This window comes from Salmo trutta, chromosome 37, assembly GCF_901001165.1.
Source record: "Salmo trutta chromosome 37, fSalTru1.1, whole genome shotgun sequence".
Taxonomy (NCBI): Eukaryota; Metazoa; Chordata; class Actinopteri; order Salmoniformes; family Salmonidae; genus Salmo; species Salmo trutta.
The window spans coordinates 7,214,938-7,287,026 of NC_042993.1; the positions used below are offsets into that span (position 1 = coordinate 7,214,938).

The window sequence follows — 72,089 nt, forward strand, 5'->3', positions numbered from 1 at the left end:
GTAACTACACAGCAGAACAGAAGGAATCACCTCATCCTTTCTAAGTTTTGCATCTAGCGCTCTTTGCTCCTGCATACCCCCCCCCCCTTCTGTCAAACACCTCCCTGTGTGTGTGTGAGAGAGATGGCAGATTCTGAAGTGATGGGAAGTCTAAATATAACATCTTGTGGTTTACCCACCCAGCCCACCCAGCCCACCTTCCCCTTGCCGCCCCCTAACCTTAAATCTGTGCTCAATCTGCGGTCTGGCTACCTATCTGGCTGCTGATGTGTGTGGTGTGTGTGACGTGTGAGTTACTGCAATTCACACTACCCAATGGGCAAAAACAGGTTGAAACGTTGTTTCTACGTCATTTCAATGAGGAAATCTAACTGGATTAGCAAAAAATCATCAACGTAAAAGCATTTTCTATTTTTTTCATCCAATTTATAACCTAAATCCAATGACATGGTGAATGTTTTTGTTGATTTCACATTGAATTCACGTTAGTTGACAACTCAACCAAATGTAAATCAATACTAGACGTTGAACTGACGTCTGTGCCCAGTGGGTAACCTTGTTGTTCACCTACAAAGTTCAAATATTGTTTTATTGTCCCCCAAAATCTCACTGAATTCAATTTCATTGAGCAAAGAATCAAATTAAGGATTTCCTTGCAGAAGTTCAAATGCACTGACAGTAGTGGAACTAATGCACACCCTCACACAGTTGATCCAGTAGTCAAGAGGAGTGTGTGACCCACCTGGGTGTGCTGAATCCAAGCCTACCCTTTTAGACTTAATAACCTGTTACATGATGGAGGATCAGAGTTTCCCCTGTCACCTCACTCTCTGCAGGGAGACACACACACTGCAAATACACACACAATCCTTAACACACTGAAATATATACTGACTAAATAATTGCAATCCATTTCTCTTTCTGTCCATGTCCTGCAAGCCTTAGATGATCCTCTAAAACATTTCGGTGTGATTCCAGTGCTGAGGCCCCAGAATAGGACTTCCCCGCAGGTCCTCTAGTTCAGAGCCAGAGTGACAGGCAGCAATTACAGTCCTATTTATTCTCTACTAATCCTGTGGTCTGACACTGCTGTTAACCTCTTACATGCTGCTACACACTCCACATCTCTCCACATATACATCTCTTCACATCTCTCAAAATATACATCTCTCTAAATATACAACCTCTCTCCACATCTCTCCAAATATACATCTCTCCACATATACAACATCTCTCCACATATACATCTGTTCACATCTCTCCACATCTCTCCAAATATACATCTCTCCACATCTCTCCAAATATACATCTCTCCACATATACAACATCTCTCCACATCTCTCCACATCTACAACATATCTCCACATCTCTCCAAATATACATCTCTCTAAATATACAACCTCTCTCCACATCTCTCCAAATATACATCTCTCCAAATATACAACCTCTCTCCACATCTCTCCAAATATACATCTCTCCAAATATACAACCTCTCTCCACATCTCTCCAAATATACATCTCTCCACATATACAACATCTCTCCACATATACATCTGTTCACATCTCTCCACATCTCTCCAAATATACATCTCTCCACATCTCTCCAAATATACATCTCTCCACATATACATCTCTCCACATATACAACATCTCTCCACATATACAACCTCTCTCCACATCTCTCCACATATACAACCTCTCTCCACATCTCTCCACATATACAACCTCTCTCCACATCTCTCCACATATACAACATCTCTCCACATCTCTCCACATATACATCTCTCCACATATACATCTGTTCACATCTCTCCACATATACATCTCTCCACATATACATCTCTCCACATATACAACATCTCTCCACATCTCTCCACATATACATCTCTCCACATCTCTCCAAATATACATCTCTCCACATATACATCTCTCCACATATACAACATCTCTCCACATATACAACATCTCTCCACATATACAACATCTCTCCACATCTCTCCAAATATACATCTCTCCACATATACAACATCTCTCCACATATACAACATCTCTCCACATATACAACATCTCTCCACATCTCTCCACATATACATCTCTCCACATATACAACATCTCTCCACATATACAACATCTCTCCACATATACAACATCTCTTCACATCTCTCCACATATACATCTCTTCACATCTCTCCACATATACAACATCTCTTCACATCTCTCCACATATACATCTCTTCACATCTCTCCACATATACAACATCTCTCCACATATACAACATCTCTTCATATCTCTCCACATATACATCTCTTCACATCTCTCCACATATACATCTCTTCACATCTCTCCACATATACATCTCTTCACATCTCTCCACATATACAACATCTCTCCACATCTCTCCACATATACAACCTCTCTCCACATCTCTCCACATATACAACCTCTCTCCACATCTCTCCACATATACAACCTCTCTCCACATCTCTCCACATATACAACATCTCTCCACATCTCTCCACATATACATCTCTTCACATCTCTCCACATATACATCTCTTCACATCTCTCCACATATACAACATCTCTTCACATCTCTCCACATATACAACATCTCTTCACATCTCTCCACATATACATCTCTCAAAATATAAATTTCTCCACATATACATCTCTCCACATCTCTCCAAATATACATCTCTCCACATATACAACATCTCTTCACATCTCTCCAAATATACAACATCTCTCCACATATACATCTCTCCAAATATACAACATCTCTTCACATCTCTCCAAATATACATCTCTCCAAATATACAACATATCTTCACATCTCTCCAAATATACAACATCTCTCCACATATACATCTCTCCAAATATACAACATATCTTCACATCTCTCCACATATCTCTCCACAGCTCTCTTATCTCATCACAATTTAAGGGCCTGTCAGACCTCACCATGGTGAAGGTAATACAAGGTGTAACATAAACTATGTGGCTATCCTAAGCTGCTACCTTTTCCTGGAATGCAGACAGGAGTCTGGTTTAGGTGCAGAGCCCCATCTAGTGGTCAATGTGTAGATGACAGCTTGGTACTTAGAAGAGTTCACTGCTTAATGTGTCTGAAGGGTAGGCCTACATCTCTCACAAGAGTATAGCTATACAGTCTCTTGTTATAGGTTTAAAGTATATCTTTAATCTCTAGATTTAAATCCAAAGGTATGAACAAAGTTGTTTTTTATTCTGTATATAGTATTTGCTGTCTGCTAAGTAAACGTCTGAGAACAGCCTCAGTCCCTTTAGAATCGAGTAGAATGTACACAGTAAGTCTCGTTACATCCCTCTAACAATCATGCATCCCTCCAAAGATCATGATTGTTCCCTTCAGTACAATATTTAATTTCAGGCCTTAATGCAAATCACTCTGAGTGTAAATCCAGCATTCTAATGCCTCACAATCCTCCAAAGGTGGAAAATAAATCAATCACCGCCAAACACAACATAGTGTGGAAATGAGACTCTTGAACCCCCTTGAACACAGATTGGATGGAGTGAAGGAGAGAGATAGTCAGGAGGGTCAGGCTGTGTATTAGACATGGTATAATCCTTCCCTGTGCAGAAGGATATTGATTTAGTTAAGAGTCGAGAGCAACAGTGATCCCAGCTTTCCCATCCACAGGCGTCACCTTGGATATGAGTCTGCTTCACTTCTGAAGGTGTTCAGGATTACCGGGCAGGACACACACACACACAAGCACACACGCGCATAAGCACATGTACTCTCTCTCTCTTCTCAATGACACCAAAGACAAACTGACTTTCTAAATGTGCTTTATTCTAGCTATTATCAAAAACATCCTTACCGTCACCATCATCATGGTCATCATCATCAATTACATCATCATGGTCATCCTCATCATCATCATCAATAACATCATCATCAATAACATCATCATGGTCATCATCATCATCATCAATAACATCATCATCAATAACATCATCATGGTCATCAATAACATCATCAATAACATCATCATGGTCATCCTCATCATCATCAATAACATCATCATGGGCATCCTCATCATCAATAACATCATCATCAATAACATCATCATCATCAATAACATCATCATGGTCATCCTCATCATCATCAATAACATCATCATCAATAACATCATCATCATCATCAATATCATCAATAACATCAATAACATCATTATCGTCATCCTCATCATCATCAATAACATCATCATCATCAATAACATCAATAACATCATCATGGTCATCCTCATCATCATCAATAACATCATCATCAATAACATCATCATCATCAATAACATCATCATGGTCATCCTCATCATCATCAATAACATCATCATCAATAACATCATCATGGTCATCATCAATAACATCATCATGGTCATCCTCATCATCATCAATAACATCATCATCAATAACATCATCATGGTCATCATCAATAACATCATCATCAATAACATCATCATCAATAACATCATCATGGTCATCAATAACATCATCATCAATAACATCATCATGGTCATCAATAACATCATCATCAATAACATCATCATTTCATTGATTTTGCTCAAAAGCTAAAGCTGTGATCACAAATAAAAAATAAAACATTTGGTCCTTAAATATAATCTAGGCAACATGGTATCAAGGGTTAAAAGAGGATGCTCTGTTGCTACCCACAGAAAACATCAAACAGCACTGGACATGACACCAGGACAAGGGAGGGAAGAAAGGAGGGGGGAGGGAGGGAGGGATGGAGGGAGGGAATGATAGATGGAGAGATACAGTAGAGAGGGAAAAGTCAGAGATGGAGAGAGGTAGAGAGCATCTGTGAATGTCTCTGGAACAGTAGTTAACTACAAAAGCTCTGTGAAAGATGAAAGGAGGGTCAGACAGACAGAGATGAAAGACAGGATGAAAGCAGACAGGAGCCAGAGGAGGTGAGGAACGAGGGAAAAGGAGGGAATAGAGAGGCATGCATTTACAGGAAGCTAGGCGGAACAAATAAACCCACATCCACAGTTTACGAGGGAGCAGTACTAAGTGTTGCACCAAAAAACACAATTCAGTTACAGAAGTTGTGTGAACATATTGGACCGAAGCTAAACACCACACAACTTGGACAACATAACTACAAGTGGATCAATCGCTCCTATAGTTACTGATCAATATGATGATTAACTTTACAGTGATTAGTAATCTCATACTATGATTAATCATATAATGACAAAATATTACACTTTGGTGAAGAGCGAGAGGCGAAAGGGAGGTGGAGCTGGAAATCAGGAAGTGCCTATCTTATTGGTTGCCTTAGAATTGGCCAACTAACCCTCCTCCAATCAGCAGCAAGATGCAACGAGCCCCACTGCTATCTTTGTCATCATCGTCCTCATCTTTTCTGACAGCTGTATCGTCCCTCCCACTGTGTGCTGCCATTATCTTTCCACTTCATCTCTCTTGCTTGCTCCAACAATCACTGACACAGATATGTATCTATATGTTTGGACTTCAAATATAAACTGTGATTCTACTCTAGCCTGCCCTAGTCACCAGAGCCATAGATATACAGAGTCTGCCGAACTCGGTTTGAATCTAGAATTTTGGCATGCCATGTTGGCAACAATAGTTAAAACCTAGTCGCAAGTCATGGACTGTTTGGAGGATAGTTTGTTGAACTCAAATCTGCAGTACCCTATTCCCTACAGTGTGCTACTTTAATTGGGGCATGGGGTGTTTTGTGACACAACCTACACAGGGGGGCCCAAAAGTCCATCCTCCAATCTGATCATTTCCTCCAGGACCATCACATGTTGGCAGGCAGTTTTTCTCTCAGTCCCTATTAGTCTTTCCCTGTCTGAGGCAGCTAAGGGCCCTTCTTGCCCCCCTTGGGGGAGGCGGAGGGGGCAGAGGTGGCTGGGGGGCAAGAGGTTTGAGGGAGGGAGGTGGCTGGGCCTGGGACCAACTGAGTGGGTGGGAGGGTGGTAGTGGAGGTTTGGACAGGTGTTACGACTGTGGTCAGCTTTGGAGCATGACTGGTGTATGGGGTACAGGTAGGTGTAGGGACAGGACCTAAAGGTTGGCTCTGTTTTGGGGTATGGGTTGATGCAGGTTTGGGGGTGGAGGATTGTTTTGGGGTATGGATAGGTACAGGTGGGCTTGTGGGGGTAACAGAACATTTAGAAGTGGGTTTTGGGGAAGGGGTTTGGACTAGGGTTTGGGCTGCTGGGGTCTGTTTTGGGGTGTGGGCTGAGCCTTTTGTTGGGGCTTGAATTGCAGCATCGGAGGCGATGGGTACAGGAGTAAGAGAATGCTTAGATGTGGGTGTTGGGGTGGAGGTTTGAACAGGGGCTATATGTGAGGTATGTTTGGCAGTATGGGTAGGGGGAGGTTTGGGGGTTGGAGTTGAGGTTAGGGCCTGAGTTTTAGAACTGGTAGGTGTTGGGGTTAGAGTTTGGCTTTGCATAAGGGCAGGTGAAGGGATAGAGATAGGAGTGGGAGGTTTACTGGAAGAAGGGGTGGGAATCAAGGTTGAGGTTGGAGCTAGGGTGGGAGTGGAGGCTGGGGTGGGAGTGGAGGCTGGGGTGGGTGTTGCAGTTAGGCTTTGGCTCTGAGTGGGAACAGGAGTAGAAACAGGGGTAGGGGGACGATTGGAGGGTTGAGAGAGGGTAGGGGTAGGGGTACGAGTCTGGATAGGGGTAAAGGCTTTAGAGGAGGTAGGGGTGGGCCCAGATAGAGGGTAAGGGGAGGGCTTGATTAGGGGGCTCTGAAGAAGAGTGGGAGAGGAAGGTAGGGAAGAGGAGGGGGGAGAGGGGGACGCGAGAGAGGACTTGCGCCCATGGGTTTGTGGAAGTGAGAGAGGGGCACTGACAGAGGAGGGAGGGGGAGTGGAGGAGGGAGAGGGAGAGGGGGAAGAAGAGCGAGAGGGAGGTGTAGGGATGGGTTTGGACCAAGGGGTTGAGGTGAGGGGAGTAGTTCCAGCAGAGGGAGGGATAGAGCAGGGGGGAGGAGAGGAGGAGCGAGATGGGGGTGTAGGGGTGGGTTTGGGGCGAGGGGTCAGTGGCAGGGCTGGGATGAGGGAGAAAGGAGTGGGAGCAGAGGAGGGGGTGGCAGAGGAGAGGGCGGTTTGTTTGGGGGAGGAAGTGTAGGAGGCCAGGGGAGAAGCTGATATGGGTGTGGCTGCAGGTACGGCGACGGGATGTGTGTGTGTGGCTGTGTGTGTGTGTGCAGGGCAGTGTGTAGAGACAGGATCAGGGAGGGGCTGTATAGAGCCCAGGTTCTGTGCTTGTATCTGTGCATTGAAGGGGGGCATGTGTAACCGTTGTGCTGGGACTTGTACTGGTAGGGGAGTAGTCAACACCCCCACACTGCCACCCCTGGCTAGCTGAGTCCCAGCCAGGAACGAGGCTGGCAGCAGGTTACCTCCAGAGGCCTTCCGCTGGAGAGGGGGGTGAGGCTGCATGCTTGCCCAAGATCGATGAGGCAGGGTGGGCTGCGAGGCAGAGAGGAGCCTGGCCTCCTGGGTGAGCCTCCCCAGTGCAGGCAGGCCCTGGTTGCTGCCTCCTCCGTGACGCAATAGCGCCTCCTTGGCTCCATGCTGGCCAGCCATGGAACTGCAAGTGTCTGACATGACACTGGTGGCTGCAGTTGGATTCACATGGTAGAACAGATGTGGAGTGGTGGCCCCTCCTACCTTGGGGATTCCTGGGGTTCCACCCATCACTGAAGAGTGTTCCGGGTGGAGGCGGAGACTGTAATGCAGGGTCTTTCCTAATTGGACCGACGTGGAGACAGAGGAGGCCGGTGTGGGTGGGGTTTGAGCAACAGGGGGTGATATCACACCTCCCAGGGGGGCCATGGGGAAGGGCGAGGGAGAGGGGAAGGCAGGAAACCCCCCTCTAGGGGACAGCCCCCCCATCCCTCCTACCCCCATCATCCCAATGAGGGAACTCACAGAGGGGCGCAGGGGCTGCAGGACAGGGGGCCGCGGGGGGGAGAGGGGGAAGGAGACGGAGGGCGATGGAGAGATGGAGGGGAGGAATATAGCGCCCCCTAGCACATGCTGCTGCTGTAGCTGATGTTGAAGCTGCTGCTGCTGTTGCTGCTGGTGCATGAGGGCGATGGCCACGTTAGTCGTAGCGGCCGCCGTCTGGAGCGGAGCGTGGATCAGTGGAGCCCAGATCAGTGGGTGGGGCATAGGGGAGACCGTACCACTTCCTCCCGTGGCCCCTCCCCTTCCTGCAGCGGCAGCAGCGATGGCCTCCTGCATGGCTGGCATGCTGTCGTGTTTAACGATCTGCTGAACCAGCATGCTGTCACAGGAGCCCAGCCCCCCCATGCCTAGCCCCGCCCCCCCTCCTCCTCGACCCCCACGCCCCAAACCGCTGCCCCCCGCCATGGAACCCGCCTGGGACGGCTTCCTCATCAGGATAGAGTTCTTCCTACCTGCAGAGGAGAACAATGAGGAGAGAAGAGATGAGAATGAAACGATCAAACAGAAACAAACTGATGGAAGAGATGGTTACTGTTCCTGTCTGACACAAATGGAGGAAAACAAGAGCAAGAAGAAAGTGGTAGAAACTAAAGTGAGGATCAAACAACACAGTTGTAACGATGCTGACAGGGCTGAGTGGCTGATTAAAGATCACAAACAGAACCAGGTATCTGCTCCGGCTCTCTGTTCTAACAGCGCTCCAACTTTTTCTAGCAGTTTCTCTATTCAATTCAATTCAAAGGGCTTTATTGGCATGGGAAATATATTTTAACAGTACATAATAAACAAAAGTGAAATAAACAATGCACATTTACAGTAAACATTACACTCACTAAAGTTCCAAAATAATAAAGACGTTTCAAATGTCATATTATATGCAAATAGTTAAAGTACAAAAGGGAAAATAGTTTCTCTCTCCCTTAACCTGCCTTGAAGGGCTTCTGCAACTGTAAGGTTATTTACAAAGCGCTTTAGAAATAAAATCTGAATTGATTCGAAAAATGCTATTCACTGGCAAGGTCTCTGCACAAAGCGCTTTGGAAATGAAACTGAATTGAAAACTGAGTCATTGCAAGTAATGGACCGATTGGCAGGTGCTTGAGCCAATCGGGAGAGGCTTAGTACCGATGCGGTCCAACCGGTCGGCAGCCACCGTCTCGAAGGCCCGCCTCATCATGGGGTGTTCCTCCAGGACCTCGTTGAAGCTGTCCACACTGAGGGAGTAGAGACGACAGTACGTATCTGCTCTGACGCTCGCTGTCCTCCGGCCCCGAGTCAACAGACAGATCTCTGAGAGAGAGAGAGAGAGAGAGAGACAGAGAGAGGAGGAAGGGCAGGTGTGGATAAAGAGGGAGAGGGGAAGAGGGGGGAGAGGGACAGAGAGAGGAGGAAGGGCAGGTGTGGATAAAGAGGGAGAGAGAGAGAGAGGGGTGAGAGGGACAGAGAGAGGAGGAAGGGCAGGTGTGGATAAAGAGGGAGAAGGGAAGAGGGGGGGAGAGGGACAGAGAGAGGAGGAAGGGCAGGTGTGGATAAAGAGGGAGAAGGGAAGAGGGGGAGAGGGACAGAGAGAGGAGGAAGGGCAGGTGTGGATAAAGAGGGAGAAGGGAAGAGGGGTGAGAGGGACAGAGAGAGGAGGAAGGGCAGGTGTGGATAAAGAGGGAGAAGGGAAGAGGGGGGAGAGGGACAGAGAGAGGAGGAAGGGCAGGTGTGGATAAAGAGGGAGAAGGGAAGAGGGGTGAGAGGGACAGAGAGAGGAGGAAGGGCAGGTGTGGATAAAGAGGGAGAAGGGAAGAGGGGGGAGAGAGACAGAGAGAGGAGGAAGGGCAGGTGTGGATAAAGAGGGAGAAGGGAAGAGGGGGGAGAGGGACAGAGAGAGGAGGAAGGGCAGGTGTGGATAAAGAGGGAGAAGGGAAGAGGGGGGAGAGGGACAGAGAGAGGAGGAAGGGCAGGTGTGGATAAAGAGGGAGAAGGGAAGAGGGGGGAGAGAGTGGAAAAAAAACAGATTTTGTTGAAGGAATTGTGAAATTGAAGAACTGATTAATTTAACTCACAACCACACCTTTCCACTTCCCTTTTTCCTCACACTGTCCTTACCCTCCCTCCTCCCTCCCCCTTCTCCCTCCTCTCCTCACCCCCAAAGTAGGACCCGTCACTGAGTTTGGTCTCCTTGTTTCCGCGGGTGAGTATGCCGACTCGTCCGTGTTGAATGAAGTACATCTTGCGTCCCACCGTGCCCTCCCGGATGATCAAGTCATTGGGCTGGAACACCTCGAAGCGAAGCTTGGTCAGCACTGCCGTCACAAAGTTAGGGTCCGCGTTAGCAAACAGCGGCATGTGAGCCACCAGGCTACGGCAGTTAAAGCTAACTATCGCCTGAGAGGGGGAGAAAGAGAGGGGGAGGGAGGGGGGAAGTGAGTTAGAATGCACAAGAACTGAATTGTATCAGTACGTTTTAATTTTCTTTAATGTAAAATGTATTTGAGGCAGTTTGAATCAACTGGTTTGAGCAGGTGTTTTTTTAGTTACGCTATAGCTAGCTTTCGTAACTTGTAACTGTGTGTGTGTGTGTGCATGCGTGTGTGCCTGCATCCGTGGCTCGTGCGTGTGTGTGTGCCTCGTGCATGTGTGTGTGTGTGCGTGCCTCGTGTGTGCGTGTGTTACCTCCTTTAGTGGTTCGCTGAGTTCGCCCAGTATGTTCTCCTCGTCAAACATCTTGCCCTGGAAGCGATGCTCGTAGTACTCATGAATCCTCTGACGGACATCTGCAGGGAGCTTATGGAACGACATGTACTGCTCCACCTGCTTATACTGGAACACAACATCAATACAATGTCAATACAACGGGAATACAACGATACAACGTTAATACAATGTCAATACAACGTCAATACAACATCAATACAACGATACAACATTAATACAACGTCAATACAACGTCAATACAACGTCAATACAACATCAATACAACGATACAACGTCAATACAACGTCAATACAACGATACAACGTTTATACAACGTCAATACAACGGGAATACAACGATACAACATTAATACAACGTCAATACAACATCAATACAACGATACAACGTTAATACAACGTCAATACAACGTCAATACAACGATACAACGTCAATACAACGTCGATACAACGTTAATACAACGTCAATACAACGTCAATACAACGATACAACGGGAATACAATATTAATACAACGTTAAAACAACATTAATACATTGTTAATACAACGTTAATACAACATTAATACAATGTTAATACAGCGTTAATAAAAGCACACACACACACACACACACACTATACTGCTTCACTACAGTATAATACACACTTGACTGGATGAGCGGGAAGAGTGTTTATGAGTGGAGAATGGTTCCTTTACCATTTTCTTCCTTTGAGGAGTCATCAAATTAATTTGATGAACGGTAGGATAGAGAGAATAAGGGACAGAGGAATGGAGAGAGAGATGGAGGGAGGGATAGAGAGGGTCCTAATCTCTTACTTTCTCCTGGTACTGTCGTCGCGAGGAGTCCAGGGACTGTATGAGAGCGGTGGCATGGCCGATGAACATGGCATAGCAGGTGGCACCAATGATCATACTGAGCATGGTGAGCCACACGTCCGTCATGCCCTCTGGAGCCTGGGCACCGTAGCCAATACACAGCATGTGGCTCATGGCCTTGAACAGAGCATAGGAGTACTGGATCCCCCACGAATCATTCTGGAAGGAGAGAGATGGAGAGAGAGCCCACATGTCATTCTGGACAGAGAGAGAGATGGAGAGAGAGATGGAGAGAGAGCCCACATGTCATTCTGGACGGAGAGAGATGGAGAGAGAGCCCACATGTCATTCTACACAGGGAGTCCGAGACGAAGAGGGAGAGGGAGAAGAAGGTGGAAGAGAGGGAGGGAGGGAGGGAGGGATGAGTGGTACAACACTAGTTAAGGTAATAACGACAACCTAGGCTAAAACAGTGGCTGTAAAGTGCTGGGTGGAGTTGCTCATTGCTTTTCCACTTCCTGCTGTGTAAAACAGACTACTAACAGGCACAACGCTAGAGGAAAATAATAGTAATAATAATAAAATGGCCCTAAAATATGTTATAAGCCAGTGTGTGTTAGCCAATCATGCAATGAAGCATATTTATCTCAGGCTGAGTGTGTGTGTGACTGTGTTTGTGATTTCTTGTGTGTGTGTGTGTGTGAGGCCAATTATATCCTGTTCTGTTAAATGGTCCTGCGGGTGGCGCATGGCTTTCTCTGTGGGAAACACTCAGCATCAGCTGGCCTAGCAACAGTCACCCCGGCAACCACTGAGGAAACTCTGCCGAGATGGGAGTCAGCGAAACACACAGCCGTGTGTGTGTGTGTGTGTGTGTTCATATCTCCATCTACTCCATCTGTAGGATGTTTAAGTTGAGAGATGTTTTATTGTGTTGATAGTCCCTTTTATTCCAACCAGACATGCTGCTACATGAACCAATAAACTAACACAGAGAGCAAACAGCATCCAACACTCTCTCTCTCTGTCTACACACACACTCTCTCTGTCTACACACACACTCTCTCTGTCTACACACACACTCTCTCTGTCTACACACACACTCTCTCTGTCTACACACACACTCTCTCTGTCTACACACACACTCTCTCTCTCTCTCTCTCTCTGTCTACACACACACTCTCTCTGTCTACACACACACTCTCTCTCTCTCTGTCTACACACACACTCTCTCTCTCTGTCTACACACACACTCTCTCTCTCTCTGTCTACACACACACTCTCTCTCTCTCTGTCTACACACACACTCTCTCTCTCTGTCGACACACACACACACTCTCTCTCTGTCTACACACACACTCTCTCTCTCTGTCTACACACACACTCTCTCTCTCTCTGTCTACACACACACTCTCTCTGTCTACACACACACTCTCTCTCTCTCTGTCGACACACACACTCTCTCTCTCTGTCTACACACACACTCTCTCTGTCTACACACACACTCTCTCTCTCTCTCTGTCTACACACACACTCTCTCTCTCTGTCTACACTCTCTCTCTGTCTACACACACACTCTCTCTCTCTGTCGACACACACACTCTCTCTCTCTGTCTACACACACACTCTCTCTCTGTCTACACACACTCTCTCTCTCTGTCTACACACACTCTCTCTCTCTGTCTACACACACACTCTCTCTCTCTGTCTACACTCTCTCTCTGTCTACACACACACTCTCTCTCTCTGTCTACACACACACTCTCTCTCTGTCTACACACACTCTCTCTCTCTCTCTCTGTCTACACACACTCTCTCTCTCTGTCTACACACACTCTCTCTCTCTGTCTACACACACACTCTCTCTCTCTGTCTACACTCTCTCTCTGTCTACACACACATTCTCTCTCTCTGTCTACACACACTCTCTCTCTCTCTGTCTACACACACACTCTCTCTCTCTCTGTCTACACACACTCTCTCTCTCTCTGTCTACACACACACTCTCTCTCTCTCTGTCTACACACACACTCTCTCTCTCTCTGTCTACACACACACTCTCTCTCTCTGTCTACACTCTCTCTCTGTCTACACACACACTCTCTCTGTCCACACACACACACACTCTCTCTCTCTCTCTGTCTACACACACACTCTCTCTGTCTACACACACACACTCTCTCTCTCTCTGTCTACACACACACTCTCTCTCTCTGTCTACACACACACTCTCTCTCTCTGTCTACACACACACTCTCTCTCTCTCTCTCTCTGTCTACACACACACACTCTCTCTCTCTCTGTCTACACACACTCTCTCTCTCTGTCTACACACTCTCTCTCTCTCTGTCTACACACACACTCTGTCTACACACACTCTCTCTCTCTCTCTGTCTACACACACTCTCTCTCTCTCTGTCTACACACACACTCTCTCTCTGTCTACACACACACTCTCTCTCTGTCTACACACACACTCTCTCTCTCTCTGTCTACACACTCTCTCTCTCTCTGTCTACACACTCTCTCTCTCTGTCTACACACACACTCTCTCTCTGTCTGCACACACACACTCTCTCTCTCTCTCTGTCTACACACTCTCTCTCTCTCTCTGTCTACACACACTCTCTCTCTCTGTCTACACACACTCTCTCTCTCTGTCTACACACTCTCTCTCTCTGTCTACACACTCTCTCTCTGTCTACACACTCTCTCTCTCTGTCTTCACACACACACACTCTCTCTCTCTCTCTCTGTCTACACACACACTCTCTCTCTCTGTCTACACACTCTCTCTCTCTGTCTACACACACACTCTCTCTCTGTCTACACACACACTCTGTCTACACACTCTCTCTCTCTCTCTACACACACTCTCTCTCTCTGTCTACACACTCTCTCTCTCTGTCTACACACTCTCTCTCTCTGTCTACACACTCTCTCTCTGTCTTCACACACACACACTCTCTCTCTCTCTCTGTCTACACACACACTCTCTCTCTCTCTCTGTCTACACACACACTCTCTCTCTCTGTCTACACACACACAATCGGTCCACTACCCCGTAATCAGTTCACACACAAACACAATATCAATAATGTCACACACTGTGCACACAAGCCCTCCATTTGTGAGCGGGTCAACATTTCTCTCCATGTCTCAGTACCCATGTAACAATCTCACCACCTTGTTGTTCTTGGAGACCCAGCAGTCAGACAGACAGACAGACAGACAGACAGACAGACAGACAGACAGACAGACAGACAGACAGACAGACAGACAGTAACTCACCACCATGTTATTCTTGGAGACCCAGCAGTCCAGGGGGAAGTCCTGCAGCATGGGAACCAGGAACTGTAGACATCCGTCCCAGTGGCACAGCAGCAGCATCATGCCTATCAGGTTGACTATCCTCACCATGGCACTGGCCAGGTCATAGGTCATATGGAAGATCTGGAGGGGGAGAGTTTGACATCACTGTAGTTTATTGACGTCTTGGGCGGGCACCTGTTATGATAGTTGCCTTTTCCCCAATGAAGAGATAGATCAGCTGCCCCCCTAGCGGTCTCTCTTTCCCCTATACTACGCTGACCTCTCCTTTCCCCCTCTCACCTCCCTCTCTCCTCTCACCTCTCTCTCTCCCTCCTCTCTGGCATGTTCCACTGACTGCCCTCTACTCCCTCTCTGGAGGATTTAACCAGTGAGTTGTGACAGTGGTAGTAAGTCTCTCTTTCCCTTCCCCCCCTCTTTCTCTACCTCCTCTCCCTGTCTTCCCGACCTCTCACCTCCTCCCACTGGTGGATGTATCGTATGAGTCGTGACAGGCGCAGCAGGCGTAGCAGGCTGAGGATCTTGGTGAAGCGTACGATACGGAGGGCCCTGGCCGTCCTGTAAACCTCTGAGTCCAGCCGGGCCTCCAAGTCCACCATCAGGAAGATGTAGTCCACAGGGATGGACGACACAAAGTCCACCGCAAACCAGCTCTTTAGGTAGCGCTGACGGATAGCCCTGTGGTAGCATAGCATAATATAATAGTCATTTCTATGGTCTCACAGTTAGCTTAGCATTCTGGTATTATTCCTATGGTCTCACAGTTAGCTTAGCACTGCATAGAACAACAGTTTATATTTATATGGTCTCACAGTTAGCTTAGCATAGCATAGCATAGAACAACATTGATTCCTATGGCCCCAGTAGTTATGGTACTTTAGAAGAAATAACAAACAACTCCATTCATTCAAATTCTGGAAGAACACCACATAGGGAAGCATTGTCTCCAGCTCTGTGTCACCTTCACACACACACACACACACACACACACACACACACACACACACACACACACACACACACACACACACACACACACACACACACACACACACACACACACACACTGACTTGGGGTCTAGCAGTATCTCAGTGCTGTCCTCCTTGACGATACCAGTCCTGAAGTTGAGGACCAGGTCAACCAGGAAGAGAGTATCAGAGACCACATTGAAGATGATCCAGGGAGGAGTGTTTTCATCCTTAAAGAAGGTGATTCCTACTGGCAGAATGATCAGGTTCCCCATCATCAAACACAACATGATCAGGTCCCAGTAGAACCTGGGAGAGGAGAGGAGGGGAGGGGAGAGGGGGAGAGAGAGAGAGGTTCCCTATCATTAGACACAACATGATCAGGTCCCAGTAGAACCTGGGAGAGGAGAGGAGGGGAGGGGAGAGGGGGAGAGAGAGAGGCTCCCTATCATCAGACACAACATGATCAGATCCCAGTAGAACCTGGGAGAGGAGAGGAGGGGAGGGGAGAGGGGGAGAGAGAGAGGTTCCCTATCATCAGACACAACATGATCAGATCCCAGTAGAACCTGGGAGAGGAGAGGAGGGGAGGGGAGAGGGGGAGAGAGAGAGGCTCCCTATCATCAGACACAACATGATCAGATCCCAGTAGAACCTGGGAGAGGAGAGGAGGGGAGGGGAGAGGGGGAGAGAGAGAGAGGTTCCCTATCATTAGACACAACATGATCAGGTCCCAGTAGAACCTGGGAGAGGAGAGGAGGGGAGGGGAGAGGGGGAGAGAGAGAGGCTCCCTATCATCAGACACAACATGATCAGATCCCAGTAGAACCTGGGAGAGGAGAGGAGGGAGAGGGGAGAGGGGGAGAGAGAGAGGTTCCCTATCATCAGACACAACATGATCAGATCCCAGTAGAACCTGGGAGAGGAGGGGAGGGGAGAGGGGGAGAGAGGGAGAGAGAGAGGTTCCCTATCATCAGACACAACATGATCAGGTCCCAGTAGAACCTGGGAGAGGAGAGGAGAGGAGAGGAGGGGAGAGGGGGAGAGAGAGAGGGGTTCCCTATCATCAATACCAATGACATATCCCAATTGATCTCATTTCCTGTATTATATTTTTCACCAACTATCACACTCCTCTCTTTTCTGTGGGACTCCAGTTCTGGGATCATTAATGGAATGATCCAGATTAACTATGACGACTCTCACACACACACCCCGTCTCTCAGACAGTCTAGTTCCAGAGCCAGCGGTGGGTTTAGAACCGTGATATTGAATAAAAGGATTAATAGAGAAACACTCTGGACAACTGCTGTGGGCGATAATGATGTCATCCTGACCTTGGAATATAGAGGTATGAGTTAGAAGGGAACAAATGAATAACATCACTTCCATATCACACTGTGGCAAACACACACACTAGAGGACTGTCACGACTTCTACCAACGTTGATGCCCCTCCTTGTTCGGGCGGTGCTCGGCGATCGACGTCACCGGTCTTCTAGCCACCATTGATCAGTTTTTCATTTTCCATTGGTTTTGTCTGGTCTCCTTACACACCTGTTTCTTATCCCAGTAATTACATGTTGTGTATTTAACCCTCTGTTTCCCCTCATATCCTTGTCGGTGATTGTTTGTTATGTTATGTACGTGTTGTTGATGTATCGGTGTGCGACGGGTTATTGTTTACCCGTATTATTTTTCTACGTTGGTTTTGGAGTTAGTTTTGTTAATAAATACTAAATTTTTTAACCACTCTGGTTCCTCCTGCGCCCGACTTCCCTGCCACCTACATACACGGATTATGACAAGACACCACTATCTCACCCCCTACACACTGCTCCAGCTAGTCTGGCAGAAGACACCACTATCTCACCCCCTACACACTGCTCCAGCTAGTCTGGCAGAAGACACCACTATCTCACCCCCTACACACTGCTCCAGCTAGTCTGGCAGAAGACACCACTATCTCACCCCCTACACATTACTCCAGCTAGTCTGGCAGAAGACACCACTATCTCACCCCCTACACACTGCTCCGGCTAGTCTGGCAGAAGACACCACTATCTCACCCCCTACACACTGCTCCGGCTAGTCTGGCAGAAGACACCACTATCTCACCCCCTACACACTGCTCCAGCTAGTCTGGCAGAAGACACCACTATCTCACCCCCTACACACTGCTCCAGCTAGTCTGGCAGAAGACACCACTATCTCACCCCCTACACACTGCTCCGGCTAGTCTGGCAGAAGACACCACTATCTCACCCCCTACACACTGCTCCAGCTAGTCTGGCAGAAGACACCACTATCTCACCCCCTACACACTGCTCCGGCTAGTCTGGCAGAAGACACCACTATCTCACCCCCTACACACTGCTCCAGCTAGTCTGGCAGAAGACACCACTATCTCACCCCCTACACACTGCTCCGGCTAGTCTGGCAGAAGACACCACTATCTCACCCCCTACACACTGCTCCAGCTAGTCTGGCAGAAGACACCACTATCTCACCCCCTACACACTGCTCCGGCTAGTCTGGCAGAAGACACCACTATCTCACCCCCTACACACTGCTCCGGCTAGTCTGGCAGAAGACACCACTATCTCACCCCCCTACACACTGCTCCGGCTAGTCTGGCAGAAGACACCACTATCTCTCCCCCCTACACACTGCTCCGGCTAGTCTGGCAGAAGACACCACTATCTCACCCTCCTACACACTGCTCCAGCTAGTCTGGCAGAAGACACCACTATCTCACCCCCCTACACACTGCTCCGGCTAGTCTGGCAGAAGACACCACTATCTCACCCCCTACACACTGCTCCGGCTAGTCTGGCAGTAGTCTTTAACAGAGATAAACCTCAGGTTTGGCTAAACCTCAGTAGATTCAAGTAGTACAGATAATAACATATTATCTGTCTCGGTGAGGCTCTGAGATTATGTACAAAGCAGACAGACAGACAGACCGATGGAGAGAGAGACATACAGTGGGGGAAAAAAGTATTTGATCCCCTGCTGATTTTGTACGTTTGCCCACTGACAAAGAAAGGATCAGTCTATAATTTTAATGGTAGGTTTATTTGAACAGTGAGAGACAGAATAACAACAAAAATATCCAGAAAAACGCATGTCAGAAATGTTAAAAATTGATTTGCATTTTAATGAGGGAAAAAGTATTTGACCCCCTCTCAATCAGAAAGATTTCTGGCTCCCAGGTGTCTTTTATACAGGTAACGAGCTGAGATTAGGAGCACACTCTTAAAGGGAGTGCTCCTAACCGCAGCTTGTTACCTGTAAAAAAGACACCTGTCCACAGAAGCAATCAATCAATCAAATTCCAAACTCTCCACCATGGCCAAGACCAAAGAGCTCTCCAAGAATGTCAGGGACAAGATGGTAGACCTACACAAGGCTGGAATGGGCTACAAGACCATCGCCAAGCAGCTTGGTGAGAAGGGTACAACATTTGGTGTGATTATTCGCAAATGGAAGAAACACAAAAGAACTGTCAATATCCCTCGGCCTGGGGCTCCATACAAGATCTCACCTCGTGGAGTTGCAATGATCATGAGAACGGTAAGGAATCAGCCCAGAACTACACGGGAGGATCTTGTCAATGATCTCAAGGCAGCTGGGACCATAGTCACCAAGAAAACAATTTGTAACACACTACGCCGTCAAGGACTGAAATCCTGCAGCGCCCGCAAGGTCCCCCTGCTCAAGAATACATATACATGCCCGTCTGAAGTTTGCCAATGAACATCGGAATGATTCAGAGGACAACTGGTGAAAGTGTTGTGGTCAGATGAGACCAAAATGGAGCTCTTTGATGTCAACTCAACTCGCCGTGTTTGGAGGAGGAGGAATGCTGCCTATGACCCCAAGAACACTATCTCCACCGTCAAACATGGAGGTGGAAACATTATGCTTTGGGGGTGTTTTTCTGCTAAGGGGACAGGACAACTTCACCACATCAAAGGGACGATGGATGGGGCCATGTACCGTCAAATCTTGGGTGAGAACCTCCTTCCCTCAGCCAGGGCATTGAAAATGGGTCGTGGATGGGTATTCCAGCATGACAATGACCCAAAACACACGACCAAGGCAACAAAGGAGTGGCTCAAGAAGAAGCACATTAAGGTCCTGGAGTGGCCTAGCCAGTCTCCAGACCTTAATCCCATAGAAAATCTGTGGAGGGAGCTGAAGGTTCGAGTTGCCAAACGTCAGCCTCGAAACCTTAATGACTTGGAGAAGATCTGCAAAGAGCAGTGGGACAAAATCCCTCCTGAGATGTGTGCAAACCTGGTGGCCAACTACAAGAAACGTCTGACCTCTGATTGCCAACAAGGGTTTTGCCACCAAGTACTAAGTCATGTTTTGCAGAGGGGTCAAATACCTATTTCCCTCATTAAAATGCAAATCATTTTATAACATTTTTGACATGCGGTTTTCTGGATTTTTTTGTTGTTATTCTGTCTCTCACTGTTCAAATAAACCTACCAGTAAAATTATAGACTGATCATTTCTTTGTAAGTGGGCAAACATACAAAATCAGCAGGGGATTTTTCCCCCACTGTATATATATATATACACTGCTCAAAACAATAAAGGGAACACTTAAACAACACAATGTAACTCCAAGTCAATCACACTTCTGTGAAATCAAACTGTACACTTAGGAAGCAACACTGATTGACAGTAAATTTCACATGCTGTTGTGCAAATGGAATAGACAACAGGTGGAAATTATAGGCAATTAGCAAGACACCCCCAATAAAGGAGTGGTTCTGCAGGTGGGGACCACAGACCACTTCTCAGTTCCTATGCTTCCTGGCTGATGTTTTGGTCACTTTGAATGCTGGCGGTGCTTTCACTCTTGTGGTAGCATGAGACGGAGTCTACAACCCACACAAGTGGCTCAGGTAGTGCAGCTCATCCAGGATGGCACATCAATGCGAGCTGTGGCAAGAAGGTTTGCTGTGTCTGTCAGCGTAGTGTCCAGAGCATGGAGGCGCTACCAGGAGACAGGCCAGTACATCAGGAGACGTGGAGGAGGCCGTAGGAGGGCAACAACCCAGCAGCAGGACCGCTACCTCCGCCTTTGTGCAAGGAGGAGCAGGAGAAGCACTGCCAGGGCCTTTCAAAATGACCTCCAGCAGGCCACAAATGTGCATGTGGCTGCTCAAACGGTCAGAAACAGACTCCATGAGGGTGGTATGAGGGCCCGACGTCCACAGGTGGGGGTTGTTCTTACAGCCCAACACCGTGCAGGACGTTTGGCATTTGCCAGAGAACACCAAGATTGGCAAATTCGCCACTGGCGCCCTGTGCTCTTCACAGATGAAAGCAGGTTCACACTGAGCACATGTGACAGACGTGACAGAGTCTGGAGATGCCGTGGAGAACGTTCTGCTGCCTGCAACATCCTCCAGCATGACCGGTTTGGCGGTGGGTCAGTCATGGTGTGGGGTGGTATTTCTTTGGGGGGCCGCACAGCCCTCCATGTGCTCGCCAGAGGTAGCCTGACTGCCATTAGGTACCGAGATGAGATCCTCAGACCCCTTGTGAGACCATATGCTGGTGCGGTTGGCCCTGGGTTCCTCCTAATGCAAGACAATGCTAGACCTCATGTGGCTGGAGTGTGTCAGCAGTTCCTGCAAGAGGAAGGCATTGATGCTATGGACTGGCCTGCCCGTTCCCCAGACCTGAATCCAATTGAGCACATCTGGGACATCATGTCTCGCTCCATCGACCAACGCCACATTGCACCGCAGACTGTCCAGGAGTTGGCAGATGCTTTAGTCCAGGTCTGGGAGGAGATCCCTCAGGAGACCATCCGCCACCTCATCAGGAGCATGCCCAGGCGTTGTAGGGAGGTCATACAGGCACGTGGAGGCCACACACACTACTGAGCCTCATTTTGACTTGTTTTAAGGACATTACATCAAAGTTGGATCAGTGTGTAGTGTGGTTTTCCACTTTAATTTTGAGTGTGACTCCAAATCCAGACCTCCATGGGTTGATAAATTGGATTTCCATTGATTATTTTTGTGTGATTTTGTTGTCAGCACATTCAACTATGTAAAGAAAAAAGTATTTAATAAGATTATTTCTTTCATTCAGATCTAGGATGTGTTGTTTAACCTCTACGGGCCACGGGGGCAGTATTGAGAATTTTGAAAAAAATATGTGGCAATTTTTAACTGCCTCCTACACCAACTCAGAAGCTAGGATATGCATATTATTAACACATTCGGATAGAAAACACTCTGAATTTTCTAAAACAGTTTGAATGGTGTCTGTAAGTATAACAAAACTCATATTGCAGGCAAAAACCTGTGAAAAATAGATTTAAAAAAAAGAGAATTTTGTGACTGTACTATTTAGTGTCATTGTTTTAAAGATACCACAGTGAGAAAGGATTCAGTTCGCAACTCCTACTGCTTCCACTAGATGTCAACGATCTTTAGAAAGTTGTTTGAAGCATCTGTGATAAATACACACCGAATTAGAAAGCTTACAAGTTGACACGTCATCACTTCATTTTTTGCGCCTGCGCATGAATCTGAGAAGAGTGCCTTTGTCATTATCGTTTATTCTAGACACTTGATAGGTTGTGTGAAAATATTACTGATGTTTACTGATGTTTCACGTTAAAAATGGAACAAAAGATTAGTGCTAAACAACGTTTGACATGTTTAAACAAACGTAAATAGATTATTTACTAGGTTTTCTTTAGTTTTTCGACGTGACTTTACACTGCCCACCTCATTTTGTGGGAGCCTACTGAACGCTAACTATTTGGACATAAATTATGAACTTTGTCAAAAGAAACCACATTTGTTCTGGACCTGGGATCTCTGGCAGCGCCTTCTGATGGAGATAATCAAAGGTAAGGGGATATTTAGAATGTTATTATCGATATTAGATGATGCTAATGCTAACGGTATAGCTTAGCTTAGCTTAGCATATAGCTTATTGTTGTTAGCATAGTACCCAGTTTATACAAAATGTGATTTCCCAGTAAAGTTATTTTGAGATCTGGCCCTTCGGTAGCAATTACGAGATGATAATATATTATTCTTTGAATGACAATATTATAATTTACCAATGTTTTCGAATAGTAATTCCGTGATTTGTAATGCTGGATTCACTGGGTGCATTCGAGCCGAAAAAAATTCTGAATTTCACCGCGACTGTAAATGCTGTTTTTGGATATAAATATGAACTTGATGGAACTAAAAATGCATGTATTGTATAACATAATGTCCTATGAGTGTCATCTGATGCAGATTGTCAAAGGTAAGTGCATAATTCTAGCTAGTTTTCTGTCTGTTGATGCCCTTCTTTGAATTGGCTAAACATTACACGCAGCTATTGTCAATGTACTCTCCTCACATAACCTAACTTTATGCATTCTCCGTAATGCCTCTGAAAATCGGACAGCGTGGTTAGATTTAGGAGATATATCTTTCAAATGGAGGAAAATAGTTGATTATTTGATTTTTTGAAATGATTACTCTTGCAGTTTTGAATTCCCCGCCATGGTCACATGACAATGAATCCCAATACCGGGATAAGATCGGGATAAGATCCCTTTATTTTTTTTAGCAGTATATATTGTAGTTGTTTCAGGGGCTGTGTGGTGAATGGACGGTATGTGCCTGCAAGGTTCTGTGTTTTCTGGCTGCCAGGACCACGGACAGCAACGTGAAATATTCCCCAGAGGCAGGACCACGGACATCAATGTGAAGTATTCCCCAGAGGTAGGACCACGGACAGCAATGTGAAGTATTCCCCAGAGGCAGGAGCATAGACTGCTCAGGGAAAAATTCTAGACTGCAGCAGAACAGCCACACCTGTCTCCAGTTGTAATTAGAGCCAAACTGTGGACAGCTGAAACCAATCAGGGCCTCTACTTAACCGCGCCCTGGGTTTTCTTTCTTGGTTCTTTCCTTTGACCCCGGCAGGTAAACGAGTAGGAGGTTATTGGAGCGGCAGAGAGTACGGTGGAGAAGGAGGTTTGCCGGAAGAAAGGAACTGATGATTTCAACAAGGATGGAACCCCTGAAGACCAAATTTGGAGGATCTTCCACTGGTGACAAAGTATTTACTCTGTTTGTTTTGAGTTGTGTATATGAGGAACGCTGCCAAAACCTGATAATAAAGTGGTTTAACCCTTCCCTTGGACTGGTGGTGTGTGTTTGTATGTGTAAACCCTGCCTTACAAAGATCTTGGCGCTGAAACCGCCACTATATATAAACTCAGCAAAAAAAGAAGCGTCCCTTTTTCAGGACCCTGTCTTTCAAAGATAATTCGTAAAAATCCAAATAACTTCACACATCTTCATTGTAAAGGGTTTAACTTGTTATGGATAGGTGGCAGTATTTTCACGGCCGGATAAAAAACGTACCTGATTTAATCTGGTTATTACTCCTGCCCAGAAACTAGAATATGCATATAATTAGTAGCTTTGGATAGAAAACACTCCAAAGTTTCTAAAACTGTTTGAATGGTGTCTGTGAGTATAACAGAACTCAAATGGCAGGCCAAAACCTGAGAAGATTCTGTACAGGAAGTACCCTGTCTGACCATTTCTTGGCCTTCTTTGTTATCTCTATCCAAAACAAAGGATCTCTGCTGTAACGTGACACTTTCTAACGCTCCCATAGGCTCTCAGAAGGCGCCAGAACGTTGAATGATGACTCTGCTGTCCATGGCTGAAAAACAGTAGCGCATTTGGTAAGTGGTCGATCTGAGAACAATGAGACGGGTGCGCGTGTGCACGTGAAGAGTCCATTTTAGATTTTGAGTCTTTGAACGGGAAGGACGTCTCCCGGTCGGAATATTATCGCTTTTTTACGAGAAAAATCGCATAAAAATTTATTTTAAACAGCGTCTGACATGCTTCGAAGTACGGTAATGGAATATTTTGATTTTTTTTGTCACAATACGCGTCCGCGCGTCACCCTTCGTCACCCTTCGGACAGTGTCTTGAACGCACGAACAAAACGCCGCTATTTGGATATAACTATGGATTATTTGGAACCAAACCAACATTTGTTGTTGAAGTAGAAGTCCTGGGAGTGCATTCTGACGAAGAACAGCAAAGGTAATCCAATTTTTCTTATAGTAAATCTGAGTTTGGTGAGTACCAAACTTGGTGGGTGTCAAATTAGCTAGCCCGTGATGGCGAGCTATCTACTCAGAATATTGCAAAATGTGCTTTCACCGAAAAGCTATTTTAAAATCGGACACCGCGATTGCATAAAGGAGTTCTGTATCTATAATTCTTAAAATAATTGTGTTTTTTGTGAACGTTTATCGTGAGTAATTTAGTAAATTCACCGGAAGTGTTCGGTGGGAATGCTAGTTCTGAACGTCACATGCTAATGTAAAAAGCTGTTTTTTGATAAAAATATGTACTTGATTGAACAAAACATGAATGTATTGTATAACATAATGTCCTAGGAGTGTCATCTGATGAAGATCATCAAAGGTTACTGCTGCATTTAGCTGTGATTTTGGTTTTTGTGACATTATATGCTAGCTTGAAAAATGGGTGTCTGATTATTTCTGGCTGGGTACTCTGCTGACATAATCTAATGTTTTGCTTTCATTGTAAAGCCTTTTTGAAATCGGACAGTGTGGTTAGATAAAGGAGAGTCTTGTCTTTAAAATGATGTAAAATAGTCATATGTTTGAAAAATTGAAGTTTTCGGATTTTCGAGGAATTTGTAATTCGCGCCACGCCTTATCATTGGATATTGGAGTGGTGTTCCACTAGCGGAACGTCTAGATGTAAGAGGTTAAACACTGATTCCCATGCTTGTTCAATGAACCATAAACAATTAATGAACATGCACATGTGGAACGTTCTTTAAGATACTAACAGCTTAAAGACAGTAGGCAATTAAGGTCACAGTTATGAAAACATAGGACACTAAAGAGGCCTTTCTACTGACTTGGGAAAAACACCAAAAGAAAGCTGCCCAGGGTCCCTGCTCAGTTGTGTGACCGTGCCTTAGGCATGCTGCAAGGAGGTATGAGGACTGCAGATGTGGCTAGGGAAATAAATTGCAATGTCCGTACTGTGAGATGCCTGAGACAGGACGTCCTCGCAGTGGCAGACCACGTGTAACAACACCTGTACAGGATGGGTACATCCGAACATCACACTTGTGGGACAGGTACAGGATGGCAACAACAACTGCCCGAGTTACACCAGGAACGCACAATCCCTCCATCAGTGTTCAGACTGTCCGCAATAGGCTGAGAGAGGCTGGACTGAGGGCTTGTAGGCCTGATGTAAGGCAGGTCCTCACCAGACATCACCGGCAACAACATCGCCTATGGGCACAAACCCACCGTCGCTGGACCAGACAGAACTGGCAAAAAGTGCTCTTCACTGACGAGTCGCAGTTTTGTCTCACCAGGAGTGGTGATGGGATTTGCGTTTATCGTCGAAGGAATGAGCGTTACACCGAGGCCTGTACTCTGGAGCGGGATCGATTTGGAGGTGGAGGGTCCGTCATGGTCTGGGGCGGTGTGTCACAGCGTCATCGGACTGAGCTTGTTGTCATTGCAGGCAATCTCAACGCTGTGCGTTACAGGGAAGATATCCTCCTCCCTCATGTCTGCAGGCTCATCCTGACATGACCCTCCAGCATGACAATGCCACCAGCCATACTGCACGTTCTGTGCGTGAATTCCTGCAAGATAGGAATGTCAGTGTTCTGCCGTGGCCAGCGAAGAGCCCAGATCTCAATCCCATTGAGCAAGTCTGGGACCTGTTGGATCGGAGGGTGAGGGCTAGGGCCATTCCCCCCAGAAATGTCCGGGAACTTGCAGATGCCTTGGTGGAAGTGTGGGGTAACATCTCACAGCAAGAACTGGCAAATCTGGTGCAGTCCATGAGGAGATGCTCTGCAGTACTTAATGCAGCTGGTGGCCACACCAGATACTGACTGTTACTTTTGATTTTGACCCCCCCCCCCTTTGTTCACGGACACATTATTCCATTTCTGTTAGTCACATGTCTGTGGAACTTGTTCAGTTTATGTCTCAGTTGTTGAATCTTGTTATGTTCATACAAATATTTACACATGTTAAGTTTGCTGAAAATAAACGCAGTTGACAGTGAGAGGACGTTTATTTTTTTGCTGAGTTTATATGTGTATGTGAAGAGACTAAAGAACAGACACCTTCCAGAGAACATCACATCACCAAACCTCATTAAGTCTCTACACATTAGGTTCCTTTGTCCAAGCTGGGTTGTGACAGCTGATACCAGCAAATTTTTGTGCCCACAAACAAATGACAACATTTAAAGGTCAAGTCTGGAGAAGGGAAGAATGGGAGGGATTTTTTTCAGGGGAAAGATTAAAATGCTTGATGCTCAGAAATGGGTGTCTGAATTTTTGCTTTGTGGTACAATACGTGCTGGGTACTTCAGACCAGGCAGTCTGGCTGTTCAGTGGGGTCTGAGACGCCGAAGCCTCTCACCATTAGCTCTGACAAATTGAAAACCCTAGTCATTGGCGACTCCATTACCCGCAGTATTAGACTAAAAACGAATCATCCAGCGATCATACACTGTTTACTAGGGGGCAGGGCTACCGACGTTAAGGCTAATCTAAAGACGGTGCTGGCTAAAGCTAAAACTGGCGAGTGTAGAGAGTATAGAGATATTGTTATCCACGTCGGCACCAACGATGTTAGGATGAAACAGTCAGAGGTCACCAAGCGCAACATAGCTTCAGCGTGTAAATCAGCTAGAAAGATGTGTCGGCATCGATTAATTGTCTCTGGCCCCCTCCCAGTTAAGGGGAGTGATGAGCACTACAGCAGAGTCTCACAACTCAATCGCTGGTTGAAAACTGTTTTCTGCCCCACCCAAAAGATAGAATTTGTAGATAATTGTCCCTCTTTCTGGGACTCACCCACAAATAGGACCAAGCCTGGACTGTTGAGGAGTGACGGACTCCATCCTAGCTGGAGGGGTGCTCTCATCTTATCTACGAACATAGACAGGGCTCTAACTCCCCTAGCTCCACAATGAGATAGGGTGCAGGCCAGGCAGCAGGCTGTTAGCCAGCCTGCCAGCTTAGTGGAGTCTGCCACTAGCACAGTCAGTGTAGTCAGCTCAGCTATCCCCATTGAGATTGTGTCTGTGCCTCGATCTAGGTTGGGCAAAATTAAAGATGGCGGTGTTCGCTTTAGCAATCTCACTAGTATAAAGACCTCCTCCATCCCTGCCATTATTGAAAGAGATTGTGATACCTTACATCTCAAAATAGGCTACTTAATGTTAGATCCCTCACTTCAAAGGCAGTTATAGTCAATGAACTAATCACTGATCATAATCTTGATGTGATTGGCCTGACTGAAACATGGCTTAAGCCTGATGAATTTACTGTGTTAAATGAGGCCTCACCCTCTGGTTACACTAGTGACCATATCTCCCGCGCATCCCGCAAAGGTGGAGGTGTTGCTAACATTTATGATAGCAAATTTCAATTTACCCCAAAAAAAACAACAACGACATTTTCGTCTTTTGAGCTTCTAGTCATGAAATCTATGCAGCCTACTCAATCACTTTTTATAGCTACTGTTTACAGGCCTCCTGGGCCATATGCAGCGTTCCTCACTGAGTTCCCTGAATTCCTATCGGACCTTGTAGTCATCGCAGATAATATTCAAATTTTTGGTGAGTTGAATATTCACATGGAAAAGTCCACAGACCCACTCCAAAAGGCTTTCGGAGCCATCATCGACTCAGTGGGTTTTGTCCAACATGTCTCTGGACCTACTCACTGCCACAGTCATACTCTGGACCTAGTTTTGTCCCATGGAATAAATGTTGTGGATCTTAATGTTTTTCCTCATAACCCTGGACTATCAGACCACCATTTTATTACGTTCGCAATCGCAACAAATAATTTGCTCAGACCCCAACCAAGAAGCATTAAAAGTCGTGCTATAAATTCCCAGACAACCCAAAGATTCCTTGATGCCCTTCCAGACTCCCTCTGCCTACCCAAGGACGTCAGAGGACAAAAATCAGTTAACCACCTAACCGAGGAACTCAATTTAACCTTGCGCAATACCCTAGATGCAGTTGCACCCCTAAAAACTAAAAACATTTGTCATAAGAAACTAGCTCCCTGGTATACAGAAAATACACGAGCTCTGAAGCAAGCTTCCAGAAAATTGGAACGGAAATGGCGCCACACCAAACTGGAAGTCTTCCGACTAGCTTGGAAAGACAGTACCGTGCAGTATCGAAGAGCCCTCACTGCTGCTCGATCATCCTATTTTTCCAACTTAATTGAGGAAAACAAGAACAATCCGAAATTTCTTTTTGATACTGTCGCAAAGTTAACTAAAAAGCAGCATTCCCCAAGAGAGGATGGCTCTCACTTCAGCAGTGATGAATTCATGAACTTCTTTGAGGAAAAGATCATGATCATTAGAAAGCAAATTACGGACTCCTCTTTAAATCTGCGTATTCCTCCAAAGCTCAGTTGTCCTGAGTCTGCACAACCCTGCCAGGACCTAGGATCAAGGGAGACACTAAAGTGCTGTAGTACTATATCTCTTGACACAATGATGAAAATAATCATGGCCTCTAAACCTTCAAGCTGCATACTGGACTCTATTCCAACTAAACTACTGAAAGAGCTGCTTTCTGTGCTTGGCCCTCCTATGTTGAACATAATAAACGGCTCTCTATCCACCGGATGTGTACCAAACTCACTAAAAGTGGCAGAAATAAAGCCTCTCTTGAAAAAGCCAAATCTTGACCCAGAAATTATAAAAAACTATCGGCCTATATCGAATCTTCCATTCCTCTCAAAAATTTTAGAAAAAGCTGTTGCGCAGCAACTCACTGCCTTCCTGAAGACAAACAATGTACACGAAACGCTTCAGTCTGGTTTTAGACCCCATCATAGCACCGAGACTGCACTTGTGAAGGTGGTAAATGACCTTTTAATGACGTCAGACCGAGGTTCTGCGTCTGTCCTCGTGCTCCTAGATCTTAGTGCTGCTTTTGATACCATCGATCACCACATTCTTTTGGAGAGATTGGAAACCCAAATTGGTCTACATGGACAAGTTCTGGCCTGGTTTAGGTCTTATCTGTCGGAAAAATATCAGTTTGTCTCTGTGAATGGTTTGTCCTCTGACAAATCAACTGTAAATTTCGGTGTTCCTCAAGGTTCCGTTTTAGGACCACTATTGTTTTCACTATATATTTTACCTCTTGGGGATGTCATTCGAAAACATAATGTTAAATTTCACTGCTATGCGGATGACACACAGCTGTACATTTCAATGAAACATGGTGAAGCCCCAAAATTGCCCTTGCTAGAAGCCTGTGTCTCAGACATAAGGAAGTGGATGGCTGCAAACTTTCTACTCTTAAACTCGGACAAAACAGAGATGCTTGTTCTAGGTCCCAAGAAACAAAGAGATCTTCTGTTGAATCTGACAATTAATCTGGATGGTTGTACAGTCGTCTCAAATAAAACTGTGAAGGACCTTGGCGTTACTCTGGACCCTGATCTCTCTTTTGAAGAACATATCAAGACTGTTTCAAGGACAGCTTTTTTCCATCTATGTAACATTGCAAAAATCAGAAACTTTCTGTCCAAAAATGACGCAGAAAAATTAATCCATGCCTTTGTTACTTCTAGGTTGGACTACTGCAATACTCTACTTTCCGGCTACCCGGATAAAGCACTAAATAAACTTCCGCTAGTGCTAAATACGGCTGCTAGAATCCTGACTAGAACCAAAAAATTTGATCATATTACTCCAGTGCTAGCCTCCCTACACTGGCTTCCTGTTAAGGCAAGGGCTGATTTGAAGGTTTTACTGCTAACCTAGAAAGCATTACATGGGCTTGCTCCTACCTATCTTTCCGATTTGGTCCTGCCGTACATACCTACACGTACGCTACGGTCACAAGACGCGGGCCTCCTAATTGTTCCTAGAATTTCTAAGCAAACAGCTGGAGGCAGGGCTTTCTCCTATAGAGCTCCATTTTATGGAATAGTCTGCGTACCCATGTGAGAGACGCAGACTCAGTCTCAACCTTTAAGTCTTTACTGAAGACACATCTCTTCAGTAGGTCCTATCATTAAGTGTAGTCTGGCCCAGGGGTGTGAAGGTGAACGGAAAGGCTGGAGCAACGAACCGCCCTTGCTGTCTCTGCCTGGCCGGTTTCCCCTCTTTCCACTGGGATTCTCTGCCTCTACCCCTATTACGGGGGCCGAGTCACTGGCTTACTGGTGTTCTTCCATGCCGTCCCTGGGAGGGGTGCGTCACTTGAGTGGGTTGAGTCACTGACGTGGTCTTCCTGTCTGGGTTGGTGCCCCCCCTTGGGCTGTGCCGTGGCGGAGATCTTTGTGGGCTATACTCGGCCTCGTCCCGGGATGGTATGTTGGTGGTTGGAGATATCCCTCCAGTGGTGTGGAGGCTGTGCTTTGGCAAAGTGGGTGGGGTTATATCCTACCTGTTTGGCCCTGTCCGGGGGTTTCATCGGATAGGGCCACAGTGTCTCCTGACCCCTCCTGTCTCAGCCTCCAGTATTTATGCTGCAGTAGTTTATGTGTCGGGGGGCTAGGGTCAGTCTGTCACATCTGGAGTATTTCTCTTGTCTTTTCCGGTGTCCTGTGTGAATTTAAATATGCTCTCTCTAATTCTCTCTTTCTCTTTCTTTCTCTCTCTCGGAGGACCTGAGCCCTAGGACCATGCCTCAGGACTACCTGGCCTGATGACTCCTTGCTGTCCCCAGTTCACCTGGCCGTGCTGCTGCTCCAGTTCCAACTGTTCTGCCTGCAGCTATGGAACCCTGACCTGTTCACCGGACGTGCTACCTGTCCCAGACCTGTTGTCCCAGACCTGCTCGAACCCTGACCTATTCACCGGATGTGCTACCTGTCCCAGACCTGCTGTTTCCAACTCTCTAGAGACAGCAGGAGCGGTAGAGATACTCTCAAAGATCGGCTATGAAAAAGCCAACTGACACTTACTCTTGTGTTACTGACTTGTTGCACCCTCGACAACTACTATGATTATTATTATTTGACAATGCTGGTCATTTATGAACATTTGAACATCTAGGCCATGTGCTGTTATAATCTCCACCCGGCACAGCCAGAAGAGGACTGGCCACCCCTCATAGCCTGGTTTCTCTCTAGGTTTCTTCCTAGGTTTTGGCCTTTCTAGGGAGTTTTTCCTAGCCACCGTGCTTCTACACCTGCATTGCTTGCTGTTTGGGGTTTTAGGCTGGGTTACTGTACAGCACTTTGAGATATCAGCTGATGTAAGAAGGGCTATATAAATAAATGTGATTCTACACTAGAAAAAAAGTTACCAAAAGGTTAATCGGCTGTCACCATAGGAGAACCCTTTTTGTTTCCAGGTAGAACTCATTTGGGATCCATGTGGAACCACAGAGGGTTCTACATGGACCCCTAATGGGTTCTTCAAAGGGTTTGCCAATGGGAACAGCCGAAGAACCCTTTTAGGTCCTAGATAGCACCTTGTTTTCTAAGTGCATATGCCCTATGGCTGGGTGTGGTTCGCTAAAAGGGAACCAGATCCATTGTGAGAGAAAATAGTTCAATCTGTATTCATCCTGTTATACCCCCATAAACCAATCTGGATGAATATGTTTCCAGATCTGTTTTTCTGAACAGAGTTCCAGTCAATTTATTTCAGGAGATGAATGTCATAGAAATTCCAATTCTGAATTGTGAGATTCTCATTGACATCCTCATCAGTGTTCTATTCATGAGCAGACTGGAGTTGGAATGGAATTGCTGCTCTACTGGACTCCAACCAAGCAGTCATCGCTCTTAATACAAGTCACTTCCTTCCTGTGTCTCAGTTCATTGTTTTCCTGTTAGAACTTGACAAAATGTAAATGACAACTAAGGTTCCAGTGTATGGGTAGACACACATGCAGAGACATGCTCAGCCACACCTTGAAGTATCTGCAGGTTAATAAAGAAATAGCAGAACATTTCTGACATGCAAATTAGTCTTATCTCATCTTCCTAATCTCAGCTGATGCAGTAAATACCAACTTCTCTCTCTCTTAAACAAAACTAAAGCATCTGGGACATATCTACTTTTCCCTCTCCCTCTTTCCCTCTTACTCCGTCCACCCTCTCTTTTTCCCCTCTTTCTCCCCCCCTCTCTCTTTCCCTCTTTCTCCTCCCCCTCTCTCTTTCCCTCTTTCTCCTTCCCCCTCTCTTTCCCCACTTTCTCCCTCCCCCCTGCCTCACTGTATTCTCACAATTATTATTTTAGCTTTATTAAAGCTTTATTGGCCTGAAATATATGCATATCTAATATATGTTCCAGACAAAGGAACTTTGTCTCTATCCCTCTAACGTCGCTCTTAATACATTTTTCTCCAACTCTCTCCCCCTCTCTTTCTGTTCCTCATTATGTCTTGGCTACTCGTATTATCTTAATGAGGTGATGGGTGTGAGAGCTTATCACCAGACTCAACAAAGATAGACTTTATACACACACGCACGCACGCACGCACACACACACACCTCCGGAGACCAAGGTCATCGTCAGGACAAAACACACAGGGCTTTGTCACTAAGCTCTCTGTCTTTCGTTCCCTCCATTGTTCCCTCCATATCAGTCTGTCGCCCTCCCTTCTCTATTCATAGATCCAATCTACAGGTACCTAATTGAAAGATTAGATACCTGAATTATGCATAATGAATACACTACATGCATAATTTAGAATATTATGCATAATTTATGCATATTCAATTGTGATAACAGAATGAATAGTGCAGTCATTTACATATTGTGATGGAATGTGTGAATAGTAATAAGCGCAAAGGGAGGATATCCAATTCTCTAAACCTCTCCTCTGTACTTCCCTCATCCCTCCATCTCCCTCCCTCCATCACCTGACTGGAATCAGAAGAGGGGTAGCTGAGACTGATCTCCATTGAGTTTTAGAGTATGAGAAAGAAAAAAAAGAGAATGTGTGTGTTCGTATGTGTGTGTGTTCGTGTGTGTTCGTGTTCATATGTGTGTGTGTGTGCTTGTGTGTGTGTGTGCATTCGATTGAGGCTGGCGGAACCAAAGTGGGCCAGGAGACTGGGGGATCAAGTAATCCATTGTTTCTGAGGCCTGTCTGGAGATTGCTACTCTGTCTCTCTCGCCACACAGAGACCAATCGACAGGTGGTTGATTATCCATCAGTCTACAAAGTTTTTTAAACGTTTCAAACACACCCAAGGCTAGCAACCACCAGAAAATGTCTCATCTAATTCCCTGAAGTGATTTTATTTCTTTTTTATTTTATTTAACCTTTATTTAATTATGCAAGTCAGTTAAGAACAAATTCTTATTTACAATGACGGCTTACCCCGGCTAAACCCTAACCAGGACGACGCTGGGCCAATTGTGCGCGGCCCAATGGGACTCCCAATCACGGCCGGTTGTGATACAGCCTGGAATCAAACCAGGGTCTGTGGTGACACCTCTAGCACTGAGATGCAGTGCCCTAGACTGCTGCACCACTTGGGAGCCCTGAGTTTTCAACATGTTTCCCCATCTAATTCCCTGAAGTGATTTCAACATGATGAAATGTTCACAGACATCCAACGCCTGAAGTTAAAGACATTTCATTTTAAGGATCACCTCACCTCCTTCTAAGGACTGTCAATGTGATGGTTTTCTCTATAAAGATTTGTGATTCTAAAACACTGTCAGTAATTAGCCAGCAGGGGGTGTTGTGTTGGGTTCACCCACAAGACCACACACACATGGCCAAGCCAGCAGGCCTCCATCTAAAACCCTGTCTATATCAAATCAAATCAAATTGTATCTGTCACATGCGCCGAATACAACAGGTACCTTACCGTGAAATGCTTACTTACAAGCTCTTAACCAACAATGCGGTTCAAGAAATAGAGTTTAGAAAATACTAACTAAATAAACTAAAGTAAAAAATAAAAAGTAACACAATAAAAGAACAATAACGAGGCAATATACAGGGGGTACCGAGTCAGTGTGCGGGGGTACAGGCTAGTCGAGTGCTAACATGTGTGCTTTGTCCTGAACTTGTCCACATTCTTATTAAGCCCACATTTTAGACACATTTTTAGACACGATTGAAAGACCAGGTCAAGATCAGGACAAAGGAGGCATGTTAGTGGCAGGTATAAACAGGGCTTATGTGTGATTGATTTTTATGGGCAAGCACAGTGACAACTTACATCACAGATATTTCACACAGAGAACACACAGTGTGTGTGTGTGGTGTGTTGTGTGTGTTGTGCACGTGTGTGTGTGTGTGTGTGAGTGTGTGTAACATATCATGTCTCATTATATCCTCTATCAGATTGGTTCAATGAACCTACTGCACTGGGCTAAATCAGGGTCACACAGAGTGTTTCTAGGTAGTCTTAAACACATCTACTGTGAAACTAAAATACACACCTCATACACATGGTTATGGGCTTAAAAAAAGAAGACCCCTGTACCATGTCAGGAATAGAGTTCAAATGTATTCCACTTTGAGTTCGCATACCAATATTACACTTTATATACATCACAGAAGACTGAAATATAACAAAACTGTTTGACATAGAAACATCAGATTTTCAGCAGCTTTTTTGAAATAATGTTTATTACTTATAAAAGTATGAAAAATATGAATAACATTCCACCTGTGAAGCCACTAGGTCATTTGACTGCAGGAAAGGGCTACGGAACTACAGTAAAAATAAACTAGACAGGACAGCACGTTCTAAGAAAGTATCTCCCTCCCTCTCTCTCCCCTCCCTCACCCTCCCTCTCTCTCTCCCTTTCTCTCCCCTCCCTCACCCTCCCTCTCTCTCCCTTCCTCTCCCCTCCTTCTCTCCCCTCCCTCACCCTCCCTCTCTCTCCCCTCCCTCACCCTCCCTCCCTCTCTCCCTTCCTCTCCCCTACCTCTCCCCTCCTTCTCTCCCCTCTCTGTCTTTCCCCCTCCCTCTCTACCCTACCTCTCCCCTCCTTCTCTCCCCTCTCTCTCCCCCCTCCCTCTCTCCCCCTTCCTCTGATTCCCTTCCTTCAATTCTCCCTCTATTCACAAATCCTCTCTTTCTCTCTCTATTCTAAGGAGTTTCTACTAACTTAGTAACAAGGACGTTCATGAAGGATGTTCCCCAACTTTATCATCAGCTCACCACCAGCCAGCCTGCACGTCCTGTCTCTTCTCTCCCTCTGTCTTTCCTCTCAGGGTACATCCCATTAGCTTCCCCTTCTCAGCCTCTCCTTCACTGGTCTGAAAGACTTGATAAACTGTGGAAACCTCGTCAAATCTCTTCAGTTGTTATGAGGGAAAGGAAAGGACTCAAGGAGATGAGGCTATATAGGTCAAATGAAGACACAGCCTTTATTCATTGATTTGGATGGAATGGAGTAGCCTACATGAGATTTGATTGGGGTGACATGCTCTCCCTCTATGCTGCCCTGTCTTTCACACCTCTTTCTCTCCCCCTCTCTCTTTCCATCCCTCCCTCTTCTCTCTTCCACTATTCATAGTGTTGTGGTTACTGAAGTGATGTTGCTGTTAGGGTTACTCACCCACACTCTGTCTGACCTGTTTCCTCCACTGTCTTATATATCCTCAACACATCTCTCTCTCCCTCTGACCATCCCTTTATCCATCCATCCATCCATCCTCCCCTCTATTCTCCATCTCCTGATCACTCCTCTCTTTTCTTCTTCTCTCTTCCTTCCTTTCCTCTCTTTCTTACCTGAAGGATGGACATATTCTCCCTCTGGGTCATGGCCCCACTGTGTCTTTCACCTCGTCTCTCTCCCATCCAAAGACACCCAGACTCCTTCTCCCCTCCCTCACTGTGCCTCTCCACCCCACCCCCTCCCTCCCCCCTGGCAAGGCTGTATGGTCTGTATGGACCTGAAGTGGCTGTCAGTGCATGATATTTTCCATTCCCTAGAGCTGTAGGGGTGTATGGTGCGTACCTGAAGTCGCTGTAGGGGTGTATGGTGCGTACCTGAAGTCGCTGTAGGGGTGTATGATGCGTACCTGAAGTCGCTGTAGGGGTGTATGGTGCATACCTGAAGTCGCTGTAGGGGTGTATGGTGCGTACCTGAAGTCGCTGTAGGGGTGTATGATGCGTACCTGAAGTCGCTGTAGGGGTGTATGGTGCATACCTGAAGTCGCTGTAGGGGTGTATGATGCGTACCTGAAGTCGCTGTAGGGGTGTATGGTGCATACCTGAAGTCGCTGTAGGGGTGTATGGTGCGTACCTGAAGTCGCTGTAGGGGTGTATGATGCGTACCTGAAGTCGCTGTAGGGGTGTATGGTGCATACCTGAAGTCGCTGTAGGGGTGTATGGTGCGTACCTGAAGTCGCTGTAGGGGTGTATGATGCGTACCTGAAGTCGCTGTAGGGGTGTATGATGCGTACCTGAAGTCGCTGTAGGGGTGTATGGTGCATACCTGAAGTCGCGGTAGGGGTGTATGGTGCGTACGTGAAGTCGCTGTAGGGGTGTATGGTGCGTACCTGAAGTCGCTGTAGGGGTGTATGGTGCGTACCTGAAGTCGCTGTAGGGGTGTATGGTGCGTACCTGAAGTCGCTGTAGGGGTGTATGGTGCGTACCTGAAGTCGCTGTAGGGATGTATGGTGCGTACCTGAATTCGCTGTAGGGGTGTATGATGCGTACCTGAAGTCGCTGTAGGGGTGTATGATCCACTCCCCTGCTGATTTGAGTCTCTCCTGCTCCATGGCCACGGCCTTGTGGGACCCAAACATGCGCAAGCTGAACTTGTTGACCCCCGGCTGCAGCATGGCTCCAAACTGTCTCTGGATGAAGGTGGACTGGTTGGAGTAGCTGTAGTCTTCCCCGTCCAGACCCATCCCAAATCCCCCCATGCCCCCCGTCCCAGACAGACTCCCCATCTCCGGCGTGCCCGCCACAGTGTTACAAGCCGTGGTTGTCGTGGTTTCCGGGCCCAACGCTACGACGACCACTCCGGTGCCGGTGGAGGAGGAAGTGGAGGCAAGGGCGGCGCGTGACGAGGAAAAGCCAACAGAACGCTGCTGGGCGGAGGAGAAGGGGGCTGGAGGAGGGGGCAGGGGGACAGGGGTGGTCGGGGTGCCAGCTGAACGGAAGGGGAGGCCGTCTCTGGTGGCACTCAAGATGGAGAGGCGCCGTCGCCCCCCTCCGGAACCGGACCCCTCGACCCCTGACCTGTCCCCCTCCAGAGATGCCTGGGAGAGGCGGTACCCTGGGGAGGGCAGGCTGCCCTTACTGCGCCTCTTAGAGTCTCCTCCACTACGACCCGGCCGACCCTCACCCCCGCCAGGGGGCCCAACACCTCCCGCCACCCCATCCATCCCCTAACCAGGGAGAAGGGTGGCAAAGGGAGATCAATATAACCAGTCACTCTCACTCTGGAAACAGATTGTCAAAACGGGACAAGATGTCCTGTCAATGTTTAACTAGGAGCCTAATAAAATGCTACTACCTAAGACTGTCTGGGGAAAGAGAAAGGTGGTGATTAAATAGTTGACCTCAAATTTTTATAATCTCCAATGGCTTGTCGTGATCTGTCTCCTCTCCACTGATCTGTGCATCCTAACCCCACCTCTGGGAGTTTGCCACTTAAAAACAACAATAGATTTGTCACTCCAAAAATATGATGGAAGTGCTTTCTCTTATCTCCTCCTTTCCCCAGCTCGCTTTTCTTCATCGAGATCTCTCCATCCTCCCTTCTTCTCCTGGCCTGAGGCCCACCTTCGCCTTTCTACTGCCGCCCTCAGCGTTTCGACACCAGGCATGACGCAGGTCGCTCTTTGACCCCCCTCTCTGGTTGTCAAGGATATGTCTCCCTCTTGCTCTCATCGACACATGGTAGTATTCTGTAAGAGTTCATCTTGACAGTGGATGAGAGGTGGTAGTTTTGGGTGGTTGGCTACCTATGAATGACAAGTACACGTGAGCCTCATCAGCACGGATCGGTTTGTTTTAACGGACACAAACGGTCACGAGACACACACAGTCTGACTCACCCGCGCACTGATTTATACTGAAACACGCTTTCAAACACAGACAGAGATACACACACAAAGACACGAAAATAAGCAAGAGTACATATGCAAGTGGTCGTACCCCCAATTTAGTCCACACTCGCCTAACAGCCGATAATATTCCCTTTGTCCGGGCACGTATAACAAGACAAGCTGTTAGCGTCAGCATTAGGGTTATTTTCGGAATTCAGTTCGGAAACACAAACAGAACAGACAACCTGGGCAAGTGCAGAATATGTGACGTCTCCAAACCCGCCCGGATAAATGTTGTGCTATTTCAGACGCGTTTCCTCCCCTCTTCCACTTCCCCAGTCACTCCCAATGACATCCTTGGACCGTTACAGCGACATCTTTGTAGCCCATCCTATTCATTTACGATTAATAAAACCTTCGTTTCATTTACATGTTTTTAACGAATCTTGATGAATAAAACCATGCAAGGAAATTAAGTGCGCTTGAATGAATTAGATCCATGAAGTCCTGTTCCAACCGGAATAACTTGTTGAGCTTGAGAAGGTATAGCCAAATATTTAAATATGCAATTCTATGGCCAATCATAACTCAAAAGGAACGCGACACCAGTCTTAATATTCTGATTCCGATTGCAGGCTGACTTCCAAAACGCCTGTCACCTCTCAGGCACGCACGCAACTGAAATATTAAATAAATAAATACACACAAAGGTCTGAATCTAATCGGCTTGTTACCATGGCAGCAGCATCCCCATCACCCTTCCTTCCCCAGGCTGCACGCCCAGCCGGCGCAAGAAGCCCACAGCACAGGTATGGGTGCCGCGTCATCCACCCCAATACAACCGGGGAATTGCGCGAGGGAGGGAAATAAAGAGTAAGAGAGAGAGAGAGAGAGAGAGAGAGAGAGAGAGAGAGAGAGAGAGAGAGAGAGGTGCGTTGAAGGACAAATCCATTCATTAGTCCACTGTTGATACATTTCCAAAGTGTTTTGCATGTCAGAAATCACATTTTCAAGATATAGGACTTTAGAAAATCAAATTGTCACTTGCCACATCCTCATGATGATGCAAAATGCATCGTATGTTGCTTAACGACCATTTCTTAGTGGATTTTCCCTTAAGGAGCAACAGAGCGACAGGAAGAAAAGGGACATGGGAGAGAAGATAAGAAACAGAATAGAGACAGTTAATTGGTTTATGGGCAGTCGCCGTGCACACGGATCTGGGTCATCTCAGTCGGTACAATATAGGACACAGCTGAAGCACCTCAGAAAACTCAGCATCTAATGGCATCGGTCAAACCGAATATCTCCACCAGCCACAGCGACAGAGATACGCCTTATCTATTTCCACACCGCATATTACTGACAACGGCCGCAATAACTGGCAACTGAAATGGCTTAATTGCAGTTCATTCTTTGTTTCTCAAACAATATAAAAAAAATGATTTGATGGATGGGGACCATGCACACCGAACATAAATGCGTCACAGAGAGAGAGAGAGAGAGAGAGAGACAGCGAGAGAGAAAGAGAGAGGGGTGAAGAGAGAGAGAGAGTAGTGATGTCTGATAGTTATCTCCATAATTGATCGGTTATTCGTGTCATCATCATAACCTGATATGACTAACCTAGCAATGAGGACTAGCAGATAGTAGCTCGTTAGACTGCATGTTAATTGTCTGATTTAAGAGTTAGTAAACAGAACTAACCGGATAATTCACTGCCTGGTCTCCATCATGACATGGTGTCACAATTAAAGAACTCGCACGTCGACGATTAGTGAGGAAAATGTCAAAATTCAACCCACCAGAGCCGTGTGATTTCTTGCAGCCGTCAGCATGGCCCATCTGGAGACTTTCCCCAGTTGAGTGGCATCGTAACTGGATAAGGAGACCGGTGTGGTGCAGGTGAATTCACAACTTTATGCAATAGGGAAAGATGCAGATATTGTCTACAATGTATTCTCCTTTGATGACAATGATTAATTCGACTATGATGTGGTGATTGAAAAACGGAATGAACATTTTGTGCATTTGAACATTTTGTGCATTATGGACAGTGATGTTTCACAAAAGCTACAGCTGGAGCCAGACTTGACACTGGAGAGGGCAACACAAATCCTGCGCCAGTCAGAGCAGATCAGTGTCCACTTCGCGAGAAAGGTGATGTCATGCAGGTTCTGTCATGCAGGTTCTGTCATGCAGGTTCTGTCATGCAGGTTCTTTCATGCAGGTTCTGTACAGAGAACAAACCAACTCAAAAGAGAGAAACACTTGTCATTACACCTTTACCTAAGGGTCTGTGGCTGAAGATCCCAGCCGACCTGTGTGAGCTACAGGGCAAGAAATACCTCATAGTGGTGACTACTATTCTAGGGACATAGAAATACCACATAGTGGTGACTACTATTCTAGGGACGTAGAAATACCTCATAGTGGTGGACTACTATTCTAGGGACATAGAAATTCCACAGTGGTGGACTACTACTCTAGGGACATAGAAATACCACATAGTGGTGACTACTATTCTAGGGACATAGAAATACCACATAGTGGTGACTACTATTCTAGGGACATAGAAATTCCACAGTGGTGGACTACTATTCTAGGGACATAGAAATACCACATAGTGGTGACTACTATTCTAGTGACGTAGAAATACCTCATAGTGGTGGACTACTATTCTAGGGACATAGAAATTCCACAGTGGTGGACTACTACTCTAGGGACATAGAAATACCACATAGTGGTGACTACTATTCTAGGGACATAGAAATACCACATAGTGGTGACTACTATTCTAGGGACATAGAAATTCCACAGTGGTGGACTACTATTCTAGGGACATAGAAATACCACATAGTGGTGACTACTATTCTAGGGACGTAGAAATACCTCATAGTGGTGGACTACTATTCTAGGGACATAGAAATTCCACAGTGGTGGACTACTACTCTAGGGACATAGAAATACCACATAGTGGTGACTACCATTCTAGGGACATAGAAATACCACATAGTGGTGACTACTATTCTAGGGACATAGAAATACCACATAGTGGTAACTACTATTCTAGGGACATAGAAATACCACATAGTGGTGACTACTATTCTAGGGACATAGAAATACCCCATAGTGGTGACTACTATTCTAGGGACGTAGAAATACCTCATAGTGGTGACTACTATTCTAGGGACATAGAAATACCACATAGTGGTGACTACTATTCTAGGGACGTAGAAATACCTCATAGTGGTGACAACTATTCTAGGGACATAGAAATACCACATAGTGGTGACTACTATTCTAGGGACATAGAAATACCTCATAGTGGTGACTACTATTCTAGGGACATAGAAATACCACATAGTGGTGACTACTATTCTAGGGACATAGAAATTCCACAGTGGTGGACTACTATTCTAGGGACATAGAAATACCACATAGTGGTGACTACTATTCTAGGGACGTAGAAATACCTCATAGTGGTGGACTACTATTCTAGGGACATAGAAATTCCACAGTGGTGGACTACTACTCTAGGGACATAGAAATACCACATAGTGGTGACTACTATTCTAGGGACATAGAAATACCACATAGTGGTGACTACTATTCTAGGGACATAGAAATACCACATAGTGGTGACTACTATTCTAGGGACATAGAAATACCACATAGTGGTGACTACTATTCTAGGGACATAGAAATACCACATAGTGGTGACTACTATTCTAGGGACATAGAAATACCATATAGTGGTGACTACTATTCTAGGGACATAAAAATACCACATAGTGGTGACTACTATTCTAGGGACATAGAAATTCCACAGTGGTGGACTACTATTCTAGGGACATAGAAATACCACATAGTGGTGACTACTATTCTAGGGACGTAGAAATACCTCATAGTGGTGGACTACTATTCTAGGGACATAGAAATTCCACAGTGGTGGACTACTACTCTAGGGACATAGAAATACCACATAGTGGTGACTACTATTCTAGGGACATAGAAATACCACATAGTGGTGACTACTATTCTAGGGACATATAAATATCACATAGTGGTGACTACTATTCTAGGGACATATAAATATCACATAGTGGTGACTACTATTCTAGGGACATAGAAATACCACATAGTGGTGACTACTATTCTAGGGACATAGAAATACCACATAGTGGTGACTACTATTCTAGGGACATAGAAATACCACATAGTGGTGACTACTATTCTAGGGACATAGAAATACCACATAGTGGTGACTACTATTCTAGGGACATAGAAATTCCACAGTGGTGGACTACTACTCTAGGGACATAGAAATACCACATAGTGGTGACTACTATTCTAGGGACATAGAAATACCACATAGTGGTGACTACTATTCTAGGGACATAGAAATTCCACAGTGGTGGACTACTATTCTAGGGACATAGAAATACCACATAGTGGTGACTACTATTCTAGGGACGTAGAAATACCTCATAGTGGTGGACTACTATTCTAGGGACATAGAAATTCCACAGTGGTGGACTACTACTCTAGGGACATAGAAATACCACATAGTGGTGACTACTATTCTAGGGACATAGAAATACCACATAGTGGTGACTACTATTCTACGGACATAGAAATTCCACAGTGGTGGACTACTATTCTAGGGACATAGAAATACCACATAGTGGTGACTACTATTCTAGGGACGTAGAAATACCTCATAGTGGTGGACTACTATTCTAGGGACATAGAAATTCCACAGTGGTGGACTACTACTCTAGGGACATAGAAATACCACATAGTGGTGACTACTATTCTAGGGACATAGAAATACCACATAGTGGTGACTACTATTCTAGGGACATAGAAATACCACATAGTGGTGACTACTATTCTAGCGACATAGAAATACCACATAGTGGTGACTACTATTCTAGGGACATAGAAATACCACATAGTGGTGACTACTATTCTAGGGACATAGAAATACCACATAGTGGTGACTACTATTCTAGGGACATAGAAATACCACATAGTGGTGACTACTATTCTAGGGACATAGAAATACCACATAGTGGTGACTACTATTCTAGGGACATAGAAATACCACATAGTGGTGACTACTATTCTAGGGACATATAAATATCACATAGTGGTGACTACTATTCTAGGGACATATAAATATCACATAGTGGTGACTACTATTCTAGGGACATAGAAACACCACATAGTGGTGACTACTATTCTAGGGACATAGAAATACCACATAGTGGTGACTAATATTCTAGGGACATAGAAATACCACATAGTGGTGACTACTATTCTAGGGACATATAAATATCACATAGTGGTGACTACTATTCTAGGGACATAGAAATACCACATAGTGGTGACTACTATTCTAGGGACATAGAAATTCCACAGTGGTGGATTACTACTCTAGGGACATAGAAATACCACATAGTGGTGACTACTATTCTAGGGACATAGAAATACCACATAGTGGTGACTACTATTCTAGGGACATAGAAATACCACATAGTGGTGACTCCTATTCTAGGGACATATAAATATCACATAGTGGTGACTACTATTCTAGGGACATATAAATATCACATAGTGGTGACTACTATTCTAGGGACATAGAAACACCACATAGTGGTGACTACTATTCTAGGGACATATAAATATCACATAGTGGTGACTACTATTCTAGGGACATAGAAATACCACATAGTGGTGACTACTATTCTAGGGACATAGAAATACCACATAGTGGTGACTACTATTCTAGGGACATATAAATATCACATAGTGGTGACTACTATTCTAGGGACATATAAATATCACATAGTGGTGACTACTATTCTAGGGACATATAAATACCACATAGTGGTGGACAACTATTCCAGGAACATAGAAATACCACATAGTAGTGACTACTATTTTAGGGACATAGAAATACCACATAGTGGTGACTACTATTCTAGGGACATAGAAATACCACATAGTGGTGACTACTATTCTAGGGACATAGAAACACCACATAGTGGTGACTACTATTCTAGGGACATAGAAATACCACATGGTGGTGACTACTATTCTAGGGACATAGAAATACCACATAGTGGTGACTACTATTCTAGGGACATAGAAACACCACATAGTGGTGACTACTATTCTAGGGACATAGAAATACCACATAGTGGTGGCTACTCTTCTAGGGACATAGAAATACCACATAGTGGTGACTACTATTCTAGGGACGTAGAAATACCACATAGTGCTGGACTACTATTCTAGGGACATAGAAATACCACAGTGGTGGACTACTATTCTAGGGACATAGAAATACCACATAGTGGTGACTACTATTCTAGGGACGTAGAAATACCTCATAGTGGTGGACTACTATTCTAGGGACATAGAAATTCCACAGTGGTGGACTACTACTCTAGGGACATAGAAATACCACATAGTGGTGACTACTATTCTAGGGACATAGAAATACCACATAGTGGTGACTACTATTCTAGGGACATAGAAATACCACATAGTGGTGACTACTATTCTAGGGACATAGAAATACCACATAGTGGTGACTACTATTCTAGGGACATAGAAATACCACATAGTGGTGACTACTATTCTAGGGACATAGAAATACCACATAGTGGTGACTACTATTCTAGGGACATAGAAATACCACATAGTGGTGACTACTATTCTAGGGACATATAAATATCACATAGTGGTGACTACTATTCTAGGGACATATAAATATCACATAGTGGTGACTACTATTCTAGGGACATAGAAACACCACATAGTGGTGACTACTATTCTAGGGACATAGAAATACCACTTAGTGGTGACTACTATTCTAGGGACATAGAAATACCACATAGTGGTGACTACTATTCTAGGGACATATAAATATCACATAGTGGTGACTACTATTCTAGGGACATAGAAATACCACATAGTGGTGACTACTATTCTAGGGACATAGAAATTCCACAGTGGTGGATTACTACTCTAGGGACATAGAAATACCACATAGTGGTGACTACTATTCTAGGGACATAGAAATACCACATAGTGGTGACTACTATTCTAGGGACATAGAAATACCACATAGTGGTGACTCCTATTCTAGGGACATATAAATATCACATAGTGGTGACTACTATTCTAGGGACATATAAATATCACATAGTGGTGACTACTATTCTAGGGACATAGAAACACCATATAGTGGTGACTACTATTCTAGGGACATATAAATATCACATAGTGGTGACTACTATTCTAGGGACATAGAAATACCACATAGTGGTGACTACTATTCTAGGGACATAGAAATACCACATAGTGGTGACTACTATTCTAGGGACATATAAATATCACATAGTGGTGACTACTATTCTAGGGACATATAAATATCACATAGTGGTGACTACTATTCTAGGGACATATAAATACCACATAGTGGTGGACAACTATTCCAGGAACATAGAAATACCACATAGTAGTGACTACTATTTTAGGGACATAGAAATACCACATAGTGGTGACTACTATTCTAGGGACATAGAAATACCACATAGTGGTGACTACTATTCTAGGGACATAGAAAAACCACATAGTGGTGACTACTATTCTAGGGACATAGAAATACCACATGGTGGTGACTACTATTCTAGGGACATAGAAATACCACATAGTGGTGACTACTATTCTAGGGACATAGAAACACCACATAGTGGTGACTACTATTCTAGGGACATAGAAATACCACATAGTGGTGACTACTATTCTAGGGACGTAGAAATACCACATAGTGCTGGACTACTATTCTAGGGACATAGAAATACCACATAGTGGTGACCACTATTCTAGGGACATAGAAATACCACATAGTGGTGACTACTATTCTAGGGACATAGAAATACCACATAGTGGTGACTACTATTCTAGGGACATAGAAATACCACATAGTGGTGACTACTATTCTAGGGACATAGAAATACCACATAGTGGTGACTACTATTCTAGGGACGTAGGACTACTATTCTAGGGACATAGAAATACCACATAGTGGTGGACTACTATTCTAGGGACATAGAAATACCACATAGTGGTGGACAACTATTCCAGGAACATAGAAATACCACATAGTAGTGACTACTATTCTAGGGACATAGAAATACCACATAGTGGTGACTACTATTCTAGGGACATAGAAACACCACATAGTGGTGACTACTATTCTAGGGACATAGAAATACCACATAGTGGTGACTACTATTCTAGGGACATAGAAATACCACATAGTGGTGACTACTATTCTAGGGACATAGAAACACCACATAGTGGTGACTACTATTCTAGGGACATAGAAATACCACATAGTGGTGACTACTATTCTAGGGACATAGAAATACCACATAGTGGTGACTACTATTCTAGGGAAGTAGGACTACTATTCTAGGGACATAGAAATACCACATAGTGGTGACTACTATTCTAGGGACATAGAAATACCACATAGTGGTGACTACTATTCTAGGGACATATAAATATCACATAGTGGTGACTACTCTTCTAGGGACATATAAATACCACATAGTGGTGGACAACTATTCCAGGAACATAGAAATACCACATAGTAGTGACTACTATTTTAGGGACATAGAAATACCACATAGTGGTGACTACTATTCTAGGGACATAGAAATACCACATAGTGGTGACTACTATTCTAGGGACATAGAAATACCACATAGTGGTGACTACTATTCTAGGGACATAGAAATACCACATGGTGGTGACTACTATTCTAGGGACATAGAAATACCACATAGTGGTGACTACTATTCTAGGGACATAGAAACACCACATAGTGGTGACTACTATTCTAGGGACATAGAAATACCACATAGTGGTGACTACTATTCTAGGGACGTAGAAATACCACATAGTGGTGACTACTATTCTAGGGACGTAGAAATACCACATAGTGCTGGACTACTATTCTAGGGACATAGAAATACCACATAGTGGTGACCACTATTCTAGGGACATAGAAATACCACATAGTGGTGACTACTATTCTAGGGACATAGAAATACCACATAGTGGTGACTACTATTCTAGGGACATAGAAATACCACATAGTGGTGACTACTATTCTAGGGACATAGAAATACCACATAGTGGTGACTACTATTCTAGGGACGTAGGACTACTATTCTAGGGACATAGAAATACCACATAGTGGTGGACTACTATTCTAGGGACATAGAAATACCACATAGTGGTGGACAACTATTCCAGGAACATAGAAATACCACATAGTAGTGACTACTATTCTAGGGACATAGAAATACCACATAGTGGTGACTACTATTCTAGGGACATAGAAACACCACATAGTGGTGACTACTATTCTAGGGACATAGAAATACCACATAGTGGTGACTACTATTCTAGGGACATAGAAATACCACATAGTGGTGACTACTATTCTAGGGACATAGAAACACCACATAGTGGTGACTACTATTCTAGGGACATAGAAATACCACATAGTGGTGACTACTATTCTAGGGACATAGAAATACCACATAGTGGTGACTACTATTCTAGGGACATAGAAATACCACATAGTGGTGACTACTATTCTAGGGACGTAGGACTACTATTCTAGGGACATAGAAATACCACATAGTGGTGGACTACTATTCTAGGGACATAGAAATACCACATAGTGGTGGACAACTATTCCAGGAACATAGAAATACCACATAGTAGTGACTACTATTCTAGGGACATAGAAACACCACATAGTGGTGACTACTATTCTAGGGACATAGAAATACCACATAGTGGTGACTACTATTCTAGGGACATAGAAACACCACATAGTGGTGACTACTATTCTAGGGACATAGAAATACCACATAGTGGTGACTACTATTCTAGGGACATAGAAATACCACATAGTGGTGACTACTATTCTAGGGACATAGAAACACCACATAGTGGTGACTACTATTCTAGGGACATAGAAATACCACATAGTGGTGACTACTATTCTAGGGACATAGAAATACCACATAGTGGTGACTACTATTCTAGGGACGTAGGACTACTATTCTAGGGACATAGAAATACCACATAGTGGTGACTACTATTCTAGGGACATAGAAATACCACATAGTGGTGACTACTATTCTAGGGACATAGAAATACCACATAGTGGTGACTACTATTCTAGGGACATAGAAATACCACATGGTGGTGACTACTATTCTAGGGACATAGAAATACCACATAGTGGTGACTACTATTCTAGGGACATAGAAACACCACATAGTGGTGACTACTATTCTAGGGACATAGAAATACCACATAGTGGTGACTACTATTCTAGGGACATAGAAATACCACATAGTGGCGACTACTATTCTAGGGACATAGAAATACCACATAGTGGTGACTACTATTCTAGGGACGTAGAAATACCACATAGTGCTGGACTACTATTCTAGGGACATAGAAATACCACATAGTGGTGACCACTATTCTAGGGACATAGAAATACCACATAGTGGTGACTACTATTCTAGGGACATAGAAATACCACATAGTGGTGACTACTATTCTAGGGACATAGAAATACCACATAGTGGTGACTACTATTCTAGGGACATAGAAATACCACATAGTGGTGACTACTATTCTAGGGACGTAGGACAACTATTCTAGGGACATAGAAATACCACATAGTGGTGGACTACTATTCTAGGGACATAGAAATACCACATAGTGGTGGACAACTATTCCAGGAACATAGAAATACCACATAGTAGTGACTACTATTCTAGGGACATAGAAATACCACATAGTGGTGACTACTATTCTAGGGACATAGAAACACCACATAGTGGTGACTACTATTCTAGGAACATAGAAATACCACATAGTGGTGACTACTATTCTAGGGACATAGAAATACCACATAGTGGTGACTACTATTCTAGGGACATAGAAATACCACATAGTGGTGACTACTATTCTAGGGACATAGAAATACCACATAGTGGTGACTACTATTCTAGGGACATAGAAATACCACATAGTGGTGACTACTATTCTAGGGACATAGAAACACCACATAGTGGTGACTACTATTCTAGGGACATAGAAATACCACATAGTGGTGACTACTATTCTAGGGACATAGAAATACCACATAGTGGTGACTACTATTCTAGGGACATAGAAACACCACATAGTGGTGACTACTATTCTAGGGACATAGAAATACCACATAGTGGTGACTACTATTCTAGGGACATAGAAATACCACATAGTGGTGACTACTATTCTAGGGACGTAGGACTACTATTCTAGGGACATAGAAATACCACATAGTGGTGACTACTATTCTAGGGACGTAGAAATACCACATAGTGCTGGACTACTATTCTAGGGACATAGAAATACCACATAGTGGTGACCACTATTCTAGGGACATAGAAATACCACATAGTGGTGACTACTATTCTAGGGACATAGAAATACCACATAGTGGTGACTACTATTCTAGGGACATAGAAATACCACATAGTGGTGACTACTATTCTAGGGACATAGAAATACCACATAGTGGTGACTACTATTCTAGGGACGTAGGACTACTATTCTAGGGACATAGAAATACCACATAGTGGTGGACTACTATTCTAGGGACATAGAAATACCACATAGTGGTGGACAACTATTCCAGGAACATAGAAATACCACATAGTAGTGACTACTATTCTAGGGACATAGAAATACCACATAGTGGTGACTACTATTCTAGGGACATAGAAATACCACATAGTGGTGACTACTATTCTAGGGACATAGAAATACCACATAGTGGTGACTACTATTCTAGGGACATAGAAATACCACATAGTGGTGACTACTATTCTAGGGACATAGAAACACCACATAGTGGTGACTACTATTCTAGGGACATAGAAATACCACATAGTGGTGACTACTATTCTAGGGACATAGAAATACCACATAGTGGTGACTACTATTCTAGGGACGTAGGACTACTATTCTAGGGACATAGAAATACCACATAGTGGTGACTACTATTCTAGGGACATAGAAATACCACATAGTGGTGACTACTATTCTAGGGACATAGAAATACCACATGGTGGTGACTACTATTCTAGGGACATAGAAATACCACATAGTGGTGACTACTATTCTAGGGACATAGAAACACCACATAGTGGTGACTACTATTCTAGGGACATAGAAATACCACATAGTGGTGACTACTATTCTAGGGACGTAGAAATACCACATAGTGCTGGACTACTATTCTAGGGACATAGAAATACCACATAGTGGTGACCACTATTCTAGGGACATAGAAATACCACATAGTGGTGACTACTATTCTAGGGACATAGAAATACCACATAGTGGTGACTACTATTCTAGGGACATAGAAATACCACATAGTGGTGACTACTATTCTAGGGACATAGAAATACCACATAGTGGTGACTACTATTCTAGGGACGTAGGACTACTATTCTAGGGACATAGAAATACCACATAGTGGTGGACTACTATTCTAGGGACATAGAAATACCACATAGTGGTGGACAACTATTCCAGGAACATAGAAATACCACATAGTAGTGACTACTATTCTAGGGACATAGAAATACCACATAGTGGTGACTACTATTCTAGGGACATAGAAACACCACATAGTGGTGACTACTATTCTAGGGACGTAGAAATACCACATAGTGGTGACTACTATTCTAGGGACATAGAAATACCACATAGTGGTGACTACTATTCTAGGGACATAGAAACACCACATAGTGGTGACTACTATTCTAGGGACATAGAAATACCACATAGTGGTGACTACTATTCTAGGGACATAGAAATACCACATAGTGGTGACTACTATTCTAGGGACGTAGGACTACTATTCTAGGGACATAGAAATACCACATAGTGGTGACTACTATTCTAGGGACATAGAAATACCACATAGTGGTGACTACTATTCTAGGGACATATAAATATCACATAGTGGTGACTACTCTTCTAGGGACATATAAATACCACATAGTGGTGGACAACTATTCCAGGAACATAGAAATACCACATAGTAGTGACTACTATTTTAGGGACATAGAAATACCACATAGTGGTGACTACTATTCTAGGGACATAGAAATACCACATAGTGGTGACTACTATTCTAGGGACATAGAAACACCACATAGTGGTGACTACTATTCTAGGGACATAGAAATACCACATGGTGGTGACTACTATTCTAGGGACATAGAAATACCACATAGTGGTGACTACTATTCTAGGGACATAGAAACACCACATAGTGGTGACTACTATTCTAGGGACATAGAAATACCACATAGTGGTGACTACTATTCTAGGGACATAGAAATACCACATAGTGGTGACTACTATTCTAGGGACGTAGAAATACCACATAGTGCTGGACTACTATTCTAGGGACATAGAAATACCACATAGTGGTGACCACTATTCTAGGGACATAGAAATACCACATAGTGGTGACTACTATTCTAGGGACATAGAAATACCACATAGTGGTGACTACTATTCTAGGGACATAGAAATACCACATAGTGGTGACTACTATTCTAGGGACATAGAAATACCACATAGTGGTGACTACTATTCTAGGGACGTAGGACTACTATTCTAGGGACATAGAAATACCACATAGTGGTGGACTACTATTCTAGGGACATAGAAATACCACATAGTGGTGGACAACTATTCCAGGAACATAGAAATACCACATAGTAGTGACTACTATTCTAGGGACATAGAAATACCACATAGTGGTGACTACTATTCTAGGGACATAGAAACACCACATAGTGGTGACTACTATTCTAGGGACATAGAAATACCACATAGTGGTGACTACTATTCTAGGGACATAGAAATACCACATAGTGGTGACTACTATTCTAGGGACATAGAAACACCACATAGTGGTGACTACTATTCTAGGGACATAGAAATACCACATAGTGGTGACTACTATTCTAGGGACATAGAAATACCACATAGTGGTGACTACTATTCTAGGGACATAGAAATACCACATAGTGGTGACTACTATTCTAGGGACGTAGGACTACTATTCTAGGGACATAGAAATACCACATAGTGGTGGACTACTATTCTAGGGACATAGAAATACCACATAGTGGTGGACAACTATTCCAGGAACATAGAAATACCACATAGTAGTGACTACTATTCTAGGGACATAGAAACACCACATAGTGGTGACTACTATTCTAGGGACATAGAAATACCACATAGTGGTGACTACTATTCTAGGGACATAGAAACACCACATAGTGGTGACTACTATTCTAGGGACATAGAAATACCACATAGTGGTGACTACTATTCTAGGGACATAGAAACACCACATAGTGGTGACTACTATTCTAGGGACATAGAAACACCACATAGTGGTGACTACTATTCTAGGGACATAGAAATACCACATAGTGGTGACTACTATTCTAGGGACATAGAAATACCACATAGTGGTGACTACTATTCTAGGGACGTAGGACTACTATTCTAGGGACATAGAAATACCACATAGTGGTGACTACTATTCTAGGGACATAGAAATACCACATAGTGGTGACTACTATTCTAGGGACATAGAAATACCACATAGTGGTGACTACTATTCTAGGGACATAGAAATACCACATGGTGGTGACTACTATTCTAGGGACATAGAAATACCACATAGTGGTGACTACTATTCTAGGGACATAGAAACACCACATAGTGGTGACTACTATTCTAGGGACATAGAAATACCACATAGTGGTGACTACTATTCTAGGGACATAGAAATACCACATAGTGGCGACTACTATTCTAGGGACATAGAAATACCACATAGTGGTGACTACTATTCTAGGGACGTAGAAATACCACATAGTGCTGGACTACTATTCTAGGGACATAGAAATACCACATAGTGGTGACCACTATTCTAGGGACATAGAAATACCACATAGTGGTGACTACTATTCTAGGGACATAGAAATACCACATAGTGGTGACTACTATTCTAGGGACAAAGAAATACCACATAGTGGTGACTACTATTCTAGGGACATAGAAATACCACATAGTGGTGACTACTATTCTAGGGACGTAGGACAACTATTCTAGGGACATAGAAATACCACATAGTGGTGGACTACTATTCTAGGGACATAGAAATACCACATAGTGGTGGACAACTATTCCAGGAACATAGAAATACCACATAGTAGTGACTACTATTCTAGGGACATAGAAATACCACATAGTGGTGACTACTATTCTAGGGACATAGAAACACCACATAGTGGTGACTACTATTCTAGGGACATAGAAATACCACATAGTGGTGACTACTATTCTAGGGACATAGAAACACCACATAGTGGTGACTACTATTCTAGGGACATAGAAATACCACATAGTGGTGACTACTATTCTAGGGACATAGAAATACCACATAGTGGTGACTACTATTCTAGGGAAGTAGGACTACTATTCTAGGGACATAGAAATACCACATAGTGGTGACTACTATTCTAGGGACATAGAAATACCACATAGTGGTGACTACTATTCTAGGGACATATAAATATCACATAGTGGTGACTACTCTTCTAGGGACATATAAATACCACATAGTGGTGGACAACTATTCCAGGAACATAGAAATACCACATAGTAGTGACTACTATTTTAGGGACATAGAAATACCACATAGTGGTGACTACTATTCTAGGGACATAGAAATACCACATAGTGGTGACTACTATTCTAGGGACATAGAAACACCACATAGTGGTGACTACTATTCTAGGGACATAGAAATACCACATGGTGGTGACTACTATTCTAGGGACATAGAAATACCACATAGTGGTGACTACTATTCTAGGGACATAGAAATACCACATAGTGGTGACTACTATTCTAGGGACATAGAAATACCACATAGTGGTGACTACTATTCTAGGGACGTAGAAATACCACATAGTGGTGACTACTATTCTAGGGACGTAGAAATACCACATAGTGCTGGACTACTATTCTAGGGACATAGAAATACCACATAGTGGTGACCACTATTCTAGGGACATAGAAATACCACATAGTGGTGACTACTATTCTAGGGACATAGAAATACCACATAGTGGTGACTACTATTCTAGGGACATAGAATACCACATAGTGGTGACTACTATTCTAGGGACATAGAAATACCACATAGTGGTGACTACTATTCTAGGGACGTAGGACTACTATTCTAGGGACATAGAAATACCACATAGTGGTGGACTACTATTCTAGGGACATAGAAATACCACATAGTGGTGGACAACTATTCCAGGAACATAGAAATACCACATAGTAGTGACTACTATTCTAGGGACATAGAAATACCACATAGTGGTGACTACTATTCTAGGGACATAGAAACACCACATAGTGGTGACTACTATTCTAGGGACATAGAAATACCACATAGTGGTGACTACTATTCTAGGGACATAGAAATACCACATAGTGGTGACTACTATTCTAGGGACATAGAAACACCACATAGTGGTGACTACTATTCTAGGGACATAGAAATACCACATAGTGGTGACTACTATTCTAGGGACATAGAAATACCACATAGTGGTGACTACTATTCTAGGGACATAGAAATACCACATAGTGGTGACTACTATTCTAGGGACGTAGGACTACTATTCTAGGGACATAGAAATACCACATAGTGGTGGACTACTATTCTAGGGACATAGAAACACCACATAGTGGTGACTACTATTCTAGGGACATAGAAATACCACATAGTGGTGACTACTATTCTAGGGACATAGAAATACCACATAGTGGTGACTACTATTCTAGGGACATAGAAACACCACATAGTGGTGACTACTATTCTAGGGACATAGAAATACCACATAGTGGTGACTACTATTCTAGGGACATAGAAATACCACATAGTGGTGACTACTATTCTAGGGACGTAGGACTACTATTCTAGGGACATAGAAATACCACATAGTGGTGACTACTATTCTAGGGACATAGAAATACCACATAGTGGTGACTACTATTCTAGGGACATAGAAATACCACATAGTGGTGACTACTATTCTAGGGACATAGAAATACCACATGGTGGTGACTACTATTCTAGGGACATAGAAATACCACATAGTGGTGACTACTATTCTAGGGACATAGAAACACCACATAGTGGTGACTACTATTCTAGGGACATAGAAATACCACATAGTGGTGACTACTATTCTAGGGACATAGAAATACCACATAGTGGCGACTACTATTCTAGGGACATAGAAATACCACATAGTGGTGACTACTATTCTAGGGACGTAGAAATACCACATAGTGCTGGACTACTATTCTAGGGACATAGAAATACCACATAGTGGTGACCACTATTCTAGGGACATAGAAATACCACATAGTGGTGACTACTATTCTAGGGACATAGAAATACCACATAGTGGTGACTACTATTCTAGGGACATAGAAATACCACATAGTGGTGACTACTATTCTAGGGACATAGAAATACCACATAGTGGTGACTACTATTCTAGGGACGTAGGACAACTATTCTAGGGACATAGAAATACCACATAGTGGTGGACTACTATTCTAGGGACATAGAAATACCACATAGTGGTGGACAACTATTCCAGGAACATAGAAATACCACATAGTAGTGACTACTATTCTAGGGACATAGAAATACCACATAGTGGTGACTACTATTCTAGGGACATAGAAACACCACATAGTGGTGACTACTATTCTAGGAACATAGAAATACCACATAGTGGTGACTACTATTCTAGGGACATAGAAATACCACATAGTGGTGACTACTATTCTAGGGACATAGAAACACCACATAGTGGTGACTACTATTCTAGGGACATAGAAATACCACATAGTGGTGACTACTATTCTAGGGACATAGAAATACCACATAGTGGTGACTACTATTCTAGGGACATAGAAACACCACATAGTGGTGACTACTATTCTAGGGACATAGAAATACCACATAGTGGTGACCACTATTCTAGGGACATAGAAATACCACATAGTGGTGACTACTATTCTAGGGACATAGAAACACCACATAGTGGTGACTACTATTCTAGGGACATAGAAATACCACATAGTGGTGACTACTATTCTAGGGACATAGAAATACCACATAGTGGTGACTACTATTCTAGGGACGTAGGACTACTATTCTAGGGACATAGAAATACCACATAGTGGTGACTACTATTCTAGGGACGTAGAAATACCACATAGTGCTGGACTACTATTCTAGGGACATAGAAATACCACATAGTGGTGACCACTATTCTAGGGACATAGAAATACCACATAGTGGTGACTACTATTCTAGGGACATAGAAATACCACATAGTGGTGACTACTATTCTAGGGACATAGAAATACCACATAGTGGTGACTACTATTCTAGGGACATAGAAATACCACATAGTGGTGACTACTATTCTAGGGACGTAGGACTACTATTCTAGGGACATAGAAATACCACATAGTGGTGGACTACTATTCTAGGGACATAGAAATACCACATAGTGGTGGACAACTATTCCAGGAACATAGAAATACCACATAGTAGTGACTACTATTCTAGGGACATAGAAATACCACATAGTGGTGACTACTATTCTAGGGACATAGAAACACCACATAGTGGTGACTACTATTCTAGGGACATAGAAATACCACATAGTGGTGACTACTATTCTAGGGACATAGAAATACCACATAGTGGTGACTACTATTCTAGGGACATAGAAACACCACATAGTGGTGACTACTATTCTAGGGACATAGAAATACCACATAGTGGTGACTACTATTCTAGGGACATAGAAATACCACATAGTGGTGACTACTATTCTAGGGACGTAGGACTACTATTCTAGGGACATAGAAATACCACATAGTGGTGACTACTATTCTAGGGACATAGAAATACCACATAGTGGTGACTACTATTCTAGGGACATAGAAATACCACATGGTGGTGACTACTATTCTAGGGACATAGAAATACCACATAGTGGTGACTACTATTCTAGGGACATAGAAACACCACATAGTGGTGACTACTATTCTAGGGACATAGAAATACCACATAGTGGTGACTACTATTCTAGGGACGTAGAAATACCACATAGTGCTGGACTACTATTCTAGGGACATAGAAATACCACATAGTGGTGACCACTATTCTAGGGACATAGAAATACCACATAGTGGTGACTACTATTCTAGGGACATAGAAATACCACATAGTGGTGACTACTATTCTAGGGACATAGAAATACCACATAGTGGTGACTACTATTCTAGGGACATAGAAATACCACATAGTGGTGACTACTATTCTAGGGACGTAGGACTACTATTCTAGGGACATAGAAATACCACATAGTGGTGGACTACTATTCTAGGGACATAGAAATACCACATAGTGGTGGACAACTATTCCAGGAACATAGAAATACCACATAGTAGTGACTACTATTCTAGGGACATAGAAATACCACATAGTGGTGACTACTATTCTAGGGACATAGAAACACCACATAGTGGTGACTACTATTCTAGGGACGTAGAAATACCACATAGTGGTGACTACTATTCTAGGGACATAGAAATACCACATAGTGGTGACTACTATTCTAGGGACATAGAAACACCACATAGTGGTGATTACTATTCTAGGGACATAGAAATACCACATAGTGGTGACTACTATTCTAGGGACATAGAAATACCACATAGTGGTGACTACTATTCTAGGGACGTAGGACTACTATTCTAGGGACATAGAAATACCACATAGTGGTGACTACTATTCTAGGGACATAGAAATACCACATAGTGGTGACTACTATTCTAGGGACATATAAATATCACATAGTGGTGACTACTCTTCTAGGGACATATAAATACCACATAGTGGTGGACAACTATTCCAGGAACATAGAAATACCACATAGTAGTGACTACTATTTTAGGGACATAGAAATACCACATAGTGGTGACTACTATTCTAGGGACATAGAAATACCACATAGTGGTGACTACTATTCTAGGGACATAGAAACACCACATAGTGGTGACTACTATTCTAGGGACATAGAAATACCACATGGTGGTGACTACTATTCTAGGGACATAGAAATACCACATAGTGGTGACTACTATTCTAGGGACATAGAAACACCACATAGTGGTGACTACTATTCTAGGGACATAGAAATACCACATAGTGGTGACTACTATTCTAGGGACGTAGAAATACCACATAGTGGTGACTACTATTCTAGGGACGTAGAAATACCACATAGTGCTGGACTACTATTCTAGGGACATAGAAATACCACATAGTGGTGACTACTATTCTAGGGACATAGAAATACCACATAGTGGTGACTACTATTCTAGGGACATAGAAATACCACATAGTGGTGACTACTATTCTAGGGACATAGAAATACCACATAGTGGTGACTACTATTCTAGGGACATAGAAATACCACATAGTGGTGACTACTATTCTAGGGACGTAGGACTACTATTCTAGGGACATAGAAATACCACATAGTGGTGGACTACTATTCTAGGGACATAGAAATACCACATAGTGGTGGACAACTATTCCAGGAACATAGAAATACCACATAGTAGTGACTACTATTCTAGGGACATAGAAATACCACATAGTGGTGACTACTATTCTAGGGACATAGAAACACCACATAGTGGTGACTACTATTCTAGGGACATAGAAATACCACATAGTGGTGACTACTATTCTAGGGACATAGAAATACCACATAGTGGTGACTACTATTCTAGGGACATAGAAACACCACATAGTGGTGACTACTATTCTAGGGACATAGAAATACCACATAGTGGTGACTACTATTCTAGGGACATAGAAATACCACATAGTGGTGACTACTATTCTAGGGACATAGAAATACCACATAGTGGTGACTACTATTCTAGGGACGTAGGACTACTATTCTAGGGACATAGAAATACCACATAGTGGTGGACTACTATTCTAGGGACATAGAAATACCACATAGTGGTGGACAACTATTCCAGGAACATAGAAATACCACATAGTAGTGACTAATATTCTAGGGACATAGAAACACCACATAGTGGTGACTACTATTCTAGGGACATAGAAATACCACATAGTGGTGACTACTATTCTAGGGACATAGAAACACCACATAGTGGTGACTACTATTCTAGGGACATAGAAATACCACATAGTGGTGACTACTATTCTAGGGACATAGAAATACCACATAGTGGTGACTACTATTCTAGGGACATAGAAACACCACATAGTGGTGACTACTATTCTAGGGACATAGAAATACCACATAGTGGTGACTACTATTCTAGGGACATAGAAATACCACATAGTGGTGACTACTATTCTAGGGACGTAGGACTACTATTCTAGGGACATAGAAATACCACATAGTGGTGACTACTATTCTAGGGACATAGAAATACCACATAGTGGTGACTACTATTCTAGGGACATAGAAATACCACATAGTGGTGACTACTATTCTAGGGACATAGAAATACCACATGGTGGTGACTACTATTCTAGGGACATAGAAATACCACATAGTGGTGACTACTATTCTAGGGACATAGAAATACCACATAGTGGTGACTACTATTCTAGGGACATAGAAATACCACATAGTGGTGACTACTATTCTAGGGACATAGAAATACCACATAGTGGCGACTACTATTCTAGGGACATAGAAATACCACATAGTGGTGACTACTATTCTAGGGACGTAGAAATACCACATAGTGCTGGACTACTATTCTAGGGACATAGAAATACCACATAGTGGTGACCACTATTCTAGGGACATAGAAATACCACATAGTGGTGACTACTATTCTAGGGACATAGAAATACCACATAGTGGTGACTACTATTCTAGGGACAAAGAAATACCACATAGTGGTGACTACTATTCTAGGGACATAGAAATACCACATAGTGGTGACTACTATTCTAGGGACGTAGGACAACTATTCTAGGGACATAGAAATACCACATAGTGGTGGACTACTATTCTAGGGACATAGAAATACCACATAGTGGTGGACAACTATTCCAGGAACATAGAAATACCACATAGTAGTGACTACTATTCTAGGGACATAGAAATACCACATAGTGGTGACTACTATTCTAGGGACATAGAAACACCACATAGTGGTGACTACTATTCTAGGAACATAGAAATACCACATAGTGGTGACTACTATTCTAGGGACATAGAAATACCACATAGTGGTGACTACTATTCTAGGGACATAGAAACACCACATAGTGGTGACTACTATTCTAGGGACATAGAAATACCACATAGTGGTGACTACTATTCTAGGGACATAGAAATACCACATAGTGGTGACTACTATTCTAGGGACATAGAAACACCACATAGTGGTGACTACTATTCTAGGGACATAGAAATACCACATAGTGGTGACTACTATTCTAGGGACATAGAAATACCACATAGTGGTGACTACTATTCTAGGGACATAGAAACACCACATAGTGGTGACTACTATTCTAGGGACATAGAAATACCACATAGTGGTGACTACTATTCTAGGGACATAGAAATACCACATAGTGGTGACTACTATTCTAGGGACGTAGGACTACTATTCTAGGGACATAGAAATACCACATAGTGGTGACTACTATTCTAGGGACGTAGAAATACCACATAGTGCTGGACTACTATTCTAGGGACATAGAAATACCACATAGTGGTGACCACTATTCTAGGGACATAGAAATACCACATAGTGGTGACTACTATTCTAGGGACATAGAAATACCACATAGTGGTGACTACTATTCTAGGGACATAGAAATACCACATAGTGGTGACTACTATTCTAGGGACATAGAAATACCACATAGTGGTGACTACTATTCTAGGGACGTAGGACTACTATTCTAGGGACATAGAAATACCACATAGTGGTGGACTACTATTCTAGGGACATAGAAATACCACATAGTGGTGGACAACTATTCCAGGAACATAGAAATACCACATAGTAGTGACTACTATTCTAGGGACATAGAAATACCACATAGTGGTGACTACTATTCTAGGGACATAGAAACACCACATAGTGGTGACTACTATTCTAGGGACATAGAAATACCACATAGTGGTGACTACTATTCTAGGGACATAGAAATACCACATAGTGGTGACTACTATTCTAGGGACATAGAAACACCACATAGTGGTGACTACTATTCTAGGGACATAGAAATACCACATAGTGGTGACTACTATTCTAGGGACATAGAAATACCACATAGTGGTGACTACTATTCTAGGGACGTAGGACTACTATTCTAGGGACATAGAAATACCACATAGTGGTGACTACTATTCTAGGGACATAGAAATACCACATAGTGGTGACTACTATTCTAGGGACATATAAATATCACATAGTGGTGACTACTCTTCTAGGGACATATAAATACCACATAGTGGTGGACAACTATTCCAGGAACATAGAAATACCACATAGTAGTGACTACTATTTTAGGGACATAGAAATACCACATAGTGGTGACTACTATTCTAGGGACATAGAAATACCACATAGTGGTGACTACTATTCTAGGGACATAGAAACACCACATAGTGGTGACTACTATTCTAGGGACATAGAAATACCACATGGTGGTGACTACTATTCTAGGGACATAGAAATACCACATAGTGGTGACTACTATTCTAGGGACATAGAAACACCACATAGTGGTGACTACTATTCTAGGGACATAGAAATACCACATAGTGGTGACTACTATTCTAGGGACGTAGAAATACCACATAGTGGTGACTACTATTCTAGGGACGTAGAAATACCACATAGTGCTGGACTACTATTCTAGGGACATAGAAATACCACATAGTGGTGACCACTATTCTAGGGACATAGAAATACCACATAGTGGTGACTACTATTCTAGGGACATAGAAATACCACATAGTGGTGACTACTATTCTAGGGACATAGAAATACCACATAGTGGTGACTACTATTCTAGGGACATAGAAATACCACATAGTGGTGACTACTATTCTAGGGACGTAGGACAACTATTCTAGGGACATAGAAATACCACATAGTGGTGGACTACTATTCTAGGGACATAGAAATACCACATAGTGGTGGACAACTATTCCAGGAACATAGAAATACCACATAGTAGTGACTACTATTCTAGGGACATAGAAATACCACATAGTGGTGACTACTATTCTAGGGACATAGAAACACCACATAGTGGTGACTACTATTCTAGGGACATAGAAATACCACATAGTGGTGACTACTATTCTAGGGACATAGAAACACCACATAGTGGTGACTACTATTCTAGGGACATAGAAACACCACATAGTGGTGACTACTATTCTAGGGACATAGAAATACCACATAGTGGTGACTACTATTCTAGGGACATAGAAATACCACATAGTGGTGACTACTATTCTAGGGACATAGAAATACCACATAGTGGTGACTACTATTCTAGGGACGTAGGACTACTATTCTAGGGACATAGAAATACCACATAGTGGTGGACTACTATTCTAGGGACATAGAAATACCACATAGTGGTGGACAACTATTCCAGGAAAATAGAAATACCACATAGTAGTGACTACTATTCTAGGGACATAGAAACACCACATAGTGGTGACTACTATTCTAGGGACATAGAAATACCACATAGTGGTGACTACTATTCTAGGGACATAGAAACACCACATAGTGGTGACTACTATTCTAGGGACATAGAAATACCACATAGTGGTGACTACTATTCTAGGGACATAGAAATACCACATAGTGGTGACTACTATTCTAGGGACATAGAAACACCACATAGTGGTGACTACTATTCTAGGGACATAGAAATACCACATAGTGGTGACTACTATTCTAGGGACATAGAAATACCACATAGTGGTGACTACTATTCTAGGGACGTAGGACTACTATTCTAGGGACATAGAAATACCACATAGTGGTGACTACTATTCTAGGGACATAGAAATACCACATAGTGGTGACTACTATTCTAGGGACATAGAAATACCACATAGTGGTGACTACTATTCTAGGGACATAGAATACCACATAGTGGTGACTACTATTCTAGGGACATAGAAATACCACATAGTGGTGACTACTATTCTAGGGACATAGAAATACCACATAGTGGTGACTACTATTCTAGGGACATAGAAACACCACATAGTGGTGACTACTATTCTAGGGACATAGAAATACCACATAGTGGTGACTACTATTCTAGGGACATAGAAATACCACATAGTGGCGACTACTATTCTAGGGACATAGAAATACCACATAGTGGTGACTACTATTCTAGGGACGTAGAAATACCACATAGTGCTGGACTACTATTCTAGGGACATAGAAATACCACATAGTGGTGACCACTATTCTAGGGACATAGAAATACCACATAGTGGTGACTACTATTCTAGGGACATAGAAATACCACATAGTGGTGACTACTATTCTAGGGACATAGAAATACCACATAGTGGTGACTACTATTCTAGGGACATAGAAATACCACATAGTGGTGACTACTATTCTAGGGACGTAGGACTACTATTCTAGGGACATAGAAATACCACATAGTGGTGGACTACTATTCTAGGGACATAGAAATACCACATAGTGGTGGACAACTATTCCAGGAACATAGAAATACCACATAGTAGTGACTACTATTCTAGGGACATAGAAATACCACATAGTGGTGACTACTATTCTAGGGACATAGAAACACCACATAGTGGTGACTACTATTCTAGGAACATAGAAATACCACATAGTGGTGACTACTATTCTAGGGACATAGAAATACCACATAGTGGTGACTACTATTCTAGGGACATAGAAACACCACATAGTGGTGACTACTATTCTAGGGACATAGAAATACCACATGGTGGTGACTACTATTCTAGGGACATAGAAATACCACATAGTGGTGACTACTATTCTAGGGACATAGAAACACCACATAGTGGTGACTACTATTCTAGGGACATAGAAATACCACATAGTGGTGACTACTATTCTAGGGACATAGAAATACCACATAGTGGTGACTACTATTCTAGGGACATAGAAACACCACATAGTGGTGACTACTATTCTAGGGACATAGAAATACCACATAGTGGTGACTACTATTCTAGGGACATAGAAATACCACATAGTGGTGACTACTATTCTAGGGACGTAGGACTACTATTCTAGGGACATAGAAATACCACATAGTGGTGACTACTATTCTAGGGACATAGAAATACCACATAGTGGTGACTACTATTCTAGGGACATATAAATATCACATAGTGGTGACTACTCTTCTAGGGACATATAAATACCACATAGTGGTGGACAACTATTCCAGGAACATAGAAATACCACATAGTAGTGACTACTATTTTAGGGACATAGAAATACCACATAGTGGTGACTACTATTCTAGGGACATAGAAATACCACATAGTGGTGACTACTATTCTAGGGACATAGAAACACCACATAGTGGTGACTACTATTCTAGGGACATAGAAATACCACATGGTGGTGACTACTATTCTAGGGACATAGAAATACCACATAGTGGTGACTACTATTCTAGGGACATAGAAACACCACATAGTGGTGACTACTATTCTAGGGACATAGAAATACCACATAGTGGTGACTACTATTCTAGGGACGTAGGACTACTATTCTAGGGACATAGAAATACCACATAGTGGTGGACTACTATTCTAGGGACATAGAAATACCACATAGTGGTGGACAACTATTCCAGGAACATAGAAATACCACATAGTAGTGACTACTATTCTAGGGACATAGAAATACCACATAGTGGTGACTACTATTCTAGGGACATAGAAACACCACATAGTGGTGACTACTATTCTAGGGACATAGAAATACCACATAGTGGTGACTACTATTCTAGGGACATAGAAATACCACATAGTGGTGACTACTATTCTAGGGACATAGAAACACCACATAGTGGTGACTACTATTCTAGGGACATAGAAATACCACATAGTGGTGACTACTATTCTAGGGACATAGAAATACCACATAGTGGTGACTACTATTCTAGGGACGTAGGACTACTATTCTAGGGACATAGAAATACCACATAGTGGTGACTACTATTCTAGGGACATAGAAATACCACATAGTGGTGACTACTATTCTAGGGACATATAAATATCACATAGTGGTGACTACTCTTCTAGGGACATATAAATACCACATAGTGGTGGACAACTATTCCAGGAACATAGAAATACCACATAGTAGTGACTACTATTTTAGGGACATAGAAATACCACATAGTGGTGACTACTATTCTAGGGACATAGAAATACCACATAGTGGTGACTACTATTCTAGGGACATAGAAACACCACATAGTGGTGACTACTATTCTAGGGACATAGAAATACCACATGGTGGTGACTACTATTCTAGGGACATAGAAATACCACATAGTGGTGACTACTATTCTAGGGACATAGAAACACCACATAGTGGTGACTACTATTCTAGGGACATAGAAATACCACATAGTGGTGACTACTATTCTAGGGACGTAGAAATACCACATAGTGGTGACTACTATTCTAGGGACGTAGAAATACCACATAGTGCTGGACTACTATTCTAGGGACATAGAAATACCACATAGTGGTGACCACTATTCTAGGGACATAGAAATACCACATAGTGGTGACTACTATTCTAGGGACATAGAAATACCACATAGTGGTGACTACTATTCTAGGGACATAGAAATACCACATAGTGGTGACTACTATTCTAGGGACATAGAAATACCACATAGTGGTGACTACTATTCTAGGGACGTAGGACTACTATTCTAGGGACATAGAAATACCACATAGTGGTGGACTACTATTCTAGGGACATAGAAATACCACATAGTGGTGGACAACTATTCCAGGAACATAGAAATACCACATAGTAGTGACTACTATTCTAGGGACATAGAAATACCACATAGTGGTGACTACTATTCTAGGGACATAGAAACACCACATAGTGGTGACTACTATTCTAGGGACATAGAAATACCACATAGTGGTGACTACTATTCTAGGGACATAGAAATACCACATAGTGGTGACTACTATTCTAGGGACATAGAAACACCACATAGTGGTGACTACTATTCTAGGGACATAGAAATACCACATAGTGGTGACTACTATTCTAGGGACATAGAAATACCACATAGTGGTGACTACTATTCTAGGGACATAGAAATACCACATAGTGGTGACTACTATTCTAGGGACGTAGGACTACTATTCTAGGGACATAGAAATACCACATAGTGGTGGACTACTATTCTAGGGACATAGAAATACCACATAGTGGTGGACAACTATTCCAGGAACATAGAAATACCACATAGTAGTGACTACTATTCTAGGGACATAGAAACACCACATAGTGGTGACTACTATTCTAGGGACATAGAAATACCACATAGTGGTGACTACTATTCTAGGGACATAGAAACACCACATAGTGGTGACTACTATTCTAGGGACATAGAAATACCACATAGTGGTGACTACTATTCTAGGGACATAGAAATACCACATAGTGGTGACTACTATTCTAGGGACATAGAAATACCACATAGTGGTGACTACTATTCCAGGGACATAGAAATACCACATAGTGGTGACTACTATTCTAGGGACATAGAAATACCACATAGTGGTGACTACTATTCTAGGGACGTAGGACTACTATTCTAGGGACATAGAAATACCACATAGTGGTGGACTACTATTCTAGGGACATAGAAATACCACATAGTGGTGGACAACTATTCCAGGAACATAGAAATACCACATAGTAGTGACTACTATTCTAGGGACATAGAAATACCACATAGTGGTGACTACTATTCTAGGGACATAGAAACACCACATAGTGGTGACTACTATTCTAGGGACATAGAAATACCACATAGTGGTGACTACTATTCTAGGGACGTAGAAATACCACATAGTGGTGACTACTATTCTAGGGACGTAGAAATACCACATAGTGCTGGACTACTATTCTAGGGACATAGAAATACCACATAGTGGTGACCACTATTCTAGGGACATAGAAATACCACATAGTGGTGACTACTATTCTAGGGACATAGAAATACCACATAGTGGTGACTACTATTCTAGGGACATAGAAATACCACATAGTGGTGACTACTATTCTAGGGACATAGAAATACCACATAGTGGTGACTACTATTCTAGGGACGTAGGACAACTATTCTAGGGACATAGAAATACCACATAGTGGTGGACTACTATTCTAGGGACATAGAAATACCACATAGTGGTGGACAACTATTCCAGGAACATAGAAATACCACATAGTAGTGACTACTATTCTAGGGACATAGAAATACCACATAGTGGTGACTACTATTCTAGGGACATAGAAACACCACATAGTGGTGACTACTATTCTAGGGACATAGAAATACCACATAGTGGTGACTACTATTCTAGGGACATAGAAATACCACATAGTGGTGACTACTATTCTAGGGACATAGAAACACCACATAGTGGTGACTACTATTCTAGGGACATAGAAATACCACATAGTGGTGACTACTATTCTAGGGACATAGAAATACCACATAGTGGTGACTACTATTCTAGGGACATAGAAATACCACATAGTGGTGACTACTATTCTAGGGACGTAGGACTACTATTCTAGGGACATAGAAATACCACATAGTGGTGGACTACTATTCTAGGGACATAGAAATACCACATAGTGGTGGACAACTATTCCAGGAAAATAGAAATACCACATAGTAGTGACTACTATTCTAGGGACATAGAAACACCACATAGTGGTGACTACTATTCTAGGGACATAGAAATACCACATAGTGGTGACTACTATTCTAGGGACATAGAAACACCACATAGTGGTGACTACTATTCTAGGGACATAGAAATACCACATAGTGGTGACTACTATTCTAGGGACATAGAAATACCACATAGTGGTGACTACTATTCTAGGGACATAGAAACACCACATAGTGGTGACTACTATTCTAGGGACATAGAAATACCACATAGTGGTGACTACTATTCTAGGGACATAGAAATACCACATAGTGGTGACTACTATTCTAGGGACGTAGGACTACTATTCTAGGGACATAGAAATACCACATAGTGGTGACTACTATTCTAGGGACATAGAAATACCACATAGTGGTGACTACTATTCTAGGGACATAGAAATACCACATAGTGGTGACTACTATTCTAGGGACATAGAAATACCACATGGTGGTGACTACTATTCTAGGGACATAGAAATACCACATAGTGGTGACTACTATTCTAGGGACATAGAAACACCACATAGTGGTGACTACTATTCTAGGGACATAGAAATACCACATAGTGGTGACTACTATTCTAGGGACATAGAAATACCACATAGTGGCGACTACTATTCTAGGGACATAGAAATACCACATAGTGGTGACTACTATTCTAGGGACGTAGAAATACCACATAGTGCTGGACTACTATTCTAGGGACATAGAAATACCACATAGTGGTGACCACTATTCTAGGGACATAGAAATACCACATAGTGGTGACTACTATTCTAGGGACATAGAAATACCACATAGTGGTGACTACTATTCTAGGGACATAGAAATACCACATAGTGGTGACTACTATTCTAGGGACATAGAAATACCACATAGTGGTGACTACTATTCTAGGGACGTAGGACTACTATTCTAGGGACATAGAAATACCACATAGTGGTGGACTACTATTCTAGGGACATAGAAATACCACATAGTGGTGGACAACTATTCCAGGAACATAGAAATACCACATAGTAGTGACTACTATTCTAGGGACATAGAAATACCACATAGTGGTGACTACTATTCTAGGGACATAGAAACACCACATAGTGGTGACTACTATTCTAGGAACATAGAAATACCACATAGTGGTGACTACTATTCTAGGGACATAGAAATACCACATAGTGGTGACTACTATTCTAGGGACATAGAAACACCACATAGTGGTGACTACTATTCTAGGGACATAGAAATACCACATAGTGGTGACTACTATTCTAGGGACATAGAAATACCACATAGTGGTGACTACTATTCTAGGGACATAGAAACACCACATAGTGGTGACTACTATTCTAGGGACATAGAAATACCACATAGTGGTGACTACTATTCTAGGGACATAGAAATACCACATAGTGGTGACTACTATTCTAGGGACATAGAAACACCACATAGTGGTGACTACTATTCTAGGGACATAGAAATACCACATAGTGGTGACTACTATTCTAGGGACATAGAAATACCACATAGTGGTGACTACTATTCTAGGGAAGTAGGACTACTATTCTAGGGACATAGAAATACCACATAGTGGTGACTACTATTCTAGGGACATAGAAATACCACATAGTGGTGACTACTATTCTAGGGACATATAAATATCACATAGTGGTGACTACTCTTCTAGGGACATATAAATACCACATAGTGGTGGACAACTATTCCAGGAACATAGAAATACCACATAGTAGTGACTACTATTTTAGGGACATAGAAATACCACATAGTGGTGACTACTATTCTAGGGACATAGAAATACCACATAGTGGTGACTACTATTCTAGGGACATAGAAACACCACATAGTGGTGACTACTATTCTAGGGACATAGAAATACCACATGGTGGTGACTACTATTCTAGGGACATAGAAATACCACATAGTGGTGACTACTATTCTAGGGACATAGAAACACCACATAGTGGTGACTACTATTCTAGGGACATAGAAATACCACATAGTGGTGACTACTATTCTAGGGACGTAGGACTACTATTCTAGGGACATAGAAATACCACATAGTGGTGGACTACTATTCTAGGGACATAGAAATACCACATAGTGGTGGACAACTATTCCAGGAACATAGAAATACCACATAGTAGTGACTACTATTCTAGGGACATAGAAATACCACATAGTGGTGACTACTATTCTAGGGACATAGAAACACCACATAGTGGTGACTACTATTCTAGGGACATAGAAATACCACATAGTGGTGACTACTATTCTAGGGACATAGAAATACCACATAGTGGTGACTACTATTCTAGGGACATAGAAACACCACATAGTGGTGACTACTATTCTAGGGACATAGAAATACCACATAGTGGTGACTACTATTCTAGGGACATAGAAATACCACATAGTGGTGACTACTATTCTAGGGACGTAGGACTACTATTCTAGGGACATAGAAATACCACATAGTGGTGACTACTATTCTAGGGACATAGAAATACCACATAGTGGTGACTACTATTCTAGGGACATATAAATATCACATAGTGGTGACTACTCTTCTAGGGACATATAAATACCACATAGTGGTGGACAACTATTCCAGGAACATAGAAATACCACATAGTAGTGACTACTATTTTAGGGACATAGAAATACCACATAGTGGTGACCACTATTCTAGGGACATAGAAATACCACATAGTGGTGACTACTATTCTAGGGACATAGAAACACCACATAGTGGTGACTACTATTCTAGGGACATAGAAATA

At 43.3% G+C, this 72,089-nt stretch overlaps 1 pseudogene; it reads right to left on the minus strand.

The window, feature by feature from the left end:
* Positions 1-5,869: 5,869 nt before the first annotated feature.
* LOC115176442 (potassium/sodium hyperpolarization-activated cyclic nucleotide-gated channel 2-like) lies at positions 5,870-41,470 on the minus strand (annotated as a pseudogene).
* Positions 41,471-72,089: the final 30,619 nt, after the last annotated feature.